Raw genomic sequence first — 65228 nt, 5'->3', positions numbered from 1 at the left:
CGCACCAAGATCCTCTCTGATATGGGGTCACTCCTAATTATCTCTCCTTCTCTGATCCCTCTCTTCTTCTGAATTTCCTTTTTTATATCGCTCTTTATCTCATCCGTTCTCTTTATCCGCTTAATGCGAAAGAGCAGTCCGCTCTTTCTTTTTTTCTTTCTTTCGTCTCAATTAAGCGCCGGACTCACCCGTCCTTTCCGTCACAACTGCTGCTGTGGCGGAAGGTATAGCAGGCAGGCTTTCTACTCCCGCCTTGACCGCGATAGCCGCTGCGGTGGTGGCGACGGTGTCTACCGCCGCCAGGAGGTGCGCCATTCGCACGCACGTACAAACACACCTATGCGCACGCACTCTCACAAGTCGAGACGTGTTGGACACTCACGAGGAAAGACCGCGCATTCGTTTGCTGGGGGTGGTGGTCATAGCGTTTCCTAAAATTAACTATAGAGGGGACTCTGGCGCTGCAATGGTTCAGCGACCATGGGAATGATGGGTAGTACACAAATTTGCCTAGTCTTCGTACTTGCGGCTTCGTTTATTGCTGTGTTTCGGTTTTGCTTTGAAAGAAAGAGTCAACCCTTTTGGACTTTGTGACTCGGTTTGGAAAGGTAAGTCTAAAATAATGTGATGGTGAAGCGCCACTGAACATTTGCTAATATTTGTTTTGTAAGAAAACAGCTCCAAGCCGCACGAACACACACGGAGCCAAAAGCAGACCAGAAGTACGAATATTAGACAAATGTGTGTACTACCCATCATTCCTATGATCGCTGAAGCGCCGTGCGTTGCAGCTCCCATAGACACTAGCGTCAGAATTCCCTCTGGTGTATATTAGGAAACTATATGGTGGCGGTGGCAGCAGCCCCTGCATGTTTCACTAAAAACGTACAGTGGCGCAAAAGACGATGCGGAGGACTCAGTTAAACGCGGTCGGCTCTTGTACATCGATCAGTCTAGGTTGCTGATTAGGAGCCTGAACTTTAGGTTTTTTGCTAACGTTACTTTAACACGAAGAGGTTAATTTGGGGGGATGGGGGTGCAGTTGCAAGAGATTCACAACCCTCGCAAGCGTCACCCCCCCCCCCGCCCACACACACACACACACGCGCATTTTTTCACCGTTGTTGCGATTTATCTTTCAAACACTATATCTGAATTCCTTGAAGCTTAAGCATTGCTGCATGAATATGCTAGTCGATTGCATTCCTTGATCAGCTTGATGGTCATTGCCCATTTTTTATCGAATAATTCTTATTCGACCTTTTCGACAACCGTTTATCTTGTAGTGTGTAGCTGAGTTTCGTATTCCTCAGCGTGGTATGTAAGGCTGTATTAAAGTGGCAACTGTCTTTTGACCGATTTCACGAGAAGGCCCGACAGCACAATGCACTCGAGTAAAGTGGGAACTTACGCTCGTTTTTTTTATCGAAGCGTGATATCAAGTTTTATATAATGTGAAATAATACCTATACTCATAAAATTAAAACGACCACCATCGCAAGATGTGTGTTCCCCGTTGGGATTTTCCTAAATTTACGAAACTGTCCAATGGTCCAACTTGGTCGTGACAATGTAGCGAAAGCTGCAGCTTGCAGTAGGAGGTTCAGTAGGGTTGAGAGCTGGGCTAGTTGGTAAGACATCATTTAACCATATGGTGTAGTAGCGCAAATTCACGGGGACAAAAAGGACAAGAAAACACGACACTCGTAGCGAGTGTCGTGTTTTCTTGTCCTTTTTGTCCCCGTGAATTTGCGCTACTACACCATATGGTTAAATGCAGTAGGAGGCTAGGTCGTTCCGAATAGGCGGGTCAATTAAATCGCATTAATAATTACATTGCTAGATTAAAAATATAACTCAACTACGTTACACGTTGCAGCTGAGCGAAAGTAATGACACTACATCACTCTGCTACACTTGAAAAGTATAATCAAGTTTGAAATCAACAGAAGTTCATAATTTATGCGCAACTCGTGCGTACACTTCATTTATACAACACGTGAATGTTGACGCCTCAGAGATCTTTTTCGCACGCTTGATGTTTGACACAGAGAAGAACTTTTCCTCGTTGTATTTTCTTTTTTTTTTGTCCAACTTGTCATGTCACAATGGGAATGTCCTCGCTAAATTTTATCCCAGACTTCCTGGAAAAGAAATGAACAATTCTTCTTGAAACTTGTTGTTTTAAGACGCACATTGCAATACTTACCATCATCACAATCAGCAGCATCAGCTGCACTGCGCCCACTGCAGGGCAAAGGCCTCTCCTATATGTTCCGCCAATATATCCGGTCCTGTGCTTTTCGCTGCCAGGTTATACAGGCAAAAAGATTGTTGATTTCATCTGTCCGCCCAACTTTCTGTCTTTTCCAGGTGCGTTTACCATCTTTTGGAATCGAGTCTGTTACTCTCAGTGGCCAGCGGTTATTTTGCCCACTCGCTACCATTTCTTCTTGTTGATTTCGACTATAATGTCCTTACCACCCGCTTGTTCCCGGCCCACTCTGCTCTCTTCCTGTGTGATAAAGTTGCACCTATGATTTTCCTTTCCATTGCTCGCTGCGTCGTCCTTAATGTAAGCTGAACCCCTTTTGTAAGCCTCCAGATTTCTGTTCCGTAGGTGAGCACCGGTATGGTGCAGCTGTTATACACTTTCCTCTTGAGGGATGGTGGTATACTACCATCACTAATCTTTGAATTCCTGCCAAATGTGCTCCGTGCCATTAAATACACTACATTACTTCTGACAGCAATAACTAACCTAATAAGTGTAACTTAATTACCGCAAAGTCTGATAGACATGTTTTTTTTTTTTTGTTCGCTTCCAACATTCTATATAGGCTCGCAGATGTGCAGCTTCAGAGGAAAGGTGACGTTCAGTGAAGTAGCACAAAGAATTAAAAAAAAAAAAACCCTAGTGCTCTCTTCCCTCGCGTTGTGGACCGCATGTCAAGGCTTCAGTTCTGACGGCACGCTGCACGCAATTAGCAGCGTAGGCTGTCGCATGGAGGTGTTGGGAAACCCTCGTTAGTATGGCCGGAGCGGCGCGCTTGTTATGTGGCCGTGGTGCACAGCGGCGGCACGGTTCACCGGCGGAAGATAGACAACGGGGCGACGTGGAAAGACACCGAGCCACAATTGCGTACTCGTTCCAGCGCTGCTTGCCGAGTGTGGTCCGTCCTGAGGTGTATACCGTACATGCTCGTTTAATGACTCCGCCTGAGCTCTCTTATCGTAGGACACTTACTGCAGCGCAGGATCTGCAGCCCTCCCATATATACTGATAATAATACTAAAAATACTACTACTACTACTACGACGACTACTACTACTACTACTACTACTACTACTACTACTACTACTACTACTACTACTACTACTACTACTACTACTACTACTACGACTAATAATAATAATAATAATAATAATAATAATAATAATAATAATAATAATAATAATAATAATAATAATAATAATAATAATAATAATAATAATAATAATCTGTGGGTTTACGTCCCAAAAAGACGAGCAGACTCCGTATAGTGAAGGGCACCTGAAATTTAGACTGATTCAGCCTTGTCTAACGCGCACTTGCATGGCACAGTAGATGGGCCTGTAGCATCTTGCCTCCATCAAAATGTGATGGTCGCAATCGAGCCCTCGACCTTTGGGTCCGCAGCCGATCACCACCACCGCTACAACGCCGCGGCGGATAGTCCTCCGAGATCAGTCTTATCACTTCACCACACAGTGCGCTGTGGCTATATATATGGTGTTCGGCTGCTGAACCGTAGTTGGCCGATGCGATCTTGGCAGCAGCGGTGGCATTTCGGTAGAGGCGAAATTGATAGATGCTCGCGTACAGGGCCATGCCAGCGTACGTTAAAGAAATTTCCGGAGCCCTCCACTACGGCGTTCGTCAGAATCATATGTCGGGCTTTTGGGACATGAAGCGCGAGAGATTTCGTTATTTTTATTATTATTTTTTTCAAACTGCGCCGCATACACTGAAGTTATGCAAAACCAAAGGCTTGCGGGATGGAAATATCCTACGTCACACCGTCAACTCGTTAAGTCCGCAGAAGTAGCCTGGCGCCGCTTACAAACCTTATATCATCATACACCAATCCACACGTGTACTCTCCAAAACTGACCCTGACAAGTCGCGCAGGATGCGCAACACAAACGATAGCTGCTGCCTACCACGTGACACGGTGGTGACAGAACAAGCCATCAAAAATAGTTATTTTCAAGCGACGCCTCCTAAAAAAATTATACCTGGAACGTGAGCCGCGCTGACCTACTCTCTCATTTTACCCTCCTCCTTCGGTACGAAGGCGAGCGTCTCTGACGGCTGCCCCCTGCGAACACGACAACTCTCACAGTTGCCTCCGAGCAGCTGTCATGTCACGTGACAGAGCGGTACGGTAATGTCACGTGACTGAGGGGTACGGAGGCGAGCGGTCTCACGCGGCGGCCGGTCGCAACACAAGGCGCAGAATGCATGGCCTCCGAGATTGCGCTCTGGCAGGAGGCTCCCAATTGAAAATAGGGTGGCGTTCCAGGCGTAGTTTTCTCTAGGAGGCGTTGTTTTCAAGGATTTCAGTAGGTGTGTCAGTGGGAGGTGTCACTTTCCAGCCCGGAAATGGGTTCCGAGCGAGGGCAGAGACTCAAGCCAACGGGGTCCCGGGCGTGGGACCACGCCCATTTATTGAAAATTAATGCCTGCTTACCCGACGGCAGCGGCAAGCTTGGCAGACGCTGTGTCGCCGGCCTCGATAAGCTTCCTACCGCTGCCACTAAATGTGGCGTACTAGAGCACGTCCCCCGAAGAACTCGGGCGAGCACAATCCAACACATTTCCACCATTGTCTGTTTCTTTCACTCGACTGTCTTTCACGCGCCAGTCACTTCGTCGGTATGATTCACCACAGCATAATGAAGTTTTACGAGCAGTTTATGTAGCAGCCGTGACCAGACGTTTATATTGAATAATCTCCACTAAAATATGTTTAAAAAATATTATCCATGTTGCATCGACTGTGAGGGGCACCCCTTGTGGATGTGTGCCGCTCAGAGTTGCCAGGTACTCATAGAGCGACCCGCCAAGTTCACGCCCATGAAAAGCCCCAAAGTAGACTAATGAAATTTATCAAAAATAGCCCAAAACAGCCAAGAAGAATAAGTTATGGAATAAGCTTTGTGCTTGTTGTTTTTACGTAAAGTGATTTTAACAATAAACAAGAAGAAACGAAGCAAGATTTACTAGTAAGCCAAATTAAGACAAGCAAGACATTTTGTTGGGTGTTGCCCATATGACATGCATGTCTATGGCTGCTCCTCAAGGCAAGAGCGCAGATGTGATGCAGACAGTGGAAATGGAATGGTGCTTGGCTTTCTAGCATTTGTATTTCGTCGTTGCAGGTAGATAATCAACTTAATTAAGTATCCAGCGAGTCAATTTGTTTGTCCTCATTGAAGTGAAGCCGTAATCTGAGGACCATAGCCAAATGAAAGAGGGGCTCCATGGAGGAGACAAGTAGCTGGTTTATCACTTAAAGTTAATTTATTACTTTACCTAAAATTAAAGGATGTGCATCACCTCCAACGCTTATGTTGGAACTTGTATCAATCTGAAAAAAAGAAGAGTGGCATGTTATATCCTTCAGGAACGAATGGTGATGCGTAGAGTTTCGTGATTGCAGGCGTAACGCGGAAAAGCTTTGCGAGGCTTATTAGGAACTTTGCGTGTGCCTTCATTTACGCTTCGATTGCAATCCATAAATTTATCCATTGTCAGACTGAACGACTCAGTATCCACGCCAGATTGGCAGTGAAAGCTTCGCTTTGAGAGCAAGAGAAGTGATTCATCATTATACTGAGAGAGGTAACTGTCTGATGAAGGCTGCTCATACAGACGTAACTGTCTGATGAAGGCTGCTGCTACCTAAAGAAGGGAAGGTGAAATTGCCGCGAAGTGATAGTGGAAAGAAGGAGTTCGAAACAGCTGTACAGTAAACACTCAATTCACAATCACCCTGAGGCACACTAATCGATCGGGAAAAGATGACCTACAGGAAAATGAGCCTTTGAAGTTTAGTCAGGTAATAGCCCAAAAGTAGCCAAATAGCCAACAACCGAAAAGCCCGCCAACACCTAAAAAAATGTATCCCGATTTGGCTACTTATAGCCCAACCTAGCTTTGGCCACTGCCACGAGATTTTTCAAGCGTGGGAGGCGATTTTCTTATAGAAGGTGAAGGAAAGCTGAAAGGTCATGGAAACAAATTCGATGAAATGGGGCCCCGCCGTCGTGGTCCAGTGTCTAAGGTCGCGGGATCGAATCCCGGTTGCGGCGGCTGCATTTCCGATGGAGGCGGAAATGTTGTAGGCCCGTGTGCTCAGATTTGGGTGCACGTTAAAGAACCCAAGGTGGTCGAAATTTCCGGAGCTTTCCACTACGGCGCTGTCTCTCATAGTCATATCGTGGTTTTGGGACGTTAAACCCCACATATCAATCAATCGATGAAATGGAGCACTACCTCATCCGGGACAGAGCTGAGTTTGAGGATGCTGTTAGTAAAGAGGTGGAGGACGAAGACGAGTAATAGCGTTCTTGCAAACTAGCAATCTTTATTGTCATTAATCAGGTTTACTGGGTTCTCCTCCGCCTTTTCAGTGATCAGGACGAAACGATTAACATTTTTCAATGACTTGTCGATTCAATGCGTTCAGGAAGAGCATGGCAGTACGACCCTTTCATAAAGTATGGGGGAGGGGGCTGTATTTAGTAGAAACCAGACATCGAGCTTGGCCTCATGAAGTGTGATCCCCCCGGAATGGCTTTATGTTCTCCCATAGTAGAGTACCAAGTACTCTATATCGTTAACCTACGCCAGCAGTGCACACTGGAACAGAACAAAGCTCTTCCATAGAATCGCACTCTCAATAGTCGAACATTTCTTCTAAACACTATCGGAACATGTTCTCCTTTAGTTTGCGGCCACTACTCTGGGGTACAGCCACAGAGATGCTTTCTTTTCCCTTCGGGACTATATATCACTGCGACTGAAAGAATCTCTTGCTGAATTCGCCAGACATTTCATGAATAATTACTGGTTGTTACATTTTAAATTAGTAATTAGTTACAATTAATGAACTATCGGACCTAGCAATTACATAGTACAGAAATCATGGGAATAATTCACCTTCTACGCGGCCAATCCCCACCATTGAGTGTGCCCGTTGGAAGTCAACAACAGCAGCAACCACGTGGACGTCACCGTCTATTTTTCGCTCCTCCCGGTACAAGCGAATACTGCAGTTCCAACAACTAACGCTTGAAACACAAGCAAAACAAAGAATTTGCAGCTTTTTTGTGTGTATATGCATATAATGCTCATACCCGCCGGTTTACTTCCATAATCTCGAGAGAAAAAAACAACAACCTGCGGCTATTACACGAGTATACACGGTATTTTTTTTTTCAATTGCGGCTGGCGTTGCGTGCCACTTTGTCAAGCCATATACTACCTCCTCCCTGTCGAGTTTTTGGGCGAATGTGCTTTACGAATTCCTCCTGCGCACTTTGGTATGGACTTGAAGGAAGTCTGTGCGGTTGTCCTGGGTGTTATCACGGATAGTGGCTGTCATACGTATGTAAACTCACGAAATGACGCGTTTTCGTAACTTCCGCGCTAAAATCACCGGGATCGCAGTTTTCGTGACGTTGTCTATCAGCCGTGACTTGCATCGCCAAGCAGAAAGTATACCAAAAAACTCCGCATCGCATCTGGCCGTTCGTTTGAGCAAAAAATGGCAACTTTGTCGTTTTGATGACGTCGGTAAGATGCCTTATCTCGCGCTGCTGTTCTGGACACGAACTTGTCTTGTCTTGTCTTGTCTCCTAGGAAATCTTGGCTCATACCCACATGGGGGATTGGCCACACTGTACCTCATAATAAATCATTTTTACAACGCTTCCTAAAAATAAAAATAAAGAGAAATTAGATAGGAACAATAATAATGTTCCTTTGAAAACGTGAAAAATTGCAGAACTTGAACTTGAAGAAGAAATAACGCTTCTTCTTTTATTTAATTGATGAAGGGGGCGGGGGGTAAACGGAGGTAAGGTTCCCGGGTCCGGGACCCCATATGGTGACTTCAGCGTTAATGCGCGACTGCCGAATGCGAATTCGGCCATCTTGTCAGCTCGGGCTGGCCGAGCGGGCTTCAACGGCATCCTCGATTTTCCCACATTGCCGCCATTACCGAATTCGAAAATATAGTTGATCTCTGACAGTGTACTCTGGCGAGAAACATTTGGTGTGCTTGACTTTTGTGCGTTGGAGCGTAATAGCTGTCGCTACGAAAAAAAAAAAGTGATTCATGCCGTTGTACTCACAGATTCTAGCCATAAAGCACGCATTGTACAGTGGAGGTGTGTTGGTGCAAGCTGTGCAACCGTATAGTAGTAGTATACTGATAGTAGTAGCAGTAACAGTAGTCCAAGTAGTAGCAAGTGTGCTACTATTAGTAGTATAGTAGTAGTATCAGCAGGACTACTAGTTGTCGCGCAGGATACGTCAGGAGGGAGGGGAATAAATAAGTAAAGAAAACAACTCACAGGTTATACCCTATGCGTTCGCCTGTAAGAGGACTCGAAAGCGAAAGCTGTCATCTTCTCACTCGATCTACTGGTCCTCCCCGCTCACCACCGAAACCTTTCTGCACCTATCGGGCTTTTGCACGGCCTCCATCATCGGCCCGGCCTTGACCTATAGCGACGATGTCATGTGATTGCGTCTACAAGTAACACCGCGTTAAGTTAGGTCGCGATGACAACACGATTTCTGGCAACCCGTGACGTCACGGGGACGTCATCGCGTGGTGACGATATTTGGTGACGATAACTGGTGGAACATAGGAGAGGCCTTTGTCCTGCAGTGGACGTAGTCAGGCTGATGATGATGATGATGATGATGATGAAGATATGCTGCCGCCGTGGGTCGATATTCGCGTTTGATGAGGTGTAGAAGCCTTTGCCCTGTAGTGGGAGTAATCAGAATGATGATAAGGCCTACGCCTTGATAAAATCGAAATGATATACCGTACAGTCTTAATCAGGTACTGGCTAAGTGCTGGCTATATCCAAGAAACCAGAAGGAAAATGTCTAGTTTCCTAGCTATATCTAGCATTTTAAGCGGAATCTGATTGAGAGCGTACCCAAAAGCCACCATCTTCGTTATTATTTATTTATTTATTTATTTATTTATTTTCAAATACTGCAGCCCAATACAGGGCTATTGCAGGAGTGGGGTGCATTTACATGAACAAAATACACTGATTACAAGGTTGACATCAAAAAAATATTTATTAAAACTGTGCGCCTGCAGATTCCGACAACGATAGTTCACGAATACTACCGGGTAAGTCATTGCACATTTCAATAACTCTAGGAAAAAAAAAACTGTTCTTGAAAATGTTCGTGTGTGTAAAGAAAGGCTTTTAGTTGAGACTGTGGTAACGTCTAGTTGAAAGAGTATCAGCATATGAGATGTAATCATCTGAAGATAGTCGACAAGATGAGTGAAGAAATAAATGCAATGCAATCATCACGGCTTCGCGGTTCCACAGCTTTGACGGCGCGTAGCTCTGAATTTTTCCCGTTGTATACGCATATAGATGCACGCGCAGATCACACGCGCTCCTCGTCTCCAACCAAGACAGCCCGCGGAGCGCCTGTGTTCTTCGCTATATTCCCCAAACCGCGTGCGGTGGCTGTCGAGATAGCGCACGCGCTGGGCATGCGGATTTACATGCGCCGTGCTCCCCCGTTGGGCCGTCACCGTACTCCGGCTACCGCGCATTCGTCGGGCAGCACTTGAATTACGCACACGCACCTACAGGGGACGGGAAGTTCATTGCTGGAACCGCGGCGTAGTACGCAGCGAGGTGCGGTGTACGCATGCGCGTTCTACAGCTACGCGAATGCATGCGGTGTGTTCGTATACAGCGGGAATACGATGATGCCGAGCCGCGGCACGCAGGGAATAGAGGGCGAGGAGGAAACGAAAGTGGAACCCTAGCCGTAGTGTAATTACTGTCATTAGAGATTCTTCCCTGGGCTGTGTGTGTATGCGTCCGGCCTCCCGATGCCTCCACATATACATACGCGCGTATAAGAGCGCCGTGGCGGACGGTTGCGGAGTTTTTTTTGTTTTTTTTTTGTGTCGCGTAGCACGTAAGTGGGTGCCTTGCAGGATGCATGTAAGTGCTCTCGGTTGTGGGGTGGGGGAGAATTGGGTCTCTCTTCTTGGCCAGGGCCGTCACTGGCAGCCACTCTGGCGACGCAGTGGAGCTTGACGGGCCCGCAGGATGGGGGTAAGGACGCGGCGTGGCGCTGCATACGCGAACCTCCGAACAGGGACGACCGCACGGACGCATCGGAGAAGCAAGCGAGGAAAAAGCGAACTTGCGAGCCCGGAGGAAATGAATGAAGTGAGAAATTAATGAACGAATGAGTGAAGGGACGAACGAGTGACATAAAGAACTAATGCGCTGGAGGAAGAAGCAACGGACGAACGGAAGAAGGAAAACGAGGTGGTGAACGGTCGTAAGCAGAGAAGTGAGTGAAGTAACGTGTGGAGGAATGAAGTGACGAGTGAACGAAGCGAAGAAAAGGAGTGAAACGAGCAATGAACTGATGGATTAATGCTGGAACAAGCTGAAGATGGAATGAATGAAACAAGCAACAAACGAGCTAAAAAAAAAAAGAAAACTGAGGAATTAACTAAACGAGGAAGGAAAAATAAATCAATTCAGGAATAAAGGAATGAAAGGAAGTACGCTAGGAGGAAATAAATGAAGTAAGGAATAAACTAATGAATGAACGAACGAACGAGTGAAAGAAATTATTAATCCACTTAAGGAAGGAATTAACGGAAGAAGCAAAACCCAGGCGGTGAGGGGACGAACCAACTAGAGAAACAAATTTAAAGATGAATGGAGGGATTAAAAGAACCGAGGATTGAACAAGGGGAACAAAATGAATGAAGCAAAGAACGAACCGACGTATTAATGCTGGAAAAAGCGGAACAGAGAACGAGGCAACCGAAGGAAGCTGGCGGGGAACGAGTCCAAGGAAAATGAGGCATGAACAAGTGAAGGAACTAACGAGGAAGGAAAGAATGAATTAAATGAAAAATAAACGAATGCTATATGTAGCGATGGAACGAGCGTGACAAAATAAAAGAAAGGAATGAACTGAAGATTCGACGAAGGAGCAAACGAATAGAACGGAAGAAGGAAGCGAGCGAATTTGAAGGAAGTAATGAACGAACTTATGAACTCTGGAATATTAAAGAGTATTAGATTATCCCGTGAACTAATGAATGAAACGAGGAGAGTAAGAAGGAAGGAACGAAAGGACAAACGAATTATATACGATTGGTATCGACATTTCTTTTTAGATTATTTAATATGTGGTGTTTTACGTTCCAGAAGCACGATTTGATTTATAAGGGATGCCACAGTGGAGGGCTCCGGAATTTTCGACCATCTGGTTTTCTTGAACGTGCACTTATATCGCACAGTACATGGGCCGCAGCCATTTCACCTCCATCAAAATGCGGCCCCCGTGGATGGAATCGAACCCGCGACCTTTGAGTCGGAAGCAGAGCATCCTAACAACTGATCCCCCGTGGCGGACGTTTTTGGTATCGACTCGGTGCAGTATATCGCCGAGTGGCGAATTTTCTTTCATTCGTTTCGCTATACGCTTGATTTTGATCGCTCTTCTGCCGTCTTCGCAGGTCCACTCTGCCGAAATTACCTCTACGGTCTCGCTTCGATTCCATTTTCATCGGCTGCCTTTCGTTGGTTGCTTGTTCACATGAAGTTTACTGAATGGATAATAAATGAAGAATAACAGGCATTGATGCCAAGGAAACTGTAGGGGGTGTTATTTGTAGTGATTATTGGTAGTAATTGGAATGTAACTGTGAAAAAAGAAACGCGCACGAAAAAACTTGCCGAACCGAACCTGTGACCGTCGAGGGGGGAAGTGATTTTAAATGAAAAGAAGATAAAAGTGGGCCCCGTAACTGTCTCTCAGGGGGAGGACACCTCAACCGTAGCTCACGAGGGGTTGGGGTAAAGGAGGGATTAAAAAGATAATTAGCTATTGTGTAAGGGAGGCTCTTCGCAGTTTCTGATATAGGGTTAGCAACGTTATCCATATGTAGTTATTCAAAACTATATTGAATTGCAATTTATCGTTTCATAACTATGCAATGTGATGGGAGATAAAGAGAAAAACCATTTGAATGTCTCGGGGGAGTCCTTCAGCCCCGTGCAAAGACAGCAGCTCGGTTTCACGCATGTTCTTAACAGTGTGACACTTTTAACACTAACATTAACACTATAAATTTTGTACGGTAACATTGCAACACTGTCATAATGTAACGGTTACGATGCTCGGTTGCTGCCGCGAAAGGTCCGCAGTGTATACGATCCCGACCGGTGGCAACAACATTTTGGGGGAGGAGAAGTGGCCCGTGTGTACTGTTCGAGGTCCCTGCACAGTACAGCACGTTGCGAGCGTGCCTCGTAAATATATCGTGGCACGTAAAGCTACAGATGTCGTCGTCGTCATCATCATCATCGTTATTATTATCATTATTATCGTTATCGTTGTTATGGAGGAGGAGGAGGTAAGTTTATTTACAGAAAAGCAGAGAGGTCGGCCTGAGCGATAGCTTGCTCTAGCCTGCTACTCTACACTGGGGGAATGGAAAGGGGTAAAGAAAGATTAACGAATGACGATGGTGAGATAGAGAGGTGAGTATTTAGTGTTCTTTCTAGCTGAGACACATTTCATAGCCGCGCACAGTCTTGTTATTATTATTATTATTATTATTATTATTATTATTATTATTATTATTATTATTATTATTATTATTATTATTATTATTATTATTATTATTATTATTATTATTGTTGATGAATAAACTTGAACCTTGATTATGATAAACTTTACGACCAGCTCGTAGCAGCAAGGCAGAATATAAAGGGTGGTGCCAGGACTTTTTTTTGGGGGGGGGGAGGCAATGGGGGGTGGTCGCATCCCAATGAATGAGTTTTTAGAGGGGGGGGGGGGTAGGCATGGTCGAGGCTGGCAACGTATGCTTCGTTTTTACTATGTTTGTCCTTAGGAAGCAAAGTGGGCAGGCAGAAATTAAGGCGAGGGGCTATAGCCCCCGCATACTTCACGCTGGTCGCCGCCCCTGCATGCAGTGAATAAAACGCGACACGAAAGAACAGCAATTAAGGATGATGGAAACCTCTTTTCGAGTGTCCTTTTTGTTTTTGTTTTTTTTTCTAGTATCACCCGCCAGGATCGTTTGTTTTCCCGGTGTTTCGCGCTAAAGAATACCTCGAGGGAACAATCGTCGCGTTCTTGAAGTCGAGCTAATCCGCACAACTCTGAAGCGTGAGTGTAGTAGTAGTTACCCTCGCTCGGAAGGCGAAAAAAAAAAGAAGACATTTTTTTTCCGGGGGAGAGAAAGAGAGAGAGAGATAAAGATACAAGGAAAGGCAGGGAGGTTAACCAGACGCACATCCGGTTTGCTACCCTGCACTGGGGAAGGGATAAAGGGGAGAAAAGAGGTTGCAGAAAGATGAGAAGGCACACACAATCACGAGCACACTCGGGGAGCACACACAGTTTACAGGCGGTCGCTCAGGTTTGTTGACTTAAGGTAAAGTAGCAGTGCTTTAGTTGCTTTCTGCGCAACTGAGGCAGATGCCCAAGGTCCTAGTATCTTCTGCACACAAAATGGTCCGGGGTCAAGTCGATTCAAAACCATCCGTAGCTGGCATCGCTGTGTGTCGTAGCAAGCGCAGCTGCACAGGACGTGTTCGATGGTCTCTTCATCTCCGCAGTAGTCGCATGTAGGAGTGTCTGCCATACCAATGCGAAAGGAGTACACCTTTGTGAATGCAACACCCAACCAAAGGCGGCATAACAGTGTCGCATCGGAGCGGGAAAGTTGTGATGGTAGCTTTAGCTTGAGCGGGGGAAACTTTCCGGGGGAAACTCTGCCTCATATATAGGTGGTGGGTGGCCTTACACTAAGCACAGCTTCTTGTCGTTCCATCCGCTGACGCACGCGGTATATGGACTGTTGGCCCGAGTCCAGGAGACGGCGCCCGGTGCGCTGTAGCACGCGCTCGACCGGGGCCTTATCTGACGGCCAGATAATTACCTGCGGCCCCGACGGCACCCGCCGCCCCCTCGTGACGACGGCCCTCGAGTGGTTCCGTGGTTGTTTTACCTGCGTGGAACGTCGGTTGGTGTTGGAGAATCGCAACGGCTCTCCGCTTAGTTTCTTCGCTTCTTGACGAGTTCCTTGTTCTTTCTTTCTTTCTTTCTTTCTTTCTTTCTTTCTTTCTTTCTTTCTTTCTTTCTTTCTTTCTTTCTTTCTTTCTTTTTTCTTGTTTCATCCCTTCTTTCTTGATGTCTCGTTCTTTCTCTTTTTATTTCTTTTTTATTTCTTTTTCCTTTTTTTCTTTTTTTCCTTCCTTTCTTTCTTTCGTTCTTCCTCTCTTTTCTTTCCTTCTTTCTTTTATTTCTTTGTTTCTTCCTTTTTTCTTCTTTTTTCCTTTTTCTCTTTGTTTCTTTCTGTCTTTCTTTACTCCCTGTGGTGGTTTAGTGGTTCTGGTGCCGGACTGCTGATCTGGAGGTAGCGGGATCGAATCCCCTTGGTGGCAGCCGCCCGTCGGTGATGTCAGAATTCAAGGGGCCCGTATACGGGCCCCTGGAGAGAGAGAGAGAGAGAGAGAGAGAGAGAGAGAGAGAGAGAGAGAGAGAGAGAGAGATGCGTAAGGAAAGGCAGGGAGGCTAACCAAACGCACGTCTGGTTTGCTCACGTGCACCCGGGAAGGAATAAAGGGGGTAAAAGAGATAGAAGAGAGGGAAGAAACATACAGGGAATCACCAGCACACTTGGGGGAACACATGCAGTCTATACTGGCGGTCGCTCAGATTCTAGAATCCTGAATGAACTTGGATTCTGAAGATGCTGGATTCTGAATATGCTTGGATTTAGGTATACATGTAGAAGAACGCCAGGTGTTCAAATTTTCGGAACCCTGAACTGTGGCGTTTTTCATAATATTACCTTGGTTCTGGGACTTAGAACTTCACAAATCGCTATCGCTTCGGTATCTTTGGATCACATTTAAATCAGAATGCTTAGATAGAACTGTGTGTCTCTTCATCACGCTTGCTTTGCCATCTTTGGATCGCATCATTCTTGGCGGGCGCGTGGTACAGGAATCCTTATATATGTGCGCATCTCATAAAGTGACTGTGAAATAAACGTCTACCTTCTCATAAAGTCCAGTAGGTGTCCGACAACACTGGAAACCTATCTCTGTACCTAATGGTGACAGAAGGATTTTTTTACGGGGGCTTGAAAGAGGTGATACGAGTGAGTTCCTACAGGATTGCGGTGCAGAAGGGGGGCGAGTAACTTATGCGTGGTGTTTGACCATGTTCGCTCTAGTGAAAGGGGGGGGGGGGGGGGGGGCAAATAGGTGGTGGTCGGGCCCTCGTTCTACGCCCTCACCCCCCTGGTGTTACAGGTGCAGCCCCAGAGGTGGGGGGATGGCTTGTACATTGCGTTTTGTCAACACAAGGATGTAGTAACAGGGTGCATTGTATTGAAAAGATCATTATATGTACAGGGAGATGACTGCGTGACCGGGATGTGCTTACAGGACTTCTTGGACAACATGACCGGGATGTATACTTGGTGACATGGATGTAGAGGAATGACAGGATGACGGGGATGTACTGTCATGACGTACGTCGTCCGTGTATACGTATAGGGACTTCATCCGTGTGTATGTACAGGGATGTATTGAGAAGGATATACAGTCACGTATTGCCAGTATCCGGTCGGTGCGGTATTGGATGTTTCACCAGTCCGCCACCGCTGCGACTCTGTGTAGTACACAATACGAAAGCTTTCTGCACGCACTCTCCGGAGTTTGCCTCTCTTGCCGGCACATGCCATTGCCTGCCTGTCCGTATACGTACGTATACGTACGTGTGTTTACCTGCGACTTTCCTGGTGAGCCGCGTCTGGCTTGTCTGGGCAGCGATAATAGAGACCGCATTCAACGCAAAGCGGTTCGGCCTTGCCGTGTGGTGCACCTTGACGCTAACGAGACCGCGACGCCACCGCTTACGCGTCGCTGCGGCGTCGGATCGCGCCTCACCGGCCGAGTGGCGGCGCCAGTGAGCGGTGAAGCGAGGAAACTGCTTCCAGTGTCCCCGTCTCCAGGAGTCGCATCGAAGGACCGGAAATCGAAAAAAAAGATAGACAGACAGACAGACAGACAGACAGACAGACAGACAGACAGACAGACAGACAGACAGACAGACAGACAGACAGACAGACAGATAGATAGATAGATAGATAGATAGATATAAAGACAGACGGACGGACGGACGGACGGACGGACGGACGGATAGATACATAGATAGATAGATGGACGGATAGATAGATAGACGGACAGATAGATAGACGGCCAGATAGATAGACGGCCAGATAGATAGACGGACAGATAGATAGATGGACAGATAGATAGATGGACAGATAGATAGACGGACAGATAGATAGATAGATAGATAGATAGATAGATAGATAGATAGATAGATAGATAGATAGATAGATAGATAGATAGATAGATAGATAGATAGATAGATAGATAGATAGACAGACAGATTGATAGATAGACGGACAGATAGATAGACGGATAGATAGATAGACGGATAGACGGATAGATAGATAGATAGATAGATAGATAGATAGATAGATAGATAGATAGATAGATAGATAGATAGATAGAGAAGTGGGTAATCACTTGGCGTGGCATAAGGTGCGCTATCATTGGCTTGTCCCTTATTAAGCTGTGTTCACACGTCGGTCGAAATCGCGATTCGGCCCCGGGGATCGCGTACTACGTCACCATACGTCTCCCGATCCCTCTTCCGTCCGCGCGGAGCGGTTCGTTAAACGACGGAAGACCAAATCACAGTGCGGGTCCTCGGGGATCGATGCCGAAATCCTTGCTTGTATAGCGCCATTTTTTTTTCTGTCGTGTGAATGCTGCCTGCGGAGGGATCAGATACACGTGACATATCATGTCAGTGATGCGTCCGCGATTACATCCGTCCTGGGACTATGCGGCGACTAAAACATCTATTCCTCTCTCTCTCAAATATAACATGATACTTGTGCGGCGCGCTCGAGGGGAATACACGTTCCTGTAATATAATGCATCGATGCATGCCGTCGCAGGTCGTTCTAACGTTGCCTGGAGAGGGGTCAAAACAACGCTCATTTTTCTCGCGCGCGCGCGCGCGCGTGCGTGCGTGTGTGTGTGCGTGCGTGCGTGCGTGCGTGCGTGCGTGCGTGTGTGTGTGTGTGTGTGTGTGTGTGTGTGTGTGTGTGTGTGTGTGTGTGTGTGTGTGTGTGTGTGTGTGTGTGTGTGTGTGTGTGTGTGTGTGTGTGTGTGTGTGTGTGTGTGTGCGCCGCTCACGCTACGTATGTCCTGGCTTAGCCGAGCTAGGCAACTGATTAGTTTTTTTATACTTTCTGCTTTGTGAATGTGCTTCACGCTGCAGAATTTCGAGGCCCTTCTTCAGCTACCTTAAACGATTTTCCATTTAGGCACCATCTCGTTCTGGAGCTCTATAGCCTTCACTGGCTCTTTGAACTATTCGTCACCATATATCATCATTATCATCATCGTGTATTCCTGTCAGCATTAAGTCAGTAAGATGTCGTGGCGGAAGGCTTGGTTGATAGCTTTGAGACACCATTAAACTGCTCGGTGTGTTTTGTACACGTTTCTTACTTGTATTCTCGTCATTTCGCGCTGATTAATAATGGTAAGTCACAATAGTGCATTTCTTCCGTAATGTCTCTTCCTTTCGATTTCATTTCTCGCTGCGTTTCGTAAATCTCTATTGTTCATCGTAAGACGCTAGCTCCTGTAGCTGACTTATCCGGACAATGGTGACTCGGACTCACAGTTGTCGAAGTTTCGTTTTAATTGCGATATCGAATGTGTAGACAATCGAGGCTCATTTGTTGTGCCGTCGCCGTCATGTTCCGTATAAAGTCCAAATCGATAACATCGCCCTGTGCATCTTATATGTGCAAGTTTACTACCATCCTGCAGCGCAACAAACCAGGCGTCTTCGATGGAAGCTGCTTGAAGTTCTTGCCTGTGTACTTCGATTCAGGTTCACGTCAAAGATCTACAGGTTGTCGAAATTTCCGGAACCGTGTACTACGGCGTTTCTCACAATCGAATCGTGGTTTTGGGGGGTCACACCCCAACACGAAAATTGTCGAGCCTTGTACCAACCGCGCAAGGGCTAAAAGAGCGAAACTGGACAATTTTGAAGACTAATCTGGTATATAGCCTTTAGGTTATTTCCAGGCATTACCTAGGCCATGCAAGTTGTGTCGGGGTTTCGTCTAGATTGCTGATAGGATTTATCTAGCCCCGCCGTGGTGTTCTAGTGGCTAAGGTACTCGGCTGCTGACCCGCAGGTCGCGGGATCGAATCCCGGCTGCGGCGGCTGCATTTCTGATGGAGGGCCGCGCAAATGTTGTAGGCCCGTGTGCTCAGATTTGGATGCACGTTAAAGAACCCCAGGTGGTCGAAATTTCCGGAGCCCTCCATATACGGCGTCTCTCATAATCATATGGTGGTTTTGGAACGTTAAACCCCACATATCAATCAATAGGCTTTATCTGGGCTTTTTCTATCCTGATTTTCAGCGGAGATTGAAGTTAAATCACAGGAAGTCAGACATGCATGACCCGGATGACCAAACTCTATAGAGACACACTTGCGCTGAAACTGTAAATAGCTTTTGGGCATTGAAGGTTTCGATACGTCATCGCCTTCATCCTCATTTATCATAAACACCTTCTCTCTACTCTCTCTACCATCCCCTTCTTTTACCTATCGTCGAGTAGCAGGCCAGGAAATTGGTCCAGGCCGACCTCTCAGCTCTTCTCTCATTAGAGTGAAATGCCTCTCTCTCTCTCTCTCTCTCTCTCTCTCTCATAGATCTGTGGAAACGTTGTCATTGGCCTATATAGGCCTTCCGCCGCTTCGGAGTCCTCTCGCATTGCGGTTGCTTTTCCCTTTCTCTAGAATTCCCTAGTATTCCCTAGTATTTTCGTTGTACGTACTCTGGGGTCTTTGGCTCGGTGCCTTCGCTTGACAGCCAGTTGTAGGGCTAAATCTTGCCTTCATTTGTGAGGAGTTGCGAAATTTATCAAGCTGCGGTGGCTTGTACCCCATTATGATGATGATATTTTTAAGATGGACTCAAAAAAACACTTTGCTATTCAGCTCCGCTGGTAATAATTATTAAGAAATGATAGAAACCGAATGTGTAGGTTCTTGCCAATCTCCCTGCTTTCGCTTCATTTGTGCGTTATCTTTGCTCCGTAAAACATTGTTTATTTTTTCTTTCTCTAACGGAGAGCTCACTTCACGGTGTGCAATAGTGCAGCGAAAGGTGCCACCTCGCGCAGTGCTTGCATGAAGGTTTCGCACTTACAAGCTGTCTGCCCCCCTCCGCCCCCCCCCCCACTACACACACTTCCGTACACAGTGAAGGAAGCCAAGGTTCGCTGCCCCCACAACGTCAGCTGTTCATTCATAAAGGCGAAAGTGTGAATCGGCCGCTTATCTCGTAATTGTGGTCCCGTAGCGTAACACACAACGCACAATAGAAGAGGGAGTGGGGGGAGGGGGGTTATGTTCCCTTGTAACGGGGCATCACAATGCCCTCTTCTCCCCGTGGTATTCTACTATACGGGTCGGCAGAGGCGCACAATGGATTATGTCCGTGATGTTTAGTGTGGTATATATATACACACGCACGCAGAGACAATGAACTTGGCGCTTGCTTGCTCGCGCGTGCCGGTACAATACGAGGCACGTGTGTGTGTTTGTGTAGGGCACTGTGTTTGTGTATACCGTGTGTGCATGGTGTGAAATGTATGTGTGCGCCCGCGTGTCATGCGGATGTGTTTTGAGAGATAATGGACGTGTGCGTCTCTTGTATCGTTGTGCGGGAGTTGATGTTGTGCGTGTTTGTGCGGCGTGTTAGTGTACACTGTTACCTACCTGCCCATTGTGGTTGTTGCATGGCTGCAGTATTGAGAGAATCAGAGCGTGCTCCCTCCTTTAGGTATGATGTAGTGTGGGAGCCTTTTAATGTGTGCGACAGGTAATGCGCATGTGTTACTATTGTGCGTTGCGTTGTGCCATTCTGACTGTTCGTGCACTCAGAGTCATGCGATTGCCTTGGGAGCCTGTGTCAATTTTTTTTCTAGACGCGAAGCAGCTTATGGTCGGGGCTTGTCCCTTGTCCGTCGTCGTAGCCACGCTAGTACTCGGAGCGCTTACTAGATGGCTCTGCGGTGGAGCGCTCGCTCCTCTCCTAGGCGTGCTCTGTTGTGAGCGAAGACCGCTGGTGGCGCTGTGCTGCTCTGCGTAATGTGGGAGGAATGCTGAATGCCCACTTTCGCTGTGTCTGCATCCCACCATACGCATATCTATTTCATGCTTTTTTCTACGGAGGACTCGCTCGGTGCGTTTCGTGCTGAACGGTCATGTCGGCCGCGATCTCCGGTGCATCAGCAGCTCTCGCCTATCGGTGTCCCGTCCTCGGACTCCTTCGGCCGCACCCCCCCCCCCCCCCCCCATTTTCCCTATTTCTTCTTTGTGTCGCTCCTTTGCGGCGAGTGATAGCCCCTCTCCCTTATCCTTCTCCCATTCTTTTTATCCCCTTCCCCCCTCCTCATCAAGGAGCAGAGTCGTGTCGCCACATTTGGCGAACAGAAATTAGCACCTTTCGCCACTCCTTCAAGAAGCATTGGCACTACTTTTCTATGGATATGTATTTTTATATTCTCTCTCCAACTCCCTCTATTGTCATAAGAGAGGGGGAAAGGGCTGTCTCGCGAAATGCCTTCAGCTCGCCACACATCTATCTCCCTTCCACGTTCTCTGTCTATGCATATTGTCTGCGACTGTGGGCTTCATTGTTTTGTGATCCCCCGACGGCTTTCCGTCAAACGAGGGGTGTTTTGTGTCTTCATCTCCGAAGCGCGCGTGTGTGATGAGTTCATGTCGGCATCGCCACGGCCCCGGAGGATAATGTCACGCGTGCGGCACTTCTGGCGAAACGAAAGGCATCCTTTGTTTCGTGTGCCTGTCGTCGCGGATAGGGCGACGAACAATTAAGACGGCCTGCAGATGCGATTAAATCTTGCGCAGGGCGCCGCGATCGCTGTACTCGGAAATCCGCGTCGTCTCTCGAGCGCTCTCGAAATTGTGAGCTGCAGGTCGATCATTCGCGCGTTGGCGTCTCCCGAAGGCGAGTGCGTGGCGTGTTGTGTAATTTGTTTGTTTGCTTGTTTGTTTCCTTCCTCCGGCACTATAGCGCTGCGGCTACGCCTCGTTTTCACGGATAACCGTGAGTATACTTACGAAAGAAAAAAAAAACAACGTTATCGTCGTCTCTCGTGATTTGGTGATTTGAGAATGTTGCTAGCTCAGGAAGCTACATGGTTTTTAGCTACGAAATAACGCATTGTATCAATCAAAAGATCGTTTATCGGCCAATCTAAAACCGGGAGTCGATTTTGAAATCTATTTTCTAAGCATTGCAATCGATGTGTAAAGAGGCCAAAGTGTGTCGAAATCGGGTCCGATCCCATTGGCTGTGTGGAAAAATATTCAGATTGTCTGGGAAGGATGGGAAGGAAGGCACGTTATTGAAATTAGGCGTCGAATGTTGTGGTGGTTGCGTAGTATCATAAACCGAGAGTCGTTTTTGATATCGTGTCTGGCTCGTGAGATATGAATTTTTTTCGTGCGCTTCCCATTCAGTTCCGGCGAGGTTACCCGGCCGCCGCCGAGAGATGGAGCGACATGTTATGTCTAAAATTCCTGGGAATAAGTTGGCATACTGGAACGCTTGGTATGTGTGTATGTAGCAACCGGCGTTAAGCAAAGGAAAAAAAAAGAAACTAACGCGGAAGAAACCTATAAGTCATCCGGCGATAATCAGTCATCCGGTATGCACGTACAGGAGACGTCAAAAGTTCAGGGTCCGTCAGAGACCTGTCGCGGTGTAAGGTATGGCGCTCGACGGCCCACACGAACGCCGCCGTATTTGGTCCCTGCAGCCGGAGCGGCTGCATCAAAATGGAAACGACATACTCGAGGCCCGTGTTCTTCTTATTATTTGGGTTCTTCACAGAGAATGCCGGATCGTCCAAAATTTCTGGAGCACACCGTTACAGCTTCGTTCATAATCCTTTCCTTGTTTTGGGATAACAATTACCCAACAAATATTATTACATTGCCGGAAAATTCGGAGCTTTCTCAGATGTTGTTGTCTCTAAAATTTTCAACCCGACTGCGCGTTTGTATTCAATAATGTTTCTGGTTTTACGTCCCGAAATCGCGATGTGATTGTGATTGAGACCTGAGCGGAGAAAAAAGAACGTTACGAATTTTCACGAGCCAGAGAAACGGTTACAAATGAGAGGAAAAGCGGGGACGTTCAGCATAATCGAACCATCCGGTTTGTATTATTATTTCTGGTTATTGTTAGGTGTCTAAAGTCCCAGAATCACGTTTACGATTGTGAGGGAGACCGTAGCGGAGAAATCTGTGAATTTCGACCACCCGGGGTAATTTGCACACAAAGCGCACCTAAAACCAAGTACGCCGTCCTCCAGAATTTTCGCCTCAATTGGAAATTCGGCCGCCTTAGCCGGGATTTGATCCCACGACCCTCGGCTCAGCAACAGAGCATGGTAACCACCAGGCGACTGTGGCAGGGTCGAATTGAATACAGTCACAAACTTCTGGGGAACTTAAACATTTTTCTGGGACCTTGTGGTCCCTAAACTTTCGACAACGACGTTTGTAACCGGTAGGAAACTGCAGTGTATGCTACGATTGTGCGAGTACAAGCATGAGAACGAGAACACCAGACTCTTTTCAGGTTCGCCTCGCGCTGGGTCGTTCTCATCTGCGTCCTGCTGTGTAGCAACTCGCTTTTCTGGATCGAGCCCCGCTGCGGTGGTCAAGTGGCTAAGGTACTCGGCTGCTGACCCTCAGGTGTCGAAATCGAATCCCGGCTGCGGCGGCTGCATTTCCGATGGAGGCGGAAATGTTGTAGACCCGTGTGCTCAGATTTGGGTGCACGTTAAAGAACACCAGGTGGTCAAAATTTCCGGAGCCCTCCACTACGGCGTCTCTCATAATCATATGGTGGTTTTTGGGACGTTAAATCCCACATATCAAAGCTTTTCTGCATCGACGGATGTTGTACTTATCAGCGACGGGCCTAGTAAATAGACTATGCAGGATCCGGACAGGCCACCTTTGGGCCGCATGCGCCAATCGGGCCAGTATTATGTGGCCCTCCGCACGAAGGCCTACGTGGCATTTTTTGCGTCAAATAGACGGAAGCAAAAAGAATCACTTTCAGCCGGATTTTGTATACCGCGTCTTCACACTCAACATGCAGCTCACGTCTTAAGATTATTGATAAATCTTGTTTTCTAGTTCTGTTGATAACGATTATATTTATCAATTGATAATGATCTGCATTTATTGATTATAGATAACACTCTTCGATTGGCCGATTTTTTTTCTTTTGCCTACAAAGCGTCCCCCCCCCCCCTCCACATCCGATTTGCCGTGGATGCCCTCGACTTCGTTAGTTTCATGCAATTCGGCCTTCCGGTTCAAGAGGTTACCTACCCCTATCATATAGACTATCTTATGCTCACAGGTCGCGGGATCGAATCCCAGCCGCGGCGGTCGGTCGCATACTTGATTGAGGCGACAATCCTTGAGGACCTTGCATATCGTCAAATTTCCGTAGCCGCTTATACGGCTTCGCTCGTGATCAAATGGTGGCTTTGAGACGTCAGGCCGGCAAAAGTTTTGTTCGTATTCTTTACGGACGAGTTTCGGTGCTCCATATCGTGCTGCATGTAGTCTTGCTGTTTTGTATTTTGAGAAACAGACGAACAGATCTACGGTAAACGCATACGTATGAAAAGCGTTAGGTTGGTGCATTCGATGTTTCATGGACTTGGTAATTCCCGTCGCGATAGACGCCCCCCCCCCCCCCTTTCTTCCCGAAAAAAAAAAACGCTTAACATATGCATGGTAGTGCCTTCCATGTGTCTTACAAGTAAAATAGTATATACTACGCATTTCGATTGACTTTGATGCATCAAATGCCACTGTAATCGGATAATTCCAACATGACTGCCTGCTCGTGTATCTGAGACAGCTGTGGCGCGCTTATCATTTCTTTTTATTAATAATATTATTTTTTTAAATGACGCGTTGCTAATCTTTTAACCGCGCGTCAGTTCGTACTCGTAAAGGTCTTTGCTTCCGGAATAAATTACACGCCGTCGACATTTTCAAGAGCTGCGATCTAAAGCGTATAAAACCGATCCGTTATTGAGCGTCCGTCGTCTTCACCAGCTTGCTGCGCCGGAGTCTTTCGATGAATCACGAGTGCTAAATCGCCGCGCGAAAAATCAGTTCCGAGAAAAGAAGCGATCTGTTGACGTCCGTGTGTCTCTTGCTTCCAAGCCTCGATCAGACAGATTAGCGTACAGACATGGCACTCCGTAGCTCATAAAGCCCTCGATAAATCATCTTCTCGAACGAGGGGCGCGTTAGACACATATAGGCAAAATAGAGACGTATAGACAGCGCAAGCGTTACCTTCAAACCATGTATGTGCAGTAATAATAACTGCCGGGGTTCAGCGTCACAAAACTATCATACGATTATGAGAGAGGCTCCGGAGTTCCGGAGGTGAACCATGATAGTGGAAGGCTCCGGAAATTTCGACTACCTGTGTGTTTTTTTTTAACGTGCACCTAAATCTAAACACGTGGACCTAAATCATTTTCGCCTCCATCGAAAGTCCGGCCGCCGCGGTGGGGATTCGAACCCGCGGCCTGCAGATCAGCGGTCGAGTGCCTCAGCCACTAGACACCGTGGCGCGTTCAAACCACGTTTATTTCCGAACGCACCCACCTTGGTGGTACAGTATAGTGATGGTGCTCTATTAAAGGTCGCCAGATCGAATCCCAGCCACAGAGGCCGTACTTTGGATGTACATTGTGTATGTATACATTTAGGTGCACGTTAAAGAAAACTACAGGATGTCCGAATTTCCGGAATTCTCCGCTACGACATCCCTCACAATCGTATCGCGTCTTCGGCACATTAAACGCCAACGATGGTTTATTATTGTTTGTTCTTATAGTGACGCGTATCAGTATATACTAAATATTACAACCGTCTCGCGCATCTCCTCTCATACAATGACAGCACTAAAAGAAAATCCTTTAAGCTATAAAGAAAAAAGAACTGATACACAAGTAACCACAGAAGCCCGGATGTGACGGCAGCAATGGCGCTTAAAAGTGCAATATCGGGAAGGACAGTACAGTAATGCAATCATCAAGAAAAACAAAGCAAAGTAAAAAAGTAGATAAATTGTTATTCACGCATTACTGATACTTTACGAGTGCGATATTGGGAAGTTACGCTAACGATGGCCAACTTGGGCGTCGCGTAAATGGTCACCATGCACTTAGCGCACTGGCAGCCGCTCGCCGACGCGTTATACTGCGCGTGCTCATCGGAGGACCGGTATTTCCCGAAGCACGCGAAAGCTCCGTGAAACGTTTCGGTGTAGGGATTTCACGCGTTGCTCTGACATATATCGCGTATAGATACGTAGTTTTCGAAAATATCATCCGACGTCCTTTATTGAGACCTTTATAACGGACCTCTTTCGACTAGCACGCCACCTGCGCGTGAGTACTGCGACGTGGGGCACGCTATACGAAATCGAAGGGGCTGTTTTGCAGAGAAAGAAGCAAAAAAAGGTGTCGCCATATCCACAAAGTGAATGATGATGAGTGGGCGAAGCTCCGGAAGTAAACCTGGCAATCCATGAATCATCCGTACGTTTCGCCCACTCGATTTTATTACAACGCTCCCCCTAGCGTACGTCGCCGCACTAAATCGAACGATTGCCTTCCGCCGCTGACACGCGCCGTATGTGACATCATTCCTATTTCATAATATCTCGCATCTTTCATCATCAACTACAAGTAGCGCCGTCTAGTTTATAACATCTTGCATCTTTTCTTCGTCCGCTACAAGTACCGCCATCTAGTGAACGCTGCAAGAACTAAACGAGAGGTGGCTACATACAGGGGATGCACAGCCCACGCCTTAAGGAGCTTCGCCTCTAAAATATGAATTTCTGTGGTTTTATCAGCCGAAACCATCATATGATTATGAAGAGCACAATTGTGGACTGCTCCGGAAATTTTTATCACCCGGGGTTCATGAACGCGCTCTCGAGTCTAAGTATGGACTGCCTTCTCGTATTTATTTTTATTGAGACATAGACTTGCCTAATATTTAGCCTTCGTTGAAATGCTATATCGCCAATGCCGGAACTCGATACCGATGGGTTTCCGATTGAGGCGGAAATGTTGTAGGCCTGGGTGCACGTTAAAAACCTTAAGTGGTCGAAATTTCCGGAGCCCTCTACTACGGCGTCTCTCATAATCATATGGTGGTTTTGGGACTTTAAACCCCACATATCAATCAATCAATCAATTGAACTCGATCCCGAGTTGTCGATTTTTTGTGTATTTGTCTATATCCACTTGACTCTGTATGCATTCGTATGAGGTGACCCACCGTTATCGTTTGCTATCCAACCTTATCTATCGTTATCTCCTAGACGAATTGAAAGCAAAAGCTATCAACATCTTTGTTATAGGTGAGAATTTCACGTAAGCATAGTACCGCATGCCGCCTTTTCAAGGCCAGCTTCTTTGTCGATGCTGTGGCTGATGACGATGGTGAAGATTTTATCGGGCCAGCGTCTTTCTTAATGTGGCTGATAATTTTTATGACATTTTTCCGTACGTGCTTTTCGACGCCCCCGGACGGTCACATTACGCGTCCCATGAGGCAGGTGAGAATTTCGTTTTTAGAGGAGTCCTGCAACATTTTTCTGTCCCGCAGGTCGTGATCTCGATTGTGGCCACGACGATCGCATTTCAGCAGAGGCGACGTTCGAAAAGCTCAAGCACTGTGCGATGCCAGTGCATTCACGTTTAGGAGCGTCAGATATAGTGAACATTTTCGTGGCCCTCTATACGGCGTATTTCATTACCATATCGTGGTTTTAGCTCGTAAAAAGCCGTAAATTGTTATAAAAAAAATTAATATTAATCTATACTTCTTCAAGTAATGATCGAATAGGATCGTTATAGGAGTTCATTGCATCACGAATCAACTGCAACAAAATATTAGAATATGTCGGGTATGAGCAGCGTTGCAGGTATTTGTCGCACGCTTTAAGCGCTCTCTATCTCTTGTAGCAAAGCAGCCATTTGGACTGGTTGGTAGCGATTCGTTATGGGAGAAGATGGGCGTGGTACGTAACACGGATTGGAGGACTCCAGTTGCGTACCGTGCCCCTCTTCTTCCACGATGATCTCCTCCCGTACCAGCGCTCTTCTTCCACAATGCTCGCTATCTTCTTCCGTACCAGCGAGAGCACTGAAAGCTATGCGGGAGGGCACGCCAAAGGGGCGAGAAGGTACGTCCTTTCGACAGAGCTTGCCGTGACCTTGAGCATTTTTAAAGTTTTTTTTTTCTTCGAACTTCGAACGCGTCACTCACCTTCGATGTGATCGCACGCGCTATAGCGGCGCGCGCACATCGAGACACCCAAGCAGGCGCGGTCACGTGGTGGCATCTCGCGGGGGCCACGGTAACTATGAAGCTCACGACGCTCAAATCAGCCTATGGTCGTGGTAGAGAGAACAGGAAGTGAAACTTAGCTAACTTTGGTAATTATTTTAATTTCGAGTTCACTTGATGCGCTAATAATGTTCGGAGCACATGTTCTAAGGTACCCCGACTACCAATGGGCAGTGTTTTCTAGCCATGCTAAAGAATGTTGCTCAGCCCTTTTAAAATATTAGCAAAGCAAAAAATACGAGTGAACTGGAAGTTTGCTTTCTCTCTATTTCTCTTGAAGCGCTAAAATGTATGACGCATGAAGGTTTCCACTATAGCCCAGCTGTTGTCTACAATGTCTCGGTCAAGGAGATAAATTTTATGCCGTCAGCCTTGCCATCGTAGACCGTCTGTGTTTGAAACTCCCAAATAAAGTTTTAAAAATCAAGAAAACTCATGAAATTGACTCTTAAACGCCCCATTAATTTTGCTTGACACCAGGTCTTGTACCGAGTCATCTATGCGAGTTCGCCCGCTTAAAACCGGCGGTATTAGATTCTGTGGAACATGCGTCAACTCCTGCAGGAATTCAATGCACCGCGCATCTTGGAATTCACAATGTCGTATAACTATAGCACAGCTCAGTTTGAGCATGAAGAGGCAACAGCGGGAAAAAAATCGCAGCGTATCCACAAACTGAATGAGGATGAGTGGGGCGAAGCGTCCGCCCGTCCATCCGTCCATGTGTCCGATCGCGTTCGAGAATGCCGACGGCGCGCGGGTAACACCGACGAGACGCGAGCCAAGGAAGCCGTGCGCCACGTACGGCGATTATCCAGGAGACTGAGGGAGGCACTCCTTCCTCCCGCACCCAGGCACAACCCGCGCAGCAGCCAATCGGAGAGTAGCGGTACAGCGCCATCAAGAATATCCTCACACGACTGCAGTTCGCACTTTTTTGAGACAGCGCCGTCTAATTATACTGTTTGAGAGATACTGTTTTCCTTTATTCTCGTCTTTTCTTGGTTATGCCTCACCCCTAAAATGTAAACACAGGCAACACGTGAGCACTCATCGTGTACCCTGCGTCTCCGGTCTTCGTTGTTGCCTCTTCGGGCCCAAACTTAGCTCCACTATAGCTATATACGACATTATAATCCACTAAATCGCCCACTCTGTAGTACTTGGAATTCGCGTTGAGCGCATGGCTTCCCGCTTGGCAGCTCGAAACAGCCTGCGGCCCGTCGCGCTTAAAAGTGGTAGCTGTACTTTACGATGGCCTACTGAGTTCAACTGCGAAGCTAGAGGCCATGGCGTGGAAATAATTTTTTGTTTCATTCACTAAGTTAATTCTAAATGTTCGATTTTCATAGCATTTCAGAGTAGAACGAATAATAGACTGTTTTAAGCAGCGGTGAACGGGCGCTGCCGCGTTTGAACACGTGATATAATGGCCTTCTCCTTTCCACTACACCGTCGCCAACGGCCGGCCAATTCGCCGCTCCCGGGTCGAACAGCGGGCGCAGCGGTTGTAGGGTAAGATGTCCACATGGCTGACAGTGCGGTGAGCACCGCTGTTTCACATACTGTAAGCGCAAAGAAAACACGGACACGTAAGCACAGGACGATCGCGTCTCTTCGACAGCGCTTGCATGGTGTCTACTTCTCGATTCCCCGTGTTTTCATTGCGCTGTTTTATCAATGGAGTTGTACCGATTGGCTCGTATTGTCACGTTATCCTGCTAATCGTCGTCATGCACTTGCAGTGGTCCTGCAGTGCCGTCGTCCTGATGTCGTCACACCGCCTTCATTATTTTCCACCTATGTCGCTGAGTCGCCGTAAATCGTCACAGTGACAACCGTGCCTTTGTGGACGTTCCATTGTCGTCATATCGCACTCACTGCCTCGTCGCCAAACGTGGAGTTCACGACTGCATCTCAAAGAAAACTTTTTATCAGTGTAAATGGACTCGATTGACCTTCGTTGCTCGCGGCCTAAATGACTTTCAATGCGTTAGTAATTACATGGACGCTTGAAACGAGTTCCCGCCGTCGCCGTCATGTTCCATATAACGTCCAAATGGATAACGTCACAAGACGCGTCGTATGTTTCGTGTGCGAGCGAAAGCTTGAAAACTCTGTTGATGAGGGCGGTTCAAGCAGACATGGAACGCACCGGCCAGCTAGTTAGGGTGAAGGCGCTTGGCGGGGTGTGGAAGGCATACTGCGAACTTTGATCAAAAGTAGCGCGCGCTGATCGTGACTGAGATGAACAGTCAGTTCATTTCCTTGTACGCGCTGGGCTCTTAACGCTTGCTCAGCGAATGGTGTCGAAGTTAATGAGAGCGCTTCGCTCCCTGAAGTGGCCGTATAGTATTTCCTTACGCCAGTGAGTCCCAATAAAGTTAGCGGCCAGGCTTAGTTTCGAATAAGATTCCAGTTTGTTGCTATCGCATTCACTGCCCCGCCGCGGTGGTCTAGTGGCTAAGGTACTCGGCTGCTAACCCGCAGGTCGCGGGATCGAATCCCGGCTGCGGCGGCTGCATTTACGATGGAGGCGGAAATGTTGTAGGCCCGTGTGCTCAGATTTGGGCGCACGTTAAAGAACCGCAGGTGATCGAAATTTCCGGAGCCCTCCACTACGGCGTCTCTCATAATCATATGGTGGTTTTGGGACGTTAAACCCCACATATCAATGCTATCGCATTCACTGCTCGTCTTTGTGTAGAGAGTGTGACTATCTTTCGCTCGATATCACTGGCGTAGTCTGGGGGAGGGAGGGGGTGTGAAGCACTTTTGTCGAATTTTTAAATTTCACATATGAGTACACATACGCACACATACAAACACACACAGAAACGTACATTAGGAATGGTTTAACCAGCCTCCGAAGAAAACTTCTGGCTATGTCACTGCTCGCGCTGGCAGCGTTCAGTAGTAAAGCCGTGTGGTGGCGCTTCCGGAGATACTCAAAGCCTCGTAGCGGCTACGTGTGCGCGCGTGTGCTGCCGAATGTGCTGTGTTTCTCTCTTCCCTCTCTGCTCTCTTTCATCTCCCTCATCCCTCTCCCATGCGCAGGGTAGCAAACCGGCTGCCTATAGGCTGGTTAACCTCCCTGCCGTTCTTTTTCTCCTATTTTCCTTCCTTCCTACGTAGCGGTGAATCTCAGCGCCAGCTGCGGTCGGCAACGCAGCTCAGCAACAAATATGTGCCTACACAGTGTAACTTAGTTCGTTTGACGTCATTGCTGTGTTTTATATCGCAGTTGAAGCAGGCTGTGAGTGTGAATGTTTGTGTGTCGACGACAGGTGTTTAAACATGACGAATGAGGCAAATTGGCTCAGCGAAAAGGCAGGACAGCGCTAAAGTGCAACTGGGAGTCGAGCTTCTTCAGAACAAAAAAAAAGTAAAAAAGAAACGTAATGCTCCATATATAGTGCGATACTGCTGTGTCGAAAGTCAAGCTGTGACGTAAGGTTCCTTCCCCTCCCCACTCAAATCCCGCACAAGTCGGGCTTCGCCTGTTAACGCGTCGTTCTTGCGGCAAGACTACACGTACGGCATATTTTTCTTAATATCTTGAGAACGTCAACGAAAAATTGAAAAAAAAAAGAGAGAAAAATATGGACACACAATACAGGGTTATACAGCACTGCGCTGATGTTCACCGCCTGTGTTATTGTGCATCGTTACTGGATTGTCCATGTTTCTTAAACTTAGTGTTGTGTTCTTCAAGATCATATACAAACTAAGCAAGCTAGCCAACCAGTCCCACCTAGACAAGCTAGTGCACTCAAGGTTAATTGGGGTGAGGCTTTGAAAATGAGTTCGAAAGTTTGGCTCTACAGCAGTAGTAAAATCTACGGCTATGAAACTTGCAAGGAATTTCGAAGGTACAGACAAATGTTGCGTTGGAGGTTGAGATTAGCTTGAAATTGCATTTAGCGTTTTCCCCTTATTTTTTGTCATAGTTGTTCTCTATATACGCTGTTTTGCTTAAGAACTACTAAACACTGAGCATGTCAATTTCTTAAAATGGTAGTACCAGAGCCTTACAGAGGTGAAGCTAGAATTGTGAGCGTGCAACAGGGACTAGGCTTCTTATGTTTGTTTTTTGTTTTTTGTTACGTTTGTCGAGGTATGAAAGTTGTCACCTATGAATGGTCTTTTGTAGACGAAAAAATGCGAACTAATCGAGGGAGCTAATTCTAGTCCCAGTTATGTAAATGCCACCAGTTAACAGATGCGATAATATTTTATTGTTTGCTGATGCTTTTATGTAGTTATTGGGAAATTGAATACACAACCACGCAAAAATTTTTCAAAAAAAAAAAAAAACGCTGGCACACGTACCTATACTTTTCCTGCAAACGTTTTAAAGAGAAAGGACCAAAGGTTATCCATGAAACAGCGAGTTTCAAAACGTGGTATACACTTTACAAAAGATAAACAAATGCTGTATCATATGACTGGAAACTCTCAAATCTATTTTTCTTTTTTGGCCAAAGTCTCAGGCCACCTTCGAGAACTATACCGTCTGTGGCTGATAAAGGGAAAAAGACAAAGGCTACACGAATGTAGTTACATGCATCGCGTTCCGCCGCGGCGAGCTACGTATATGAATCCTCCTACGTCACAAAATGAGGCGAGGAATGAAATTAAACGTGTGCACCTGTTTTATTTATACGTATATTTAAAAAAAAAGATTTTCGTTAAGTCTTCACCCTTTCAAAATAATTAAAAATAACCATCTGGGAGAAAACTACAATCAAGAGAGAACGGTGGGCGCAACCGGGTTCCAGGAAAACCGCGCGGACAAAAGTAAATTACAATAAACACAATGAGTGCATGCCTCCGCCGCATTCGCTGACGCACTTGGGTCAAACGGAAAGGTGGCGGCGATTCCTGGAACCCGGCGTGAAACGTGCGTCTCTTTTTTTTTTTCTTGTCGGGGTGGCGTATATAGTTCTTTTTTTTTCTTAAACTGCCATTTCACTTTATAATCCCACGTGCCGCGTTATTTGAACGATAGAAGTCTGGCGGTGACTAGCTGAGGTTTGCGTACTGCATGTACATTCGCGTGATAGGTGTGTCATGCCAGTTCCAAGAAACCAGTGTTTCTTCGGAACTCTAAATCAGTAGGCGAGACGTCGAGAAAGTCCGCGCATGCTGTGATAGTTAGGAGAAACTTCGAACGTCAATATAATAATTGTCAAATCTACTGACATTCCTGTGAAGTCAGCCGCGAAAATCTGTATGGAGCTCGATGATAGACAAGAAAGTACTGAATACTTCAAAGGGCTGAGCAAGCAGCCCAGTATTTACATTTCCGACACAGGCATCATATACACGTGGATATCATAGTACTGTGCAGTGTGACTGGATGCGGTCACCAGCTGCTCGAAAAAAATTCAGCGCCTTGTCGGATCGCGCGTTCCGTGAACTTTTGGCGTCGCCTTACCATGTCAACGCTGCAGCACCGTTTCTCTATAGCGACGTGCACGTTATGGATTAGGGTACGCGCGTGTGCATGCAGTGCGCCTCTGTCATTGATCACGACGGTATACACTGTTTACGCAAGCGCAAAAAGATGGCTGCCTGTCCTTTATGTCGTATCTTCGCGATCAGTGACACGCAGGCTAATCCTTCGACGCTCTGAACTGGGTCGCTCGCAGAAACTTCAGCGGCCGCTTCGTCTCTTTGCCGCGTGATGCTCGATCTTCCGAGATTCATTCCTCGGAAAGCTGCTGGTCGTCCATGCGTGCAAGCACTGCCGAGAGGGACTGTCTCTGAGGCGCCGCAATGGTCACATCCAGCACTGTCTGCCCGTTCCAAGCAGCGAGCAAGGCGTCCGCCAATGACACCACAAGCCGCATGCAGCAGCGCACGGTCGTCTCAGATCGGAGTAATGGGTGGAATAGTATAAGTCGTAGGCGCGTATCCATGCGGTGAACGTGGATGTGGAGAAAACCAGGCGTGTTCCACATAGACCGTGCGACATCCTGCGCCGCGTCGCTTCTTGATACTGGGATAGGTTCCCATCTTTCCATTTTTGCCGGCACTGAGTGCAAGAAAACTGATACCGTCGTATGCGCGTCAACGAGAAAGTTCCGAATTTACGAAAAAGGTCACAAATGCATTAAAATAACGACGCGCGTACCAATGAACACAATGCGTGTACTACTACACTGTGTATGCAGTATGGTACGTGGGCGAATGGCGCACTGAGCCATAATTAGAACGAAACGGCGGCACAAACGCGTAGCGCTCGGAGGCATTATTGAGAGGCAGATATTAAAAACGTTTGTCTTTCATATGAATTGTCGTAGTGTGAGCTTCTTCAGAAACAACGCGCATTGTTAAGTGCCTATCATAATAGACACGGCCATTGTATGCGAGTACATAAGATCAACGCACGGGGGGTCAGGAGGTAGTGCATAGTAGTAGTACACTGTTTCTAATGAAGGAATCGACAGCATTGTTACGCGCTAAGTGAGTGTACGTGACGGGGGCTGGCATGAACGAGCTGAGTGACAGTATGTCGGCTAACGCGAGAATAATGACACGGCTGAATATGAGGATATATGCTCAACGGAGAGAACATTGGATGAACGAGAGTCTGTCCAGTCAAAATTTACTCTGAAGAGATTGTTAGTAGACCTTTAGTAAACGCGTGTTTTTACTGTATTTTACAGCTGCGGGCGCGCGCGCTTACCCTCGACTCTAGAAACGGAAACATGTGGTGCGAGATAGTGTAGGAGAGGGTAAGGTGCAGTGCTTCGCCGCTCCTTTTCTTGCGGTTCACTCTCTCCTCCCTGCGCCCCACTTTCCCGTCCGCTCGCGCCTCACTCTCGACCGTTCGCTGGCTGGGTACCTCTCAAGAACATCCGGAAATGTGTGCTCGAGACGCCGCTGTGAAACGCCAATGTCGAGCCGAGAACGATGTTTGTTTGTTCACTTCATAGTATTGTTCCCTGCGCCCCACTTTCCCGTCCTATCGCGCCTCATTTGACCGTTCGCTGGCTGAGTACCTCTCAAGAACATCCGGAAATGTGTGCTCAAGACGGCGCTGTGAAACGCCAATGTCGAGCCGAGAACGATGTTTGTTTTGTTCACTTCATAGTACTGCTCCCTGTGCCCTACTTTCCCGTCCTATCGCGCCTCACTCTCGACCATTCGCTGGCTGGGAACCTCTCAAGAACATCGGGAAATGTATGCTAGAGACGCCGCTGTGAAACGCCAACGTCGAGTCGAGAACGATGTTTGTTTTGTTCACTTCATAGTATTTTTTTTAAACCGTGTAGGCTAGCTACTAGATCTGGAAGCGGATACCGCGTTCTTCGCGACAGAAAAACGCCACGTGCGGTGAACTGCGCTACTGGCTGCATGGTGTAAGAAAAGAAGAAAAAAAGCAGAAGACGCTTGTTTTCTAACATTGCGTTGTCACGCGTGCAACGCCGCTATGGATGCTATACGCAATGCATTCGCCTGTCCGCACGATTCCCTTCGTGGAGGTAAGGGCATTTTTTTTTTTGTTTCAGTAAAGGGCCCTTGAAGTAAAATCCCTCTTTCAAGTCGCACGTTGCGTCCTCTGGCACAAAGATTGTTCCACACTCGCCACCGCGAATTCGAGTGGCGCTGGCTAATGACCCCAGGAATTAAACACATGTAAATATCCCGTAAAATTTGTACGACTGAGGGCCCTCCGTCGTTGCTTAATTCACACAGCATCAGACGTGAATTCTACGCTGGGAAAATTCTAAGTTTAAATAATTCCGATTTGAACCCACAACTAACATATGCCGGCTCGTCCAAATCAAACTACTGTTCGAATAATTGTATAATCTTGTGGGGTCAAGTCCCAGTGACGCCAAAGGGTGAACTTTAGTCCACTTCAATTCCTTTCAAGTTCGGTGATAAGTCGTTATACTACAGTGAAAAAACAAACAAACAAATTATGTCCCCTACACTTTGGCGTAGTTTTCTTTCGCATCGTTCTGTCCGTCTTGACGGATCCTTGGCTGGGGTTACTGGCTGCTGACCAAAAGGTCGTGGGTTCGATTCCGGCCGCGGCGGACGCATATCGATTGAGGCGATATGATTGAGGCCCATGTACTGTATTGTCTCAGTGCACGTTAAATAACACCAGATGGTCGAAATTTTGCGAGCCCTCTACTACGGCGTGGTTCTGAGGCATAAAACCCCACATATAAAAAATTAAAATTGAGTTCCCTTATAAAGTGCTCTCAATGCTTGTCGCGAACACGGCTTATCACAAACGCGTTCCAGAATTATCTAGTGTTGGATCAGTCGTTAGCTTAATAAAATTTGTATAATGTCAGATACTTTTGACTCACTGTTCAATTAAAGTGTATGTGTGTGCATGGGGGGGGGGGGTGCGTCGTTGACATCACGTGTGACGCCCGCTACTCCTCAGGCGAAGAACTCATGGGAAGCGTAGTCCGGACTCAGACGAGGAAGTAAACAAACGGGCGGTATACGACGAACAATACACAGGAAATAATCACCGGCTGTAACAAACACAGATGAACAAGCTGAGAGGTTCGTTTGTATTATTCACCAATGCACAGCTCTCGGACTGCTCTAAAGTACAAGTGACGCTAATAAAATGCTACGGCAGCAATTCAGTTTTCACAATCTAGCCTAAACGGTAAGCTGCCGCTATCAAAAAGAAAAAAAAAGAAGAAGAAAGAAAGAAAGAAAGAAAGAAAGAAAGAAAGAAAAAAAGAAAGAAAGAAAGAAAGAAAGAAAGAAAACGAAAGGGCCGCGTCGTGTAGTTATCTGCGATTGGACGCATTCAGCCGATCGAGCAAGTGAGGCCAATAACTAAAAAAAGAGAAGAAAGTCAAGCACCACCAGATATTGCTATGTCATTACACATTATCATTAGGTCTTTAATGAAAGTTGTACTGAACCTGCAGATGCCTGCGCATCCTTAGTACGACCTTTTCGTAAAAGGAAATGTTCAGCTGATATTAAAAGCGATGTCGACATTAATTATATTATTTAGGAACGCTCTAGAATGTGAATGTCCGATAGTCAGTATCATCGAAAATCCAATCGAATGCTGCAGTGTACATGTTATTAAATGTTTTCTAAAGGCAGTTCGTCAGTGAACTGTCTCGACAAACGTGATTATTTGCATTTCCCGATATTCGCATTCCTTCCCATTCCGTGCGGTTCTCAGTTCTTCGTCCGTTGTTTTAAGTTCTTGTTTTTTCTTTATACCAAACAGTGTTATGGCCTTACGCTTTTCGTTTGCAGGTGTTGCGGGCGTTGCTTTAGTTGCGGGCGCCATTTGAGTTTTAGAATAGTGTTTGCTCACCATAGGGAAAAGTCTAGGGACTTTCGCCCCGACCGCAAACCCGAATGCACGGAGGCTACAGACAGCACTTCGTGGGCCGCGATCGCCGCACGCTGTTACGGATTTCCCGCGGGCGGGCCGCAAACGCGAATGGTCGTTCGCGTCCCGACGCATGCGCAGTGGCAGCGACCGCACCGCAAGGGCTCGAGGTGCGCTATTTTAAAGCTCCCTATTAACTACGCCAATCACGCAGGCTTTGCAAGGTGGTGTATGTTGGCAGCATGAATTTTACCCATATAAGTTGCATTAACAGTGTAAGCGGTCAATGACAGTGTAAGCGGGGTACGTGTGACCGCGAGATGGCTTTTTGCTCTGCCGTGTACGGGAATAACGCTCTCCCATAGTGGAGTACCTCCTAGTACCTACTATAAATCGTTACCCCCTTTTTCTGAACACACATGGGCAAAGTAATGATGCTTAGTACTGGGACGGCTTCATGACGTCCCACGTTAAAGTACCATGTACTCTAAATTGTTGAACACGTTGTCTAATCAGAGTTCGACTAACTTCGTGAACCCGGTCACGGCGTAATTTTTGTCGACGCGGCCTCATCAAGTGTGAGGCGAACGGGAAAGTATTATGCTATCCCATAGTAAAGTACCAAGTACTCAAAATCGTTCACCACTTTTTCTAAACACACGTTCGGGTATACTTGGGACGGCTTTGCTCTCCCTTAGTAGAGTACCAAGTATTGTAAATCGTTAAGCACTTTTTTTTAAACACAACAAGCCCTTGCAAGTGTAAGGGCCGTGAGACGGCTTCATTCTCCCCTAGTAGAGTACCAAGTACTCCTAATTCTTAACCACTTATTCTAAACACACAGCCGTTGTATAAGTATTGAGACGGCTTAATGCTCCCCCCATAGTAGAGTACGAAGTACTCTAAATTGGTAAGCATTTTTCATATACAAACGTCCGCGGTCCTACTAGCCACTTACGCAGGCCCGAACGCGAGCTCGTGCCAGCGGGTTTGGTTCATCGCGCGCCTGCATGCAGAGCCTCATTCCCCGACACCGTCACATGATAGAGTGTGATGATAGATGTTTGTTTTGTTCACTTCATAGTATTGCTCCCTGTGCCCTACTTTCCCGTCCTATAGCGCCCCACTCTCGACCGTTCGCTGGCTGGGTACCTCTCAAGAACATCCGGAAATGTGTGCTCGAGACGCCGCTGTGAAACGCCAATGTCGAGCCGACACTCTATACACTCTATCAGCGACACCGTCGCTGATAGAGTGTAAGGTGGAGAGGCCGCTGCATCTTACCCAGCCCCTTAGGTCAGAATCTATAGCGCTTTAAGCAGGACCTGATTAACAGTGTAGCTTTCTACAGCCTCCGGGATCGCAGGCAATGCGTACCTTTTGCACCTCACCTTGGTTTGCGCTGCCTCCGTGATGACGCCATTACATGCCATCAATGGGCAATGACATGTGATGACGTCATCGTGGGACATCACGTGGTATGACGTGGCGATGGCGTCACAGTTGTTTGGCGTTCTGTAACGTCGTGACGACGTGATGTGGTGGCGTAATGATTTTTTTTTTTGCATCACTCGTGTTGACGCCGACTATACGAGCTATATTTGCGTTTGATGAGACATCTAAGGATTTACCCTTGATGCTGACTTTTATAGCAGACTTTAAAAGACAAAACACAGGAGGACGCACCCAGCCTTGGCAAGCCAACCCGTTTCGAAGCCATCAAAGTCAGCCACGTGACCTTTTGCCGTGAGATCACGCAATAAACGAGACTTGCCCGATACCTCGGAGTACGGCGCCCGGCAGCTTTTAATCGAAATGCGCTGGTTCGGCGCAGACTGGCCGGCTGAAGCAGGTGTTTCAAAAACGGAACAGCACCGAGAGAATAGAGTTTCCTTAAATGAACTAGAACAAACTCTGTCGCTGTGATCGTTAAGCGACCATGGCTGTCGCTGTGATCGTTAAGCGACCATGGGAATGATGGGTATAGTTCACACATTTGCCTAGTCTTCGTCACTTGCGGGCGGCGAATCGTACTTGCGGCTTCGTTTATTGCTGTGTTTCGGTTTTGTTTTTGAAGAAAAGAACGAATTCTTTTGAACTCCGTAATCCGATTTGGAAAGGTAAGTCTAAAAGAATAAGGTGGTGAAGCGCAACCGCTAAACATTTGCTGATTTTTGTTTCGTGAAAATAAAAACAGCTCCAAGCCACACGAACACAGACGGAGCCAAAAGCAGACCAGAAGTGCGAATATTAGACAAATCCGTGTACTACGTACCCATCATTCCCATGCTCGCTGAAGCACCGTGCGTTTCAGCTCCCATAGACTCTAGCGCCAGAGTTCCCTCTATCGTGCATTTAAAGGAAACTCTTATGACCGAGAGTACTAAAGGCTACCGCAAGCTCCGACGTTTTGATCACTTGTTGGGCCGACGAGGTTGGCTTCACTCGTGTGACTTAATGCTCCCTCCTTTCTTTTTCTTTCTCCGTGTCTTTAGGTGTGCTCTATAAAATGGTGTACTCATCTCCGAGCAACGACGCTCTGTTCACGGACCAGAAGACGCGTCTGCATTGTCTGCGCGTGGGCTTCTACGGGGAGGGGCCCGCAGCCGGGGTGCAACTGGAGTTGGGCCTCTGGCCTTCGCAGGCAGACGGGGAAAAACTTGCGCGCCACTGACACCAGGCAGATTGATGGGAGAAGCGCTGCTCGGGCCGCAAGTGTGTGCGTGTTCCCGTCTCGTTCGGCCGTGCCTCGTACAAACGAACTGTCTCGAGTGTACGTTATGTATACTTGTATGTACCTACAGATGCGCGCGTCGCTTCTCAGAATGGATCAGCCACGACATGTACGCGTTGTAGCGCGGGAACACGAATGTTGATGATGTTAAGGCGCATGAAACGGGGGAGGGTGGGTTATATCTCAGACTTGTGTTGAGAATAATCGACTTTTCTTTTTAATGGGAAGCGTAAACGCAGAAGGCGGAATGGGGGGGGGGGGCGTTAAGAAGGGGGGGGGGGGTGCTGTACGGTCGCAGCTTTCTGGCTTGGATGTAAAGAGGATGAGGGGGGGGGGGGTTGCTGCATTCTCGCGTTGGAAGCTCGCTGTTTCTAGTGGGTTCATTGTAGGTGTACTCATCTCATCAAAATAATAATAATAAAGGTGGCCTCCCTTTCTGCTCTCATACCTCCTTCTCGCACCCCACGATCCGGAACAGCGCTCCCTTGTATATGAAGCAGAAATCTGGGTCTTTCATAACTTCAAACCGCTGTCAATCTGCTAGCGAGAATAGAATGCCTCTCTTTTGCGTCGACGTACCATGCACTTCCACGTTGACATGCAGCGTAGGAAATAGCAAAGAAGTATGGAAAGAGAGAACGACGGTAGTGAGGATTAATGCATGGGCTGACTGGTGGCAGAAAAAGCAGAAACGTGCAAAGCTAAGTGGTGCGATAAATGGAATAAGAGCGAAGGGGCAGGACCTGTTTTTCTTATACAAGGGGTGAGATGTAACATAAGATGTACAGCCTTGAAAGCTTCAGCAGGCAATGGTTGAATGACCAAGGTTGCACTGCGAGCTTGTTGGTTATTCATGTTGTTCGAGGTATAGCGCATCCAGGACGGGACAGAGAAGAAAGCACAGAGAACACATACACGGCGCTAACTTTCAACAATGCGGTTTAATGAATGGTTGAATGAGCGTAACTACGCTTGAGGTGAAGACTCGCATAATGTTGTTCACACTGTGTGTGTGTGTGTGCATGTGTGTGTGTTTGTGCTGCGTGCGTGTGTGTGTTTGTGTGTGTAAGAGAGAGAGAGAGATATTGTGTGTGTGTGTGTGTGTGTGTGTGTGTGTGTGTGTGTGTGTGTGTGTGTGTGTGTGTGTGTGTGTGTGTGGGTGTGTGTGTGTGTGTGTGTGTGTGTTTGAGTGTGTGTGTGAGCGAGCGTGAGCGAGCCCTTCGGTCTCTTAGCGAACCCGTGGTATCCTTTATTTTTTCGGGGTGCTCGCAGAAGCAGCTGTTGGATCGACAGTTTCGTTTGATAGAAAGTCCCACAGTTAGGTGTTTCGAAGCGTTTCGACAAGAAGACAGCCCACAAACTTCATTAGGAATAGCCGACGTCAATCGACTTCCCTTCAGCGAGTTAATTTTAATGCAAGTTGATGCGGTTCATATGTGCTTCTTAATACTCGAACGTGTATTTCTTTCTTGGAATTCGTGTCCATCCTCGTTTGTTCGCTTTCAAGGCCTCAACAAACATGGAAAGTGACCGTCGCGGCGTCAAACGTGTGGACACAATAATCACCTTCGCGTGATGACGTAATCACGACGTCGTGGTGACGTTACCAGAGCGTCGCACGACGTGACGTCATCACATGACATCGTCGCTCGGCCATGGATGGGCCGATCCCGGAGGGAAAGACTTCTTGCCGGCTGGAAAGAAGAGAATGTAATTAATCTATAGCGAATCAAGTTGAAGCGAAATGGCAAAGAGACTCCAGCAAAACATATGATCATTACCTTTGGCTCCAGCATCCTTCCCGAAGCACTTACAACTGGGTACACAAAGCTTCGTGTTCGACCATACATACCTAACCCCCGACGATGCTTTCAATAGATGGGCCGATCCCGGAGGCAAAGCTTGCAATGCCTCCGATCTCGGATGCAGCGCGAAACTACGCTAGGTGCAGAAAGCTTTCGGGGGCGGGGAGATCGATGATTGTCAATAAAAAAAAAAAGAAAAGACAGAAAAAAATGGTAGCTTTCGCCTTGTAATAACCCTAGGCGAATGCATCCTGCGATTTATTAACATCTCAGTGCAGTACTACGTCATACTCAGTTTAGAGAACCAACGCTGCAAGCTCCAGGCATATACGGAATTCACCATCCGTGTTTGGCCAAGATGCAGGAACGGTTATGTTCATTTCTGGGCAATCCCTTTTTTTTTCTTTTTTTTACTGACGGAATTTAGGTTTCTTGCTCGCATTATCGAAACATTGTAATTAATTTGTCGGGCATACTCGATTTCATTCTCGTCTCGGTTCATTCGAACCGTTGACGTGCCGAGCGTTTTATTTCGTGCGGATGTGCCTTTTTGAGTCCGAATAGTGTGGCCTCCGCGGTATCGGCCGCTTTTGACATATATGTACACGCCCACTCGGAGAAATCGCCGATTTCTTTTTAACTATAGCTTTTTTTTTTGTGGTAGCGTCGTTATTTTCCTCCCCTCTTACTTTTCGTTCTCTGTGCCACCTGCGATCCATCCCTCAATGCCTGTCTTGCTCGACGACTTCCAATCGGCCCCCATGGTGGATTGACTTGGATGGAAACTCTTGATCGCACACTCGGTCTTCTGCCTGCGCGAAACACGTCTTGAAGGACGTGCATTCCGAAACGATCACATCTTTAGAGATATCGCCGTAATATTGCTTGCTTGCAGCGCGCGCTGATTGGATGATTTAAAAAAAAAAAAGCTGCGTAAATCTACTCGTTTCTGTCATTGGACAAACGAAATTTTATACGGCGTGCAAGGCGACACTTTAGCCTAAAATGTTCACATCAATATACGCCCTTGAAGGACGTGCCTGTATGTATGCATGTTTCTCGATGGTGCTTATTCGGCATCCTAGTCGTAAACCCGAGTGATTCAAAAGATCACAATCATGAGACGACGTCATCCTGTGACGTCACCATGACTTCACACGGTAAAAACTTGTTACGTCATCACTCCGCATCACGTGCCTTTATGACAATCACGGATGGGCCGATCAAGGAGGCAGTGCAAAAAGCAGATGAGCTGCGCAAAGCTTCGAATTTCTCCGATCTCGGAGGCTATACAAAGCAACGTTGGATGCTCAGAGCTTAAGTCGGGAGAAGTGAAATCGACGAAGAAGGTGATGACGGCTTCAGCCTTCTTAGGAAATTCCATACGGTAACGCATGACTACTTTTAGTTACAACACGCGAATTTAACGTCTATATAGACTAGTTCAGAGACGACTACCTGGGCTCCGCCATTATGCTCTGTGAACTGCGCTAAACAAGCGTGCCCCCTCGCCACCCCTCTAAAATGTACAGCCGAGGTTGTGACGTCACCCTTTGTACTCCCGCGTGCAGCCCAGCATGGCGAAGTTCGTTCTCTCCTGTGAAAAGCTCTATAAATACGTGCTGCTCATTCGCACCACGTCGACCGTGGATGCGAATCACTCCAATTTAGTCTCACTGGCCGCGCTGTTATAATAGTTATGGGCTCGACTGCTCATCCGGAAGTCGCCGGATCGAATTCCGGTCGCGCCAGCTGCATTTCGATGGACGCCCCCCCCCCCCCCCCCCGAATAGTTCTAAGAGAGAGAAAGCAAGAAAAAAGTGAACCCCGTAACTGTCTGCTTCAGCGAGCGACACCTCAACAGTGGCTCACAAGGGATGGGGATGAGGAGGGATTAAAAGGATAGGAATAAAGTTGTAGAGAGAGAGAACAAGTTTGCCAGAGAGCGACAACATATCGAGGGGATAGGAGAGATAGGAAAGATGGAAACACGGTCACAGGAGTCCGAGGACGGGGCACCACTTGCGAGAGCTCTTGTCGACGTCAGTAGATGGCGTAGAGCAAGTCCAGTCGGTCAGAGCTACACTGTCGTCGGAGGTCGGCGTCGGGAGATGACGTAGGGCCAGCCCAGTCGGCCAGAGCTACGCTGACGTCGGAGATCGCGAGGGCACAACCGGTCGGCACGGAATACAGCGAGCGAGTATAGAATCCACTGCGCTTATACTCAAGTGTGCATCAGGGAACCTTGAGGTAGTGGAAACTTCCGGAGCCCTCCACTACAATTTTCACGTCAGCGTTTCGAGAATACAAATCTAATATTTTCTCTTCGATTCTCTTTTAAGGTATAGCCTATCATTTTTCGTCCCATCGTATACGCTGTTTAATTGCACGTTAGTTTGTAAGAATAAGGATTTCATCGGCACTGACGCAGCTTGCACCAAAGGCGCGCCATCGCTGACCGACGGTTGTGGTTCGACGTGTCGTCTTACGGTCGCGAAGGACTTCCACTCTGACCCTCGCGGTTCGACATTCGAGCTCTTGCCTTTCGGTTCGACGCGTGACTGCAGGCACGTCGCAACCGCCGCGGCGCGTCGTCTGCACCGGCGTCGTCGTTGCCTGCGTCAGGTGACACCGACGACACCACACCAGCTGCCGGCAGCATTCTACGAACGTTTCTCGATGCTGTTCTGAATGTATGCCACCTAAATCGGTGCAGCGCGGTCGATGCTGTACTTGCCGTCAACAGGTGCATGCGGCTACAGGGATGTATACAGTAAACAAGACACAGCTCGAGCAGGACAACTTGAGCTTCTTTGGTCACGAAGATGAGAATGTTCGTCATTATCTTTAATAGTGTCTAAAGTACCCAAGAAGAAGAAATGGACGTGGGCCGGGCATGTAGCGCGTAGAAAGGATAACCGCTGGTCGTTAAGGGTTACTAACTGGATTCCCAGAGAAGGCAAGCGGGTTAGGGGGAGACACAAGGTTAGGTGGGCAGATGAGATTAAGAAGTTTGCGGGTATAAATTGGCAGCAGCAAGCACAGGACCGGGTTAACTGGCGGAACGTGGGAGAGTCCTTTGTCCTGCAGTGGACGTAGTCAGGCTGATGATGATGAAAGTACCCAAATAAAAGAGAAATAATAAGGGGGAAAAGCTAGCAAATCTGGACAGACGGCCTCTCACATTACAGAAATTACTTGGACCATGGTCTGAGATGCATCTGCAGAAGGCGAACGTCTTCCTGAAAGACATACAGTACTCAAGACTGGATAATCTCTTGTGGTATATACAACTGGGTTTTGTTACATATGGAATGATGCGCTATAGCGCATATAACCTTGGTACATATACTCCGAGAACTGGACCAGAGACATATACCGTGGGCATACACTCAATTGGCGAAGTGGAGGCTCCTTTGTAAGCCACCGACTCCGCGGTTTTGTCGGTGTCCGCTACGCTCAGCCGACTGAATTGCTTTTCCTAGTGCACACGCATACGAAGAAACACACGTTTGTTCCCTTGGTCATAATAATCAGTGAAGTGATTATTATGACGTGTTGTATATAATACGGAAATGAAACGTGCCTTCACGGACGTAGTCGATTGTTTATTGCAAACTGACATGAGAGCTTCCACAATGTGTACTTGCGTTTGACAGCTGTAGAACAGTTTGACGTGGACGCACGCGTTCATGCCCGTTGACTTCCGCTGGCACGTCTGCGTCCTGTCGACTAACACGAAAGATCATGATTTAACCTTTGTGGCAGCTGAGATATTTAACGCACGCCTGTGTACGCAGTATACACGTTATTTCCCGCGCAAAGAAAGACATTACCTCAATACGATCAGAAAATAGGGAGCCAGGTGGAGCAACTGCGTGAATATTTCGTAAAGCTTGATCCGCCGCGGTGACCACCCTAATCCGAAGAAGGCATAAACAAGCACACAGTAAACACTTCTACTCAATATGCACTCATTCAAAATTTTTCATTTGGACAGAGAAGCTACAAGGTGCGCGCTATCCACCAAAAGTGCATCTTAAGCCTGGTTTCGTACAGGTAACCAATAAGCTTGCCCAGGGTTTCCCTTCGGGGATGGGGGGGGGGGGGGGCGCGAAGGTTTGTCGCATCACCCCCCTCTCTATCATGTCAATGTATGGGTCTGACTTGGCCCCCTCCCTACTCCCCCCCCCCCCCCCCTCCACTCACACACTCTGCAAATCAATAAATTTCAGCGCCAAGCTGAAGAAAGCAAAGCTATCTCGATTTCACGCGCAGCTAACCGCGGAACAATCTTGTTCACCGGCATCTGGACGCTCGTAGTATAAGACCATTTCATTCAAGGCTCCTTGGGTGCCATGCAGTGGTTTCGACCATGCAATGATTGAGTGTGATAACGTCATGGTGACGCCGCGAATTTCGGCGATCTGTGACGTCGTGGTGTGCTACGTGGTGACCTCATCAAGCCTTAATCTTCAATCACGTGACTTAATGCATGGTTCGTGGATCACGGCGTGCCGCCACCGTCGACCACTTTCCTGTTCCAGGAGGCAGCTGAGGCTTTCGCCGTAACAGCACGCACCGCCGCACTACGGAGTGAACACCTTGAGTCTAGCGACCTAAAATCTAGGGAATGACGCGACCTAAAATCTAAGGAAAATCCAGGGACTTTATAGGAGCGAAGCTCTTCAAGCCTTCGTGACGTCCGACCGTTGTCGCCTTGACGTAGAGTTAACCAGAGGGGACTCTGGAGATGCGATTGTTCAGTTACTATGGGAATTATGGGTACAGTCTTCGTACTTGCAGGCGGCGAATTGCACTTGTGGCTTCGCTTATTCCTGGTGTCGGTTTTGTTTCGTAGAAAAGAATGAACCTTTTCGAACTTCGTCACCTCGATTTGAAATGGTTATAAGCATAAAAAGAATAAGGTGGTGAAGCGCAACCGTTGAACATTTGCTCATTTTTTGTTTCGTGAGAAAACAACTCCATGCCACATGCAGGAACACACGCACGGACTCAGCCAGAAGTACGAAGATTGGACAAATCTGTGTACTATATCCATCATTCGCATGCCCGCAGAAGCGCCTTGCGTTGCAGCTCCGAGTAGACGGATGAATGGATTGATATGGCTGTACCCTTTAGATCGGGCGGTGGCTAACGCCACCAAGCCGTAATACTTAGTGAACCAAAAACTAGATTTATCTTTTTTTTTCTTTAAATAGTGAGGTTGAGGACTGGTACTTTGCAGTGAAGGGTTTAATTTTCACTCGTGGCTTGACTTTCGCCACCAATCAGATAACCTCCTCCTAGTTAATTCTATAGCCGCTTTAAGTCAATTTTGTCCTCTCTGTACCTAAGCCCCAGTGCTTTGAAAAACTCTGCGCAATCATTCTGAACAATAGGGTGAAGCCCTTTACAGAACATCATCCAGTGTTCGGCAGTTTCATCCTCCTCTCCACACGCACTGCATACCGTGTCTATCCCTTCGTATTTGGCCCGATATGTCTTGGTTCGCAATACTTCCGTCCTGGCCTCACACAGTAGAGAACTACCCCGAGTATTATCATAGATCCTTTCCTTGGCAATTACCTGCAAAAAAGTTTGATACATCTCTATTGCGGACTTCTTAATCATGCCAATTCTCCACATATCGGTCTCAGCTTCCTTCACCTTCTTCTCAACCGATAGACACTATAGCGCCCGAGTTCGCTCTGGTGTATATTTAGGAAACTGCATGGTCGTTGAGGCTCGTCGTCGCCCCGATTTGAAGCGCATGTGCGAAACATATCCGTGCGCAATACCGTCTACAGAGCGTACATATAGCACGCCTATGATTAGGCCACGAACAGATTTTTCATAAACATTCTTTATATCGTTAATAATTTCGTCGATTGAGCCTCACTCCAGCATCGGCATACAGCATCGGTCCCCCGTATGTAGCCACCTCTCGTTTAGTTCTCGCAGCGTTCACTAGATGGCGGTACTTGTAGGTGATGATGAAAATATGCGAGATGTTATAAAGTAAGAATGATGTCACATATGGCGCGTGTCATTGGTGGAAGGCAATCGTTCGATTTAGTGCGGGTGACGTACGCTAGGGGGAGCGTTGTAATGAAATCGAGTGGGCGAAATGTACGGATGATTCATGGTTTACCAGCTAGGTTTACCTCCGGAGCTTCGCCCACTCATCATCATTCACTTTGTGGATATGGCGGAACTTTTTTTTTCATTTTCTTTAGCTAACGATAACCGCATTCCCGTACAATGTCTCGCTGCACCGTTTTAGACGATACTCGTATAAAGAAAGACGAGCTGGTGGGCAGCTAGGTTTACCTCCGGAGCTTCGCCCACTCAACATCATTCACTTGGTGGATATGGCGGAACTTTTTTTTTTCATTTTGTTTAGTTAACGATAACCGCATTCCCGTACAATGTCTCGCTGCACCGTTTTAGACGATACTCGTAAAGACGAGCTGGTGGGGCGTCGGCGACAGATACGCGTCACCCGAGACGACTTGTACGCGGCGATTCGAAGTCGTCGTTCCTGCACGTCCGCCGAGACGTCCGTCCTTCTCTCGGCGGCAGCCCGACACTCGCGAAGACGACGCTCCCTCCGAACCGACTGGAACGCCGCCCGTGCATGCATGCCAGCCTCGCAGTACGTCTACATCGACTCGCAGTCGCCTGACGACGGCTGCATGCCGCCCAATCCTCGCGTAATGAATTGAATTGAAGTTGAATTGAATTGAAGTTTATTTCGTCCTGAAATTCTTACAGGATCGGGAGCAGAGGCTAAAGGCTATGTAGCCTGACATGGGGCCTCTGCTCCTAAATACAGTTTGGCACGCAGGCCGCTCAATCTGTTGCATTTTTTTCATAAATAAATATATAACGCAACAAGTAACACCCAGAAATAAATAAATAACACAATAAATAAACCATAACGCAACAAAATTTAGCATGGTCTTGTCGCACTATTTCAGGGAAAACATTAGAAAAATCACTTTATCACAAAAGCGTCATCTGAAAAGAACCTTCAATGCAGAATATAAAATAAAGCATAAGAAAAGCAAGTACAACACATAACTCAGATTGATAGATAGGATGTAACAAATCAAGTACAGAAACTTTAATAAGCATACTCAATATCATGGTTCATTAGGATGGACTTGATGATGGTGTTCGAAGGTACGGAATTGAAATCTATGAGACCGTGTAAGTCGATGAGTCGATGCGCTTCTACGACGCTCGCCTTGGTAGCTCGACAAGTAAGCTCGAGGTCCAGGGTTCGATACCCGGCGGCGTCGGCGCTTTTCGACAAACGTGCGTGTCGTCAAAAGAGTGTGATATAAGAATTTGTGGGCTTTTACGTCCCAAAGAAACGATATACGAACACGACAGACGCCCTTCTGGTGGAGGAGGGCTCCGGAAATTTTCGACCACCTGGGGTTTTTCGACGTCCGCCTGAATCGGAACGCACGGGTCTCTGGTATTTTTGCTCCATCTAAAATGCGGCCGCTGCGACTGGGATTGGATCCCGCGACCTCCGGCTCTGCTTTCGAATACCACCGTAACCAATTAAAGCGCCGCGGCAGGTGTGATTCGTGTGATATTGTCGTGGTTTTGTGGGGTAAAACCCGGGGTATTATTATCCCGTTAACTGTCTAAACGAACGCTGATAGCATAGTGACCTACGTAATGAAGTATTCGTGGCTTAACACGAGCGCCCTCTCACTTATTCACTCACTCTCTCACTCCACACGCACGCGCATACACGATGGTTTGTCAGTAATGACATCAAACTGTATACCGCTGCAATAAACCTTTGTGCCCGTGGCGGACAAATCCCTTGCGAAAGTGCCCTTTTTGGGACAATAAAATTGTCTTCGTGAAGAGCGAGGGCGATTTGTGGGCCATTATCAATTCGTTTAATGTTCCTTTGATTTTAAGGTCTCCTAGTAAATATTCGTGGCAACCATCTAATTGAGAACCGGTTGCGTAACACTATAATGTTACGTAAGCAGCTTTTCTAGACTTGTATCGCACTTGCACGTCGTATGCACTTAAGTGTACACTTGTTTTCTTCGTTCATAGAGAGAGGGTATCGTTCTGGTAAACTTGGTGTCTTCAAGTAGTATGCGAGGGATTATTGCTCAGTTGCCAGCTCGTAATATATTAGGTCATATGCTACGTGACACCAAACAGCCGGATAAATAGTGTTCCAGACTCGCCGTCATGGCATGGTGGCGCTGACTGACACTTCCACGTTTGATGGACATATGTATCCTATAAAGTGGACGAAGGCATGGCCACAGTGGTAGCTCAGTTGCATCAAACGCGTTATGTGAAGGTCGCAGGTTCGCGGTCCCTGCCCAGGGCAAGTTATCTTTTCGTCCCCTTTTTCCTTCGTCATATTTTCATTGCTATTACCTGATATAACATCCCCTATACTTTTCTTGCCTTGAGTGTCTGTTAGATCTCATTAATGGCTAAATGCACCGCGTATTTCATAACGCCTTCGGATTGCTGTGCAAACATTGTTTGGCGTATATGGATGTACTATAGGAAGGGGGCTGAATCTAGAAAAGGTTAATGGTTGCATCAAGTTATATCTGCAGTTTACTGCAGAAATTACTCGTGGTTTATGACTTCCCGTGAGCGATAAGATATGCACCTTGTGCCGAAGTATCTTTTTTTTCCCTCGTAGTTTCGGTCCCATCTGGCAACAAAAAAAAATAACAATGGGAGCCCATCCTGTTTACAACGAGCCTTTTGTGCTGATTCGGTGGCAACGTGAAGCTATAGATGCTGATAAAAGTGTGGTAGAATGTAGCTCAGCTTCGTACTGGAACCGAGTGCGGCACATTCAGATGATCAAGGGCTTTCTTTGCTGCGTGCGTCGACGCCAGGTACGTTTTTAATTAACAATAATAATAAAAAGAACTCATAGTCCCTTGCACAGGCGAGTACATGAGAGGAGGGGCAGCTTCCCCCCTATAGCCTCATGAAAGAGGGAGCACAAAGTCAGCTTAATACATTGACATAATAGAGAAGCTGCGCTGCCACAAACCTTTGCTCCTCCTGAAGGGGTACCCTACGTAGGCCTATGGCCCCTTATGTGCATCCGCATGAGCCGACTGAAAGGTAAAGGCCATCGCACCCCCCCCCCCCTTATTTTTTATTTAGTTGACGGATGAATACATAGATGGATGGATGCTATCTATGAGCGTCCCATTTATAATGGGGTGGTGACATGTGTGCCACCAAGCTCGGAAAAAAAAAAGCACACTTGTTTTTACGCGTTTCTCCTTGCCTGCTTCGACTAAATCGATCTTACTATAGAAAAGAAAACGTAAGTTCACAGCCCAGCTATCTGCCCCTTACGGCCGAATGCCCCCGTTTTTTTCCCCACTATTTATTTTCGGGCTTCCTTTCTAGTTTTCTTTCACCGGTACTTTGACCGTTTCTTATTTATGTCAATCGCGGACGTGTTCAGCCTTCCATTGTTGTCCCTAAAACCCAAGACATCGTGTATAGGCTCGTTCCCAAACGTGCACCTGGGTAAATGTTTCCACATTTACTCGGAACATGCTCCGTCGTTTCCCTAGCTTCGCACACTACACACCTCCCTTTGTTTCGCAAAGCTTACCGGATCGACCCATCTTTGACCAAGCGATGACGTCATGTGATGACGTCATGCGAGGACGGGGACACCAAGGCGCTTGCATATATGCAAGTCCTTGTGTCTATACACTTCTTTAGGTGTGGCTGTAGAAGAGAAGAAAGCTGGTTCAATGGGACGTATATGCACGTGCGTATACCCAACTGCTAGTATATATTCCCCAGAACTGAAGCTCCCCGTTAGAAATGTTTTAATGCCGGCGTACCCTAGCCGTTGGGTCTGCGCATTCATACATGTTTTATTACTCCTACGTGATGTCTTATGTTCGACAGCCACGGCCAAAAATGTTGAAGCTTGCACAATAGGCCTTTTTTATTTAAAAAAAAATCAAGGCGTATTTATCCATCGCCAAGCACCAAGTTGAAGCTTGCACAATAGGCCTTTTTTATTTAAAAAATCAAGGCGTATTTATTCATCGCCAAGCACCAAGTTCGACAGATCCGAAGCGGTAGATTGGAGACAATCGCAAACCCAGACTTTTCCCAACTCCATTTATTATACAAGGATATATCCAGACGTCTATCCAGATAATACTTGCAAATTGTGTGGTTGGACTCGCGCATCACTGGCGGATTATCTGGAAATGTACAGTTTTGGCAGAAGGAAATTCAGACTCCCCAGATGAAGCTCCGTCGTGGCGGATGGCCTCGCTGCACAGCTACAACGTGGTCGTGGTAGTGGTTAGAAGATGAGAAAAGGCGCCCCATTTCTGCAACCCGGTCGGGAGCATGGCGCAGTGCCTGAAAGAAGGTGCCATGAGCACTCGGTGTTCCCAGCAGGTGGTCTCCCTCCCAAGTACTGACCGAGCCCAATGCTGCTCAGCTTCGGTGATCGGACGAGAACCGGCGCTGTGAACTGGCGGTCAATGAGATCTGGCGGTCAACTGTGGGCCATCTAGCAAGCCCATGAGGCGGCGAGGAGATAGGGTCTCCGGTCCTTTTCGGGGGCGACCTATAGGCCCAGGTCACAAATCTGTCGGAGTTATTATTAAAATTGTTACGACCGCCACCACCACTATAGGTCGTGAAATGCGTGAAACATTGAAACTGGCTTGCTTTTGGGCTATTTTTGTGGGTCCGAGCTGGGTGGTGCAGTTTCTAGGTGGCGTTTTAATGTTGTTGCTATAGGCTTTAGCGAGGTGATGCTATAGCTGGTAATGCTTGCCTCTGACCACAGATAGGTCTAAGTTCGACCACAAACAGCCACTGACACGACACGCATGTCCAAACTGCAGGAACAGAGCACACTGTGAGCACCTTGGAGAATTCGTGACAGGTTCGGTTGATTGAACAAGTTGACCGTGATCTGAAATCCTCTATTCTCGAACAAAAGTAGGAGGTGGGCGTTTGATTTTCATAGAAACGAAAATATATTTGCACGCATGGTGAAAGAGCGAAAGGAAACACAAAAATCAGAAAAAGTAAGGTAAGCTAACAAGCGGACCGAAAATATAGTTCTCATTGACAAAGGGAAACACATACCGAACCTAGTGGACACCACTAAAGTCGGCTGGCGAGTCCCGATGCGCAAGAGGATAGGTATACGGCTCGACGGAGTATCGTGCACGCCAACAATCCAGTCCCGTGGCCCCGCCGCGGTGGTCTAGTGGCTAAGTCACTCGGCTGCAGACCCGCAGGTCACGGGTTCGAATCCCGGCTGCGGCGGCTGCATTTCCGATGGAGGCGGAAATGGTGTAGGCCCGTGTGCTCAGATTTGGGTGCACGTTAAAGAACCCCAGGTGGCTCGAAATTTCCGGAGCCCTCCACTACGGCGTCTCTCATAACCATATCTATTCACTTTGGTTGATTTACTGTGTGTAAACTGTGTGTTGGGTGTGTAAACCTGTATTTGTATGTTGAATTCTTTCCTTTTTCCTTTTCTACGTGACTTGAGTGCCTAACATGTACTTGCTACTTGTACCGTGCCCACCTTTTTGGACCTGTGAAGGTCTGCAGTATGCATTAAATAAAATCAATAAAAATAAATAAATATGGTAGTTTCGGGACGTTGAACCTCACATATCAATCAATCAATCAATCAATCAATCAGTCAATTAATCAATCAATCAATCAATCCAGTCCCGTGGAGGAGAACGCAGCGGTGGCGATTCCGTGAGCTCAGGTCCTCATCCCGGCGGCTCGCTCCCAGTGTAGACGCCAGGAGCGGTGTCAGATGCCCACCACCTTACCGGAGGGGTGGCTAAAAGCGGCGTAAGTGCGGTACAAACACGGCGTGCGTTTCTCCTCCTTCTATAGTATAGCGCACCGAGGCGGCTTTGTTTACATGCGAACTGGCGGTGGCTGCCGCTTTGTCCGCGCCGACTGTGCCGTACAATGTGTCGCGCGAACTCAAAAGAAACGAGAAAAAAAAAAGAGAACACGGCGTCTACTACTAGCTCGTTTAGTGATGAGCCATTTGGCAGCCCAGTGAGTCCGTGTGACGCGCCTTTTGTTCGCAGGACGAACAAAAGGTCTGGTTGGAGAAAACGTGAAAAAAAAAAAAAACTGACGAAAGCTCGGCATTGTGGTGGCCCACACACACAAAAGAACGCGCTCGCACTCTCTCCCTCCGATTCATTCACTATTATATACTGTAGTATACTACGGGGCCACGCCCCCTCCCCCCCGTTCTTTTTTGAGCCGTTTAGCTCGTTCATTCATGCTTTCTGACGCGTGCCTACACACCACGTGCCCGCGCTGCCTACGACGAAGACTGGAGGAGCACTGACGCGGAAATGAATGAATGAATAAATGATCTTTATTGCAGTCACATCTTATACAAAATAAGCACAAACTGTATGGTCCCATAGCCAAAGGCTAGTGCGGGTCCCATTGAAAGTATACGTAACTGAAACTGTAATAGTTCTAATTAAAAGTAAAGTAAACAATTCAAATTTGATATCATCATACAAGAAGTAATGTTTATCTGCTAACAACAGTCACTCGAATTCGATTGAACATAGAAAAAAAGGGAAAGTACATAACTTGTAGTAAAAACAAATGCGGAACTCTTGCGTCGCAACCGTCTGGTATGTGTGTAAGATTGTGCGTGTGTAAATTATTACATATAAAAGAATGATTATATAACAATGTGATGGTAATATACGTGCCACACAGAGACACGCGCACATATGCGAGAGAGGGCTTAAGGGGTGCCGATTCTCCCCCCCCCTCCCTTTTTTTTTTTCTAGGGGCGAAGCCATAGCCTCCAAAATGGCGGAGCTTCTCAAGGTCGAGGCTTGTCCGTTGGCGGCCTTGGCGTTCGCCGTAGTCGAGCAAGATGATGCTGATGACGATGAATAACAAGCGCGTTCCAGACTAGACACTCTATTTCTGCCATCACGGCACAGCACATGTAAGGTACTTTCTATACGTCATGACGATGGCACTCATGAAGATGATGATGATGGTCACGGACAATGACTGGCTTGTGCAGCACTGACGTCTCGATATGCTCTACGGCGCATTTCGCACGACTGAAAGCAACCAACACAACGCACCAGTTATGGCCAATAAACATTGTGTATTTTGTTTATTTAATACTGTTAGCCTTTCTCAGGCTCATACAGGGTGGGCGAGCAAATATACACAGTCGCGTACAAACCAGGCAATATCGCACATAGCGGAAGAAACAGAATCACAAGATGATGGTGAAAAAAACAAAAAAACTTGAACGATGAAAGCAATTGTACAAAATCATGGACAGGTCACAAAACATCGAGGTTTCAGCAGGGGGTACAGTGGTCAGTGTGTTCGGAAGCGCTCACAAACATCAAAAAACAAAAGTTGCTTTTAGTCTTCATAAAACAGGCTTTCTACATTCCGAACAAATGAGTATAACTGTACACCGCTGTACACTGATTTACATGCGTGAGCGCTTAATGTGTCACGGGTGATTTACGGTAACGCCAAAAGACCCCACTGCTTCGCCCACTCATCATCACTCCTTAATGACCAGTTTAGTTTGTTCAAGCTCGGAGACAAAGCCGCAAGTATGTAGGATGGGTACGCACCAGTTTCTTCGTCAGACTGAATGACAACACTGCATAAAGTGGTGCATAGCCTCGAAGAGAAAATTTGTACGCCTAAACGCCAACATAATGAAGAGGCATGCACGGGGAAAGATTGTCGGAAAGAGGGGAACAGGATTCCCCCTAAATACTGCCTACGTTCATAAATCCTGGTCTTAATTCTTTTCGGAGTTATGTGCCAACTAAATAGCCCGGCAACAACTTCTACGTTGCATTTCCCATATAAAGTCGCTTCTATACCGAGACTATGTACCCAATGACGTCAGGTGAATCACCATATTGGCATCACGAAGTGTGCCATAAAGACTGCCAATATCAGGAGAGGAAATATAGCTCTTAAACGGGGCATGCTGAGCTGTATGGCACTCGTTGGGTACGACACGCTATTTCCGTAGGCTAACGTGGGCACCCAAGAGAATAGCGCATGACGCATGCGCAACGGGGACAAACGCTAACACAATATTTTGCGTAACCTCTTGTAAAACTGCCCAATATTTCGCTCGTTGTTTTCTGTATTTTCAGTCGTTGTTTTGGGGGGCTCATTCGGACTTGACAAACTGATTCGCATCGGCAGTGAGCAGAGCCATAGGCGCTTACCTTTAGTTCGATCAAATGCAATTGCTACTGAATGCGCACGTGCACCAAATACGTCGTACTTACCCCCCCCCCCCCCCCCCCCCGTATTCACAAACGCTCCTCGAATCGACTTTCACCCTTCACTTGACAGAGTTGAGCACTGCGCCACCACTCGGCTGAAAATGACGCTGCGCTGCTCGACAATCGCAGCAGACTATCGCTGGTTATGCAGTGACTTGCCGTCCCTAGAGATGGCTCTCCCATCGGCTTTCTCAAGTGAAGGCGAAGCTTAGAGTGAAGGGAGCTTCTAGAATACGGGTGATTAGACGCGACGCATGTTTAAGGTTGCCAACCGCGGCGTAAACGTGCAGCTTGCATGTTCGTTTCACGCCCAAAGTTCGGAACATTGAGCTCGTGTACAACGCTGCAGCTTCGCGCGGGCGATATAGCGTCAACGTTTAAAGGGCGGCGTATGATGGCCTTTGTTGCCTGTCGTCTTTTCTTCTAATTTTTTTTCTTTCTATGGAGCGCTCGACGGTGGCTCTGCCGTAAACAGCGCGTTGCGAAACGCTCGCCGTACGTATTCCAATAACATTTTGTTCTCTGAGTGATTATGTTCCTGGCTTCCAGACGGAGACATGCCTTCTTCGGAAGCCCGGGGGTTGACGTCACACGTGTCGTCTGCTACAGCTGTCTTCTGTCACGAAGCCTCACGATGCGCGTGTCTCGGCTCGCAGCTGCTAATTGACGGCGAAGAAGAGCGTTCGCTAGTGGATATTCAAATGCAACTATATGTAATGCCATTGTTACACTTGCATGTATGGTGCGCGCTACGAATAAGTTTAGAAGAATTAGAACAACAAAAAGCAGACGGAGATGTCATCGCGGATGAACGCAGGCGGCTAACTAATCTATCGACGCTTATTGGGGCAATCGCAATTGTGTGTGCCGGCGCGCATTTTTTTTTTGTGTGTGTGTGTGTAAAACGAATCGACGGTAGACGTGGTAGCAGACGGCAGTGATGGCATTTGGAATGCAAGCATGTCGCCTTTGTCGTTTGCAGTGCTTATAGTTAGTGAAGTGCTTATAGTTAGGGTAGGGTCACTAAAGAAGAAGAAAAAGTGAACCGAAGATTGCGATGCAGTGTCATGCTAATTTTGAGTGCAGCTTCGCGTTGGGGCAAAGTCATCTATTGTGGCTATCCGTAGTTACAACAGTGTAACATTAGAACTAATGTTACATTGCTATAACAATGTAACTTTACACATTGCCGCAGAAACCACCAGTGATTTAGTACTATGAGCACGCTGCTCAGCTGAGGCGTAGGCAGTAATTATTTCGGGAGGGGGGGGGGGGAAGAGGCCACTTTTAGGGGTGGTAAAAAGAAACTAGCCCCCCCCCCCACCCCGCCCGTAAGTTCTGGTGCATTTCTAATGGTTCGAAAACTGAGAAAGTCGGTATCTGCCATGAACTTGGTCTAGGGACTGCAAATGACAGGTGCCCCGAAGTTTTGCAAGATGCATTTAAATAGACATTTTCTACAAAAAAAGTCTAATGATTTACCAAATCAAGCTCATCCTGCACATCCTATGGAACCAATCATCAGGGATCAATGAGGGCTTTTTAATCTCTTACTTAAGATGAAAACGTCAGCGTCTGGCAAGATGGAATCGCACCCCAGTTTCTGAAACAAACTGCCTTTTATTGCTCAGTCAGCTTCTTTCACAGTCATTGCAACATATATGTCCAGCGATCCGAAAGCAGGGAAGGTCATTGATGTGCCTAAACCAGGCGACTCATCTAATCTTCCAATGACAGACCAATCACAAGAATCGCATGTAAGCATATTGAAATATCGTCTATCCTAATTAAAATCTCATTTTTAAAGAGAATAACCCCTTTGACAACATTCAACATGGCTTTATGAATTAGTGCAATGCAAAACGCAACTATATATTGTTGTCTTTGCCAACGACATTATGTTCGGCATTTGACACTGGCTCCATTACGATCGACTGTATCTTCACTGACTTTCCGAAAACCTTTGATACAGTTTCTCAGCGCTATCTTTTGCGGAAACTAAGCGTAATAAACATTGACCAACCGACAGCTGACTGAATTCTTCTTGCCTAACAGAACCCAGCATGTAGCAGCTGACGGTCATAGCTCGCGCGATTTTTCTGTAACATCGGCTGTACGGCAGGGTTCCGTCAGTATACATCTTTACTTTTTTTTTTCTAAAAAGCATTATTTCCTTTCCAAACTGCATTACATTATCAATCAGGCTGTTCGCCGTTGACTATGTTATGTATACTGCGTAATAACTGACCCGTATTATCATCGCAACTTCAATCTGATCTTGGTATCATTACACCTTGGTGTTCACTATGGGGCATGAAATTGAATATTGTCAAATTGCAAAATAATAAAAATCTCCTGAGGAGCTCCTGGCTAGCGCTGTTTATTCAATTACAAATTTTCGGTTGTCATCTGTGAATACTTATAAGTACCCAGGTGTTCACATAGTTAACAATTTCTTGTGGAATACTCATACTAACTATCTTACCAACAATGCGAACCGCACTCCCGGCTTCTTATGTCGCATGATTTGCATTAGCTGGTGTTTCGTTAAAACTTCCTCTTCATAAAACACTAGCCAGGTCTAAACTTTAGTGCACCTTCATGGGATACTCATTCTTGTACACTCAATAATGCACTAGACGCCGTCCAAAAAAAAAAAAAAACAAAAATCTTGGCTTGTTTCATTGTTGCTAATTACTCCCTCATTACACGTATCATTTCAATAACAGCATCTCTAGACCTCCTAAAGCTTTCAAACAAGCGAAAGCCTATGCATCTTTCACAAACTCTTTATGGATACCGAATTAGGACGCACACTGTTCTCGCCACCTTCTTACATTTCATCTCGCTTCGACCATATAGCTTCTAGTGTAATTCTTCTTTACTAACATGTACTTCCGCTCTTATGTGTGTGTGTGTATATAAACATGAAAAAACTGAATTATTTCGGTGCTGGGCAGCAGCTGACCCCACCCCTTGTTACTCCAGTGACCACCGTCATTATCATTACTTTCAGTCGTTATTATGAGACGGTTTCAATAGAGGGCCAGCCGGAACTATTGGTAGTATAGTGCCAGCAATGTCGATAAAAGCAATAAGAAAAAATGGTAGCGTATCTGCGCGCTTCACTGCAAAAGTCGTCGATGACAGCTTCTGTCGGCTTTCTTTCGTGCATATTTCAGCGAAGTCTGGGAAACAATAGGATCTCTAGAATTATGTACCTGTGTACTTTCTATTAAAGGTATACCCACCGCCTAATACTTACGTATTGGTGTCGTGCATAAGACATGCGTAATATTTGCTTTCTGATTGACAATGTTCACAAACACGAATGCAGCCACCAGTTCAACATGGCTGGGCGTTCAGCAAGCGTTTATACTTTTGGCCGGGTGATTGAATCGTGTGATAGAAATTCCTACGTTCAAGTATCCCATAGCAGCAGTCCTCGTCTTGTAGATAGCATATTACGTGCGCCTTATCTCCTAAAATACTGACTGGACGGCTGTATGCTTTCCTATAGGTAGTAGAGTACCTCGTATCGTTAACAACTCTTTCTAAACACAACTTTTATCGTATACGCATTGAGTGAGAGGCCCACGGGACCGCTTTATGCTCGCCAATATAGTAGAGTAGCTAGTGCTCTAAGTCGTTACCCAATTTTTCTAAAAAGACAAAGACTATCATTAAAAAAGAAATCGTCGAGATTTTGAGTATACGTTTCTCGTAAGGAATTTGAAATACGCGTCAGGCGGGGTGACATGGATCGACGCGATTATCAGCAACGACCATTGGCCACGACAGAGATAAAGGCCGAAGAGGCGAGCGCTGGGTGGTGAGGGATGCGCCGCAACCGATAAACAAGGTCTCCTCTTATCAATCTCGGCAGCGTCGACGCGACTTTCCCGAAATGTCCTCCGGAGTGCCGCCGAGAAATGCGGGGCGTATACACGCCAAACGACGCCTTATCTGACACCCGGCGCTGCAGCCTGAGCAGATAATCTCGCCCCTCTCGCTCTATCTCCTTTTTTTTTTCTCTCCATTCAGGTGTTGTTTGCAAAGGCCCATCGGTGATCGGCGTGTATTTTCCAGACTCATTTTTCGACCCCCTGCGATGGCGCAGCATGTAGAGGGTCAACCTCCTTTGCAAATATGAGAGTAGAATGTTCTACACCTCGAAGGGTGTCCAAAAGCGTGCGCGCTATATCAGCAAGTTTCGTCGCCTATAGGGGACGCGCAGGGTGGTTCGATATGGCGCCCACAGAGGGTGTCGCAGTCGCTAAGCACATGTGCGGCCTGCACTGCAGTGTTTTTTTTTTCTTCTTCTTAGCGATGACCTTGCCCTATTTGCAGTCGCGTATTATGCGCCACCTGGACGATTGAGAAACTCGGATACGATGCCTCGTTGAAGGCGAAGAGGTCCTGAATGCAAAACACACCACTCGTTGTGGCGTGCGACTTGCACTAAAGGCGTGCCTCATGCATGATCATTAAGCGGTTTGTCACGCGAAACCCCAAGTAGAATTATAACATTCTGTGTTTCCTTCCACGTCCCCAGTTTTTGAGCGGATACTTATACCCCCGTATTCTAGAACCTCCCTTCACTCAACGCTTCACTTTCACTTGAGAAAGCCGATGGGAGCCCCATCTCTAGGTGCGGCAAGTCACCGCATATCAGCTATAGTCTGCTGACATTCTTGAGTAGCGCAGTGTCATTTTCAGCCGAGTGGTGGCGCAGTGCTAAACTCTGTCAAGTGAAGGGTGAAAGTCGAGTCGAGGAGCGTTTGTGAATACGGGGGTTACCGGTGTAAGATTTCGCTAAGATATCGCAATGCCGATATTTTCGACGCATTTATGAAAAAACGTCGCAACTTTGCCGTAAAGGCGAAGCAATGAATGCGATAGCAACAAATCAAAAGGTCACGCGCCGAATGGCAAGCAGATCGAAACGTGCGCCGCGTTTCTCACGCACATATGACGCACGAAACGTATACCCATAGGTATAGAAGAACGCGAATAAGCGTCTCAGTTCTTACTTCGATGTGTCTGAAAAGAGCACCTTTTTTGCAAACGGAGACTGTGCAACGATTGCAGTGACCTTTGTGCGACTGGTAACTACAACAGAAACGTTTCACGCACATATGACGCACGAAACGTACCCATAGGTATAGATGAACGCGAATAAGCGTCTCGGTTCTTACTTCGATGTGTCTGAAAAGAGCACCTTTTTTGCAAACGGAGACTGTGCAACGATTGCAGTGACCTTTGTGCGCCCGGTAAATACAACAGAAACGTTCTTAGTCAAGGCCCAACGCTAGCCAAGACGTACATGCATGCTATGAGCACCGCTGTTCCGCCGCTTTTCTGATATTCTTTGAAGAAATTACGCTGGCGGCCGCGTGGTGGCGTGACAGTCTACGGAACTTGCGAATATTTTAGGCCCTTATATCACCGCATGAAACGGCGTACCTTCTCGGAGCAACCTATGTAAGCAAGCATGACGGTTTGCTTCCCATTCGTGTCGTGCACTATTGAACAGAATGTGCCGACGGCAACATTTACTACCAGTAGACACGTTCGCTACCTCTCGCTAGCGTTTTCTCCATTAACGGTAGCAAATATTATCGCTACTACGCTGCGTGTCAAGGTTAGCAGATGTTATTACCTGCGTGCCTGTACAACGCGTGCAAAGCAGGGCTATAATACATTCGTTGGGTTGCTGTTGGTGCGTGTGTCGCGTACACGGCTTATGCCTTTAGCATTCTGTTCGGGCCTATGTCTGTGTGTGTTCGTATACATTGAGGACGTCGTTGTGGTACGTATTTACCAAGGTGGTATCACGGGGAGACGATACCGTGTGGTCTCGCTTTTTTTTAGTTTAGCGTGTCAGTGTAGTAAGTTACCACGTATTACTACTTCCCTGTGGATCCAAGACACGGCATGAAGGGGAACCTTAAGTGGCGAGTGTCATGGTGCTACAGTTATTAAGTTTGCATTTACAAGCTTCAGTTACTACATATGTAGTAAATGTGACAAGCGCGTATACTGACGCAAGGACATATTAGGCAACTTTTAAAGAGTGGGCGCAGTATGAAGTATTGCACCCAAAATACTCTGAAAAAGATACATGCAAGTTTTTACACCCTTATATAACTATTTCGATATAGTGCGCCGTTGGCAAAGTATGTAAGCCACAATGGCGGTTTTGGCTTCACATTCGTGTTATATTATTGCGACAAGCTGCTATGCCGTGTGCGAGATTGCGTAGCATGCTGCGATCTCAACGTGTTGTGTAGATATATATGGAAACCTGTACTCTCTCGCCTAAACGAAACGCAAACGCGACCCCAGCTCCAAGCCCAGAGCCGGAGCAGCGGCGTCGAGCAGCTTGCTTATTCTTTTTTTCTTCCTCGCGTTGACGTCATACCCGCTAGGGGCGGAGCTCGAACTCGAGTTCCAACCAATCGCCGCTCGCCGCCGTCCAAGGGCGGCGACGGCAATGTGCTCGCGCGTGTGCGTCTGCGACGGTCCTGCGCTTTTTTTCCTCGTTCTTCCTTCTTCTTTATTTTTTATTTCTATTTCGCGAGCTCGCGTGTAGCAGTCGTTTTCGAAAGCCGAGCCAGCCACTGGCGCCTGTGGAGAGTGGCGTAATAAAAAAGCGAGCGAAACACGAGAAAAAAAAGGAAACGCGGTTTTGAAAAAAAAAAAAAAAATGAAAGATGACGTGCCTGATGTATATGGAACCGACTTTGGTACTGCGCCCAATGTAGGACGGAGCGGACGTCGGTTGGTTTTCACATCGTCCTGAAATTGTGTTTTTTGTGTTTAGAAAAAGTTACTTAACGATTTAGAGTACTCCGTACTCTATAATGGGAGAGCATAATGCCGTCCCGATTACGCAGAGTTGTTGTATTAGCGTTGAAGCTTTTTATAGCGGCACCCGTTCGTCCCTCGTGGCCGTCGTAGTAGTGTGTAACAAGTATTGCATTTTGACCTCCAAGGTGGTGCCGGTGAGAGAGTTCTTCTGTGCGTTGTTGAACAATAAAAGATAGTGCTCAATGTACATGCCAATGGCTGCTAAGGGGGAACGAAATGGTGGAAAGACCTAGAAAGAGAGAGAAAGAGGGAAGTACTAACAGAGACAAAAAGAAAGATACGAACACCGAAGAAGAAGATATATATAAAGAAAGAGAAAATAAAGAAAGTCAAGGAAGGCCGCCTTGTTCCGCTCTTGCTACAGACTATAGTGCCCAGCTGCCTTAATTTTTTGTAGGTGAAGACATTAAATGTATATAAAAGTTAACTGTGTTTCAATAATAGTATACATATATTATGATTATATGGGACACTTTACACGGAGGGCTCTAGAAATTTCGACCACTCAGCCGGGGTTCCAACCCGAGACCTTACGTTGATCAGTCGAGCGTCGTAAAGACCAGACTGCTGCGGTTGGTTGAAACGCAAACAAAACCATCAACGCTGCCCGCTTAATGAACGCTTATAGAGGGGTATAACAGACACAAGTTTTTGAGGCTGAGTTCGGTCCGCCGTACGAATCTTCTCTATACGACTGCTCTGAGCAAATGCGAGACCCGGGAATTACTCATTAATTTAACTTGTCGTTAAGGTCAACTTTAGCGCGGCGCACCAACTGACTTACATCGACACTGCCGTGACATCGACACTGTCGTGACATCGACACTGCCGTGACATCGACGCTGCCGTGACATCGACACTGCCGTGATTTCAGGCTTACTTTTCATATCTGGTGACACCACGCGATTACATGTGTACGGTCAGTTCCTATGGCATCAGCTGCGAAAACATATAAAATAAAATGGCCGCTTGCGGGCCACCGACGCAGCCACGGAATGAAACGGCCGCGTATGGACGTCACGCTATCTTGCGTGAGCACGTGATCGAAAAGCTCCTACGTTGTTGTGACGTCACAGTATACGTAACGACCCAAACTATCTTTCGAAAACATGCTATAATTAATTTTTCAATCACTACAGGGGCACTGTACGAAACGTTTTGCTCAAGTACGGATACAGATAATTCCTGGTATTGTATATGCGGTAGAACCCCGCTGTGGTGGTCTAGTGGCTAAGGTACTCGGCTACTGACCCGCAGGTCGCGGGTTCGATTCCCAGCTGCGGCGGCTGCATTTCTGATGGAGGTAGAAATGCTGTAGGCCCGTGTGCTCAAATTTGGGTGCACGTTAAAGAACCCCAGGTGGTCGAAATTTCCGGAGTCCTCCACTACGGCGTCTCTCATAATCATATAGTGGTTTTGGGACGTTAAACCTCACATATCAATCAATCAAGAGTGCACATACCTTGAAAATCGGCCAACATTTCTTTCCTTCTGAATTCGGGCGTCGTACACCTCGTTGCCGAACGCAGCTGAAAAATGCCGTGGTACAGTCATTGTCTTCAATAGATAAGACAGTCGTGAATGGAGAGAACGGATTTGACAACCGAGTCTATATCGCGCGTATACCATGGCAGACTGTGCGGTGCATTCAATGGACAGAGCGGCAGTCTGAAAGTGACTGTCTTGTCATCTCGCCTTTTATCAATCGTCACAAAGGGGGAGTCGCGGCGCTCTTTACGGGGCCGGAGTATAATACGACACCGTCTTTTGTGTAGTCTTTTTGTCTTACAAAGCTAATCGTTTTCACTTGTGATGCGCTCTTTTCCGTTATTGTTAGCCCCCGGAGTTCTTTCTTGTCTGTCGCCTTTTGTTTCATCGTTACAACTTAATACCCGCCGTACAACAGCGCCCCCCCCTCCCCACTCTTTTGTCCGTTCACACAACGTCGTTATGTTGTATATACACAGACACTCTTTTGTTTGAAGCCGCTCTGCGTGCAACTTACTTTCTCTTTTCTATTGTAAGCGACGCGTGTTGGGGACAATATAGACGTGAAAGAAGGGAACGTCCCGTCGGAAGTAGCTTTTTGACTATATCTACAACTGAGCGAAACACGTTTGACTGTGTTCTGTTAGAACGGTGCT

The 65228-nt window shown here is 47.1% G+C and overlaps 2 long non-coding RNA genes across 2 annotated transcripts; one reads left to right on the top strand and one right to left on the bottom strand.

Moving 5' to 3' along the window:
* The first annotated feature begins 21468 nt into the window (after window positions 1-21468).
* Window positions 21469-55063, top strand: LOC142771566 (uncharacterized). The gene is made up of 2 exons (XR_012885994.1): window positions 21469-21586; window positions 54715-55063. It is a non-coding gene; the product is annotated as an uncharacterized LOC142771566 (long non-coding RNA).
* On the bottom strand, window positions 41399-64975 carry LOC142771567 (uncharacterized). Its single transcript, XR_012885995.1, has 2 exons — window positions 64547-64975; window positions 41399-41731 (listed from the first exon to the last, which is right to left on the bottom strand). It is a non-coding gene; the product is annotated as an uncharacterized LOC142771567 (long non-coding RNA).
* Window positions 64976-65228: the final 253 nt, after the last annotated feature.

This window comes from Rhipicephalus microplus, chromosome 9 (assembly GCF_043290135.1).
Source record: "Rhipicephalus microplus isolate Deutch F79 chromosome 9, USDA_Rmic, whole genome shotgun sequence".
Classification (NCBI taxonomy): Eukaryota; Metazoa; Arthropoda; class Arachnida; order Ixodida; family Ixodidae; genus Rhipicephalus; species Rhipicephalus microplus.
The sequence above is the reverse complement of the archived record's forward strand: the minus strand, read 5'-3'. Positions and strand labels throughout refer to the sequence as shown.